This window comes from Eschrichtius robustus, unplaced genomic scaffold (assembly GCF_028021215.1).
Source record: "Eschrichtius robustus isolate mEscRob2 unplaced genomic scaffold, mEscRob2.pri scaffold_26, whole genome shotgun sequence".
Taxonomy (NCBI): Eukaryota; Metazoa; Chordata; class Mammalia; order Artiodactyla; family Eschrichtiidae; genus Eschrichtius; species Eschrichtius robustus.
The window spans coordinates 10,374,701-10,446,789 of record NW_027175249.1 but is presented as its reverse complement, the minus strand read 5'-3'; positions in this window follow the sequence as shown (position 1 = coordinate 10,446,789).

The window sequence follows — 72,089 nt, the reverse complement described above, 5'->3', positions numbered from 1 at the left end:
TGAACCGTGTCATCACAATATTCCAGGACACGTTTTGTCACAATGATCCTTGACCACATTCATCTGACTTCTCCATGGCATATGTATTCACAATTTTTCATGGCCCCTGAAATCAAATTGCTCCATGTTCCCTTTCTAACAATGATCCAAGACCACTGTCAACACATTGTCCCATGACGCCTGTCATCACAATGCTCCATGGCCCCTTTCATCACTATGCTCCATGATCCCTGTCTTCACAATATTCTAGAACAATTGTCATCACAATGCTCCATGACCCCTGTAATCACAATGCTCCATTCCCTTTTCATCACAGTGCTACAGAATTCTGGTCATCACAATATTCCATAACCGTGTCATCACAATGTTCTATTACCCCTGTCATCACAATGCTCCACGACACTTGTCATCACAATGATCCATGACCACATTCATCACAATGCTTCATGACCACTGTCATCACAATGCTCGATGACCCTGGTCATCACAATGCTCCATGCAGTTGTCATCAGAATGCTCCTTGGCCCCTCTAATCACAATGGTCCATGCCCTTTTTATCACAATGCTCCAGAATTCTTGTCATCATAATGTTCCAAGGCTGTGACATCACAATGCCCCATGACACCTGTCATCACAATGCTCCATGGCCCCTGTCATCCCAGTGCTCCATGATATCTTTCTTCACAATTCTAGATGACCACTGTCATCACAATGCCCCATGATACCTGACTTCACATTTCGCCATGGCCCTTGTCATCGCAATGCTCCATGAACCGTGTCATCACAATATTCCAGGACACTTTTTGTCACAATTATCCTTGACCACATTCATCTGAATACTCCATGGCCTATGTATTCACAATTTTTCATGGCCCCTGAAATCAAATTGCTCCATGTTCCCTTTCTAACAATGCTCCATGACCACTGTCAACACATTGTCCCATGACGCCTGTCATCACAATGCTCCATGGCCCCTTTCATCACTATGCTCCATGATCCCTGTCTTCACAATGTTCTAGAACAATTGTCATCACAATGCTCCATGACCCCTGTAATCACAATGCTCCATTCCATTTTCATCACTGTGCTACAGATTTCTGGTCTTCACAATATTCCATAACCATGTCATCACAATGCTCTATGACCCCTGTCATCACAATGCTCCACGACACTTGTCATCACAGTGATCCATGACCACATTCATCACAATGCTTTATGACCACTGTCATCACAATGCTCGATGACACTTGTCATCACAATGCTCCATGACGTTGTCATCAGAATGCACCTTGGCCCCTCTAATCACAATGGTCCATGCCCTATTTATCACCATGCTCCACAATTCTTGTCATCATAATGTTCCATGGCCGTGTCATCACAATGCCCCATGACCCCTGTCATCACAATGCTCCATGGCCCCTGTCATCCCAGTGCTCCATGATATCTTTCTTCACAATTCTAGATGACCACTGTCTTCACAATGCCCCATGACACCTGTCTACACATTTCGCCATGGCCCTTGTCATCACAATGCTCCATGAACCGTGTCATCACAATATTCCAGGACAATTTCGTCACAATGATCCTTGACCACATTCATCTGACTTCTCCATGGCCTATGTATTCACAATTTTTCATGGCCCCTGAAATCAAATTGCTCCATGTTCCCTTTCTAACAATTCTCCATGACCACTGTCAACACAATGTCCCATGACACCTGTCATCACAATGCTCCATGGCCTCTTTCATCACTATGCTCCATGATCCCTGTCTTCACAATATTCTAGAACAATTGTCATCACAATGCTCCATGACCCCTGTAATCACAATGCTCCATTCCATTTTCATCACAGTGCTACTGAATTCTGGTCATCACAATATTCCATAACCGTGTCATCACAATGCTCTATGACCCCTGTCATCACAATGCTCCACAACACTTGTCATCACAATGATCCATGACCACATTCATCACAATGCTTCATGACCACTGTCATCACAATGCTTGATGACCCTTGTCATCACAATGCTCCATGCCGTTGTCATCAGACTGCTCCTTTGCCCCTCTAATCACAATGGTCCATGCCCTTTTTATCACAATGCTCCAGAATTCTTGTCATCATAATGTTCCATGGCCGTGTCATCACAATGCCCCATGACTCCTGTCATCACAATGCTCCATGGCCCCGGTCATCCCAGTGCGCCATGATATCTTTCTTCACAATTCTAGATGACCACTGTCATCACAATGCCCCATGAAACCTGTCTTCACATTTCTCCATGGCCCTTCTCATCGCAATGCTCCATGAACCGTGTCATCACAATATTCCAGGACAATTGTCGTCACAATAATCCTTGACCACATTCATCTGAATACTCCATGGCCTATGTATTCACAATTTTTCATGGCCCCTGAAATCAAATTGCTCCATATTCCCTTTCTAACAATGCTCCATTACCACTGTCAACACATTTTCCCATGACGCCTGTCATCACAATGCTCCATGGCCCCTTTCATCACTATGCTCCATGATACCTTTCTTCACAATGTTCTAGAACAATTGTCATCACAATGCTCCATGACCGCTGTAATCACAATGCTCCATTCCCTTTTCATCACAGTACTACAGAATTCTGTTCATCACAGTATTCCATAACCTTGTCATGACAGTGCTCTATGACCCCTGTCATCACAATGCTCCAGGACACTTGTCATCACAATGATCCATGACCACATTCATCACAATGCTTCATGACCACTGTCATCACAATGCTCCATGCCGTTGTCATCAGAATGCTCCTAGGCCCCTCTAATCACAATGGTCCATGCCCTTTTTATCACAATGCTCCAGAATTCTTGTCATCATAATGTTCCATGGCCGTGTCATCACAGTGCCCCAAGACGACTGTCATCACAATGCTTCATGCCCTCTGTCATCCCAGTGCTCCATGATATCTTTCTTCACAATTCTAGATGACCACTGTCATCACAATGCCCCATGACACCTGTCTTCACATTTGGCCATGGCCCTTGTCATCACAATGCTCCATGAACCGTGTCATCAAAATATTCCAGGACAATTTCGTCACAATGATCCTTGACCACATTCATCTGACTTCTCCATGGCCTATGTATTCACAATTTTTCATGGCCCCTGAAATCAAATTGCTCCATGTTCCCTTTCTAACAATGCTCCATGACCACTGTCAACACATTGTCCCATGACGCCTGTCATCACAATGCTCCATGTCGCCTTTCATCACTATGCTCCATGATCCCTGTCTTCACAATGTTCTAGAACAATTGTCATCACAATGCTCCATGACCCCTGTAATCACAATGCTACATTCCCTTTTCATCACAGTGCTACAGAATTCTGGTCATCACAATATTCCATAACCGTGTCATCACAATGCTCTATGACCCCTGTCATCACAATGCTCCACGACACTTGTCATCACAATGATCCATGACCACATTCATCACAATGCTTCATGAACACTGTCATCACAATGCTCGATGACACTTGTCATCACAATGCTCCTTGCCGTTGTCATCAGAATGCTCCTTGGCCCCTCTAATCACAATGGTCCATGCCCTTTTTATCACAATGCTCCAGAATTCTTGTCATCATAATGTTCCATGGCCGTGTCATCACAAAGCCCCATGACCCCTCTCATCACAATGCTCCATGGCCCCTGTCATCCCAGTGCTCCATGATATCTTTCTTCACAATTCTAGATGACCACTGTCATCACAATGCCCCATGACAACTGTCTTCACATTTCGCCGAGGCCCTTGTCATCGCAATGCTCCATGAACCGTGTCATCACAATATTCCAGGACACATTTTGTCACAATGATCCTTGACCACATTCATCTGAATACTCCATGGCCTATGTATTCACAATTTTTCATGGCCCCTGAAATCAATTTGCTCCATGTTCCCTTTCTAACAATGCTTCATGACCACTGTCAACACATTTTCCCATGACGCCTGTCATCACAATGCTCCATGGCCCCTTTCATCACTATGCTCCATGATCTCTGTCTTCACAATGTTCTAGAACAATTGTCATCACAATGCTCCATGACCCCTGTAATCACAATACTCCATTCCATTTTCATCACTGTGCTACAGATTTCTGGTCTTCACAATATTCCATGACCATGTCATCACAATGCTCTATGACCCCTGTCATCACAATGCTACACGACACTTGTCATCACAATGATCCATGACCACATTCATCACAATGCTTCATGACCACTGTCATCACAATGCTCGATAACCCTGGTCATCACAATGCTCCATGCCGTTGTCATCAGAATGCACCTTGGCCCCTCTAATCACAATGGTCCATGCCCTTTTTATCACAATTCTCCAGAATTCTTGTCATCATAATGTTCCATGGCCGTGTCATCACAATGCCCCATGACCCCTGTCATCACAATGCTCCATGGCCCCTGTCATCCCAGTGCTCCATGATATCTTTCTTCACAATTCTAGATGACCACTGTCTTCACAATGCCCCATGAAACCTGTCTTCACATTTCGCCATGGCCCTTGTCATCACAATGCTCCATGAACCGTGTCATCACAATATTCCAGGACACATTTCGTAACAATGATCCTTGACCACATTCATCTGACTACTCCATGGCCTATGTATTCACAATTTTTCATGGCCCCTGAAATCAAATTGCTCCATGTTCCCTTTCTAACAATTCTCCATCACCACTGTCAATACAATGTCCCATGACACCTGTCATCACAATGCTCCATGGCCCCTTTCATCACTATGCTCCATGATCCCTGTCATCACAATATTCTAGAACAATTGTCATCACAATGCTCCATGACCCCTGTAATCACAATGCTCCATTCCCTTTTCATCACAGTGCTACAGAATTCTGGTCATCACAATATTCCATAACCGTGTCATCAGAATGCTCTATGACCCCTGTCATCACAATGCTCCACGACACTTGTCATCACAATGATCCATGACCACATTCATCACAATGCTTCATGACCACTGTCATCACAATGCTCGATGACCCTTGCCATCACAATGCTCCATGCCGTTGTCATCAGAATGCTCCTTGGCCCCTCTAATCACAATGGTCCATGCCCTTTTTATCACAATGCTCCAGAATTCTTGTCATCATAATGTTCCATGGCCGTGTCATCACAATGCCCCATGACCCCTGTCATCACAATGCTCCACGGCCCCTGTCATCCCAGTGCTCCATGATATCTTTCTTCACAATTCTAGATGACCACTGTCATCACAATGCCCCATGACACCTGTCTTCACATTTCGCCATGGCCCTTGTCATCGCAATGCTCCATGAACCGTGTCATCACAATATTCCAGGACACTTGTCGTCACAATGATCCTTGACCACATTCATCTGAATACTCCATGGCCTATGTATTCACAATTTTACATGGCCCCTGAAATCAAATTGCTCCATGTTCCCTTTCTAACAATGCTCCATGACCACTGTCAACACATTGTCCCATGACGCCTGTCATCACAATGCTCCATGGCCCCTTTCATCACTATGCTCCATGATACCTTTCTTCACAATGTTCTAGAACAATTGTCATCACAATGCTCCATGACCGCTGTAATCACAATGCTCCATTCCCTTTTCATCACAGTGCTACAGAATTCTGGTCATCACAATACTCCATAACCGTGTCATCACAATGCTCTATGACCCCTGTCATCACAATGCTCCACGACACTTGTCATCACAATGATCCATGACCACATTCATCACAATGCTTCATGACCACTGTCATCACAATGCTCGATGACCCTGGTCATCACAATGCTCCATGCCGTTGTCATCAGAATGCTCCTTGACCCCTCTAATCACAATGGTCGATGCCCTTTTTATCACAATGCTCCAGAATTATTGTCATCATAATGTTCCATGGCCGTGTCATAACAATGCCCCATGAACCCTGTCATCACAATGCTCCATGGCCCCTGTCATCCCAGGGCTCCATGATATCTTTCTTCACAATTCTAGATGACCACTGTCATCACAATGCTCCATGACACCTGTCTTCACATTTCGCCAAGCCCTTGTCATCGCAATGCTCCATGAACCGTGTCATCACAATATTCCAGGACACTTTTTGTCACAATGATCCTTGACCACATTCATCTGAATACTCCATGGCCTATGTATTCACAATTTTTCATGGCCCCTGAAATCAAATTGCTCCATGTTCCCTTTCTAACAATGCTCCATGACCACTGTCAACACATTGTCCCATGACGCCTGTCATCACAATGCTCCATGGCCCCTTTCATCACTATGCTCCATGATCCCTGTCTTCACAATGTTCTAGAACAATTGTCATCACAATGCTCAATGACCCCTGTAATCACAATGCTCCATTCCATTTTCATCACTGTGCTACAGATTTCTGGTCTTCAAAATATTCCATGAACATGTCATCACTATGCTCTATGACCCCTGTCATCACAATGCTCCACGACACTTGTCATAACAATGATCCATGACCACATTCATCACAATGCTTTATGACCACTGTCATCACAATGCTCGATGACCCTTGTCATCACAATGCTCCATGACGTTGTCATCAGAATGCACCTTGGCCCCTCTAATCACAATGGTCCATGCCCTTTTTATCACAATGCTCCAGAATTCTTGTCATCATAATGTTCCATGGCCGTGTCATCACAATGCCCCATGACCCCTGTCATCACAATGTTCCATGGCCCCTGTCATCCCAGTGCTCCATGATATCATTCTTCACAATTCTAGATGACCACTGTCTTCACAATGCCCCATGACACCTGTCTTCACATTTCGCCATGGCCCTTGTCATCACAATGCTCCATGAACCGTGTCATCACAATATTCCAGGACACTTGTCGTCACAATGATCCTTGACCACATTCATCTGACTACTCCATGGCCTATGTATTCACAATTTTTCATGGCCCCTGAAATCAAATTGCTCCATGTTCCCTTTCTAACAATGCTCCATGACCACTGTCAACACATTGTCCCATGACGCCTGTCATCACAATGCTCCATGGCCCCTTTCATCACTATGCTCCATGATACCTTTCTTCACAATGTTCTAGAACAATTGTCATCACAATGCTCCATGACCGCTGTAATCACAATGCTCCATTCCCTTTTCATCACAGTGCTACAGAATTCTGGTCATCACAATATTCCATAACCGTGTCATCACAATGCTCTATGACCCCTGTCATCACAATGCTCCACGACACTTGTCATCACAATGATCCATGACCACATTCATCACAATGCTTCATGACCACTGTCATCACAATGCTCCATGCCGTTGTCATCAGAATGCTCCTTGGCCCCTCTAATCACAATGGTCCATGCACTTTTTATCACAATGCTCCAGAATTCTTGTCATCATAATGTTCCATGGCCGTGTCATCACAAGGCCCCAAGACGCCTGTCATCACAATGCTTCATGGCCCCTGTCATCCCAGTGCTCCATGATATCTTTCTTCACAATTCTAGATGACCACTCTAATCACAATGCCCCATGACACCTGTCTTCACATTTCGCCATGGCCCTTGTCATCGCAATGCTCCATGAACCGTGTCATCACAATATTCCAGGACACTTTTTGTCACAATGATCCTTGACCACATTCATCTGACTTCTCCATGGCCTATGTATTCACAATTTTTCATGGCCCCTGAAATCAAATTGCTCCATGTTCCCTTTCTAACAATGATCCAAGACCACTGTCAACACATTGTCCCATGACGCCTGTCATCACAATGCTCCATGGCCCCTTTCATCACTATGCTCCATGATCCCTGTCTTCACAATGTTCTAGAACAATTGTCATCACAATGCTCCATGACCCCTGTAATCACAATGCTCCATTCCCTTTTCATCACAGTGCTACAGAATTCTGGTCATCACAATATTCCATAACCGTGTCATCACAATGCTCTATTACCCCTGTCATCACAATGCTCCACGACACTTGTCATCACAATGATCCATGACCACATTCATCACAATGCTTCATGACCACTGTCATCACAATGCTCGATGACCCTGGTCATCACAATGCTCCATGCAGTTGTCATCAGAATGCTCCTTGGCCCCTCTAATCACAATGGTCCATGCCCTTTTTATCACAATGCTCCAGAATTCTTGTCATCATAATGTTCCAAGGCTGTGACATCACAATGCCCCATGACCCCTGTCATCACAATGCTCCATGGCCCCTGTCATCCCAGTGCTCCATGATATCTTTCTTCACAATTCTAGATGACCACTGTCATCACAATGCCCCATGATACCTGACTTCACATTTCGCCATGGCCCTTGTCATCGCAGTGCTCCATGAACCGTGTCATCACAATATTCCAGGACACTTTTTGTCACAATTATCCTTGACCACATTCATCTGAATACTCCATGGCCTATGTATTCACAATTTTTCATGGCCCCTGAAATCAAATTGCTCCATGTACCCTTTCTAACAATGCTCCATGACCACTGTCAACACATTGTCCCATGACGCTTGTCATCACAATGCTCCATGGCCCCTTTCATCACTATGCTCCATGATCCCTGTCTTCACAATGTTCTAGAACAATTGTCATCACAATGCTCCATGACCCCTGTAATCACAATGCTCCATTCCATTTTCATCACTGTGCTACAGATTTCTGGTCTTCACAATATTCCATGACCATGTCATCACAATGCTCTATGACCCCTGTCATCACAATGCTCCACGACACTTGTCATCACAATGATCCATGACCACATTCATCACAATGCTTCATGACCACTGTCATCAAAATGCTCGATAACCCTGGTCATCACAATGCTCCATGCCGTTGTCATCAGAATGCACCTTGGCCCCTCTAATCACAATGGTCCATGCCCTTTTTATCACAATGCTCCAGAATTCTTGTCATCATAATGTTCCATGGCCGTGTCATCACAATGCCCCATGACCCCTGTCATCACAATGCTCCATGGCCCCTGTCATCCCAGTGCTCCATGATATCTTTCTTCACAATTCTAGATGACCACTGTCTTCACAATGCCCCATGACACCTGTCTTCACATTTCGCCATGGCCCTTGTCATCACAATGCTCCATGAACCGTGTCATCACAATATTCCAGGACACATTTCGTCACAATGATCCTTGACCACATTCATCTGACTACTCCATGGCCTATGTATTCACAATTTTTCATGGCCCCTGAAATCAAATTGCTCCATGTTCCCTTTCTAACAATTCTCCATCACCACTGTCAACACAATGTCCCATGACACCTGTCATCACAATGCTCCATGGCCCCTTTCATCACTATGCTCCATGATCCCTGTCATCACAATATTCTAGAACAATTGTCATCACAATGCTCCATGACCCCTGTAATCACAATGCTCCATTCCCTTTTCATCACAGTGCTACAGAATTCTGGTCATCACAATATTCCATAACCGTGTCATCAGAATGCTCTATGACCCCTGTCATCACAATGCTCCACGACACTTGTCATCACAATGATCCATGACCACATTCATCACAATGCTTCATGACCACTGTCATCACAATGCTCGATGACCCTTGCCATCACAATGCTCCATGCCGTTGTCATCAGAATGCTCCTTGGCCCCTCTAATCACAATGGTCCATGCCCTTTTTATCACAATGCTCCAGAATTCTTGTCATCATAATGTTCCATGGCAGTGTCATCACAATGCCCCATGACCCCTGTCATCACAATGCTCCACGGCCCCTGTCATCCCAGTGCTCCATGATATCTTTCTTCACAATTCTAGATGACCACTGTCATCACAATGCCCCATGACACCTGTCTTCACATTTCGCCATGGCCCTTGTCATCGCAATGCTCCATGAACCGTGTCATCACAATATTCCAGGACACTTGTCGTCACAATGATCATTGACCACATTCATCTGAATACTCCATGGCCTATGTATTCACAATTTTACATGGCCCCTGAAATCAAATTGCTCCATGTTCCCTTTCTAACAATGCTCCATGACCACAGTGAACACATTGTCCCATGACGCCTGTCATCACAATGCTCCATGGCCCCTTTCATCACTATGCTCCATGATCCCTGTCTTCACAATGTTCTAGAACAATTGTCATCACAATGCTCAATGACCACTGTAATCACAATGCTCCATTCCATTTTCATCACTGTGCTACAGAATTCTGGTCATCACAATATTCCATGAACATGTCATCACAATGCTCTATGACCCCTGTCATCACAATGCTCCACGACACTTTTCATCACAATGATGCATGACCACATTCATCACAATGCTTCATGACCACTGTCATCACAATGCTCCATGCCGTTGTCATCAGAATGCTCCTTGGCCCCTCTAATCACAATGGTCCATGACCTTTTTAGCACAATGCTCCAGAATTCTTGTCATCATAATGTTCCATGGCCGTGTCATCAAAATGCCCCATGACCCCTGTCATCACAATGTTCCATGGCCCCTATAATCCCAGTGCTCCATGATATCTTTCTTCACAGTTCTACATGTCCACTGTCATCACAATGCCCCATGACACCTGTCTTCACATTTCGCCATGGCCCTTGTCATCGCAATGCTCCATGAACCGTGTCATCACAATATTCCAGGACAATTTTCGTCACAATGATCCTTGAACACATTCATCTGAATACTCCATGGCGTATGTATTCGCAATTTTTCATGGCCCCTGAAATCAAATGGCTCCATGTTCGCTTTCAAAACAAGGCTCCATGACCACTGTCAACACAATGTCCCATGACGCCTGTCATCACAATGCTCCATGGCCCCTTTCATCACTATGCTCCATGTTCCCTGTCTTCACAATGTTCTAGAACAATTGTCATCACAATGCTCCATGACCGCTGTAATCACAATGCTCCATTCCCTTTTCATCACAGTGCTACAGAATTCTGGTCATCACAAAATTCCATAACCGTGTCATCACAATGCTCTATGACACCTGTCATCACAATGCTCCACGACACTTGTCATCACAATGATCCATGACCACATTCAACACAATGCTTCATGACCACTGTCATCACAATGCTCGATGACCCTTGTCATCACAATGCTCCATGCCGTTGTCATCAGAATGCTCCTTGGCCACTCTAATCACAATGGTCCATGACCTTTTTATCACAATGCTCCCGAATTCTTGTCATCATAATGTTCCATGGCCGTGTCATCACAATGCCCCATGAACCCTGTCTTCACAATGCTCCATGGCCCCTGTCATCCCAGTGCTCCATGATATCTTTCTTCACAATTCTAGATGACCACTGTCATCACAATGCCCCATGACACCTGTCTTCACATTTCGCCATGGCCCTTGTCATCGCAATGCTCCATGAACCGTGTCATCACAATATTCCAGGACACATTTCGTCACAATGATCGTTGACCACATTCATCTGAATACTCCATGGCCTATGTATTCACAATTGTTCATGGCCCCTGAAATCAAATTGCTCCATGTTCCCTTTCTAACAATGCTCCATGACCACTGTCAACACAATGTCCCGTGACGCCTGTCATCACAATGCTCCATGGCCCCTTTCATCACTATGCTCCATGATCCCTGTCATCACAATGTTCTAGAACAATTGTCAACACAATGCTCCATGTCCCCTGTAATCACAATGCTCCATTCACTTTTCATCACAGTGCTACAGAATTCTGGTCATCACAATATTCCATAACCGTGTCATCACAATGCTCTATGACCCCTGTCATCACAATGTTCCACGACACTTGTCATCACAATGATCCATGACCACAATCATCACAATGCTTCATGACCACTGTCATCACAATGCTCGATGACCCTTTTCATCACAATACTCCATGCTGTTGTCATCAGAATGCTCCTTGGCCCCTCTAATCACAATGGTCCATGCCATTTTTATCACAATGTTCCAGAAATCTTGTCATCATAATGTTCCATGGCCGTGTCATCACAATGCCCCATGACCCCTGCCATCACAATGCTCCATGGCCCAAGTCATCCCAGTGCTCCATGATATCTTTCTTCACAATTCTAGATGACCACTGTCATCACAATGCCCCATGACACCTGTCTTCACATTTCGCCATGGCCCTTGTCATCGCAAAGCTCCATGAACCGTGTCATCACAATATTCCAGGACACTTTTCGTCACAATGATCCTTGACCACATTCATCTGAATACTCCATGGCGTATGTATTCGCAATTTTTCATGGCCCCTGAAATCAAATTGCTCCATGTTCCCTTTCTGACAATGCTCCATGACCACTGTCAACACAATGTCCCATGACGCCTGTCAACACAATGCTCCATTGCCCCTTTCATCACTATGCTCCATGATCCCTGTCATCACAATGTTCTGGAACAATTGTCATCACAATGCTCCATGACCCCTGTAATCACAATGCTCCATGCCCTTTTCATCACTGTGCTACAGAATCCTGGTCATCACAATATTCCATCACCGTGTCATCACAATGCTCTATGTCCCCTGTCATCACAATGCTCCACGACACTTGTCATCACAATGATGCATGACCACATTCATCACAATGCTTCATGACCACTGTCATCACAATGCTCCATGCCGTTGTCATCAGAATGCTCCTTGGCCCCTCTAATCACAATGGTCCATGACCTTTTTATCACAATGCTCCAGAATTCTTGTCATAATAATCTTCCCTGGCCGTGTCATCACAATGCCCCATGACCCCTGTCATCACAATGCTCCATGGCCCAAGTCATCCCAGTGCTCCATGATATCTTTCTTCACAATTCTAGATGACCACTGTCATCACAATGCCCCATGACACCTGTCTTCACATTACGCCATGGCCCTTGTCATCGCAAAGCTCCATGAACCGTGTCATCACAATATTCCAGGACACTTTTCGTCACAATGATCCTTGACCACATTCATCTGAATACTCCATGGCGTATGTATTCGCAATTTTTCATGGCCCCTGAAATCAAATTGCTCCATGTTCCCTTTCAGAAAATGCTCCATGACCACTGTCAACACAATGTCCCATGACGCCTGTCAACACAATGCTCCATTTCCCCTTTCATCTCTATGCTCCATGATCCCTGTCATCACAATGTTCTAGAACAATTGTCATCACAATGCTCCATGACCCCTGTAATCACAATGCTCCATTCCCTTTTCATCACAGTGCTACAGAATTCTTGTCATCACAAAATTCCATAACCGTGTCATCACAATGCTCTATGACCCCTGTCATCACAATGCTCCACGACACTTGTCATCACAATGATCCATGACCACATTCAACACTATGCTTCATGACCAGTGTCATCACAATGCTCGATGACACTTGTCATCACAATGCTCCATGCCGTTGTCATCAGAATGCTCCTTGGCCCCTCTAATCACAATGGTCCATGCCCTTTTTATCACAATGCTCCAGAATTCTTGTCATCATAATGTTCCATGGCCGTGTCATCACAATGCCCCATGACCCCTGTCATCACAATGTTCCATGTCCCCTATCATCCCAGTGCTCCATGATATCTTTCTTCACAATTCTAGATGACCACTGTCATCACAATGCCCCATGACACCTGTCTTCACATTTCGCCATGGCCCTTGTCATCGCAATGCTCCATGAACCGTGTCATCACAATATTCCAGGACACTTTTCGTCACAATGATCCTTGACCACATTCATCTGAATACTCCATGGCCTATGTATTCGCAATTTTTCATGGCCCCTGTAATCAAATTGCTCCATGTTCCCTTTCTAACAATGCTCCATGACCACTGTCAGCACAATGTCCCATGACGCCTGTCAACACAATGCTCCATTGCCCGTTTCATCACTATGCTCCATGATCCCTGTCATCACAAAGTTCTAGAACATTTTTCAACACAATGCTCCATGACCCCTGTAATCACAATGCTCCATTCCCTTTTCATCACAGTGCTACAGAATTCTGGTCATCACAATATTCCATAACCGTGTCATCACAATGCTCTATGACCCCTGCCATCACAATGCTCCACGACACTTGTCATCACAATAATGCATGACCACATTCATCACAATGCTTCATGACCACTGTCAACACAACGCTCGATGACCCTTCTCATCACAATGCTCCATGCCGTTGTCATCAGAATGCTCCTTGGCCCCTCTAATCACAATGGTCCATGCCCTTTTTATCACAATGCTCCAGAATTCTTGTCATCATAATGTTCCATGGCCGTGTCATCACTATGCCCCTTGACCCCTGTCATCACAATGCTCCATGGCCCCTCTCATCCCAGTGCTCCATGATATCTTTCTTCACAATTCTAGATGACCACTGTCATCACAATGCCCCATGACACCTGTCTTCACATTTCGCCATGGCCCTTGTCATCGCAATGCTCCATGAACCGTGTCATCACAATATTCCAGGACACTTTTCGTCACAATGATCCTTGACCACGTTCATTTGAATACTCCATGGCCTATTTATTCACAATTGTTCATGGCCCCTGAAATCAAATTGCTCCATGTTCCCTTTCTAACAATGCTCCATGACCACTGTCAACACAATGTCCCATGACGCCTGTCATCACAATGCTCCATGGCACCTTTCATCACTATGCTCCATGATCCCTGTTATCACAACGTTCTAGAACAATTGTCAATACAATGCTCCATGTCCCCTGTAATCACAATGCTCCATGCCCTTTTCATCACAGTGCTACAGAATTCTGGTCATCACAATATTCCATAACCGTGTCATCATAATGCTCTATGACCCCTGTCATCACAATGCTCCACGACACTTGTCATCACAATGATCCATGACCACATTCATCACAATGCTTCATGACCACTATCATCAAAAAGCTCGATGACACTTGTCATCACAGTGCTCCATGCTGTTGTCATCAGAATGCTCCTTGGCCCCTCTAATTACAATGGTCCATGCCCTATTTATCACAATGCTCCAGAATTCTTGTCATCATAATGTTCCATGGCCGTGTCATCACAATGCCCCATGACCCCTGTCATCACAATGTTCCATGGCCCCTGTCTTCCCAGTGCTCCATGATATCTTTCTTCACAATTCTAGATGACCACTGTCATCACAATGCCCCATGACACCTGTCTTCACATTTCGCCATGGCCCTTGTCATCGCAATGCTCCATGAACCGTGTCATCACAATATTCCAGGACACTTGTCGTCACAATGATCCTTGACCACATTCATCTGAATACTCCATGGCCTATGTATTCACAATTTTACATGGCCCCTGAAATCAAATTGCTCCATGTTCCCTTTCTAACAATGCTCCATGACCACTGTCAACACATTGTCCCATGACGCCTGTCATCACAATGCTCCATGGCCCCTTTCATCACTATGCTCCATGATCCCTGTCTTCACAATGTTCTAGAACAATTGTCATCACAATGCTCAATGACCACTGTAATCACAATGCTCCATTCCATTTTCATCACTGTGCTACAGAATTCTGGTCATCACAATATTCCATGAACATGTCATCACAATGCTCTATGACCCCTGTCATCACAATGCTCCACGACACTTTTCATCACAATGATGCATGACCACATTCATCACAATGCTTCATGACCACTGTCATCACAATGCTCCATGCCGTTGTCATCAGAATGCTCCTTGGCCCCTCTAATCACAATGGTCCATGACCTTTTTAGCACAATGCTCCAGAATTCTTGTCATCATAATGTTCCATGGCCGTGTCATCAAAATGCCCCATGACCCCTGTCATCACAATGTTCCATGGCCCCTATAATCCCAGTGCTCCATGATATCTTTCTTCACAGTTCTACATGTCCACTGTCATCACAATGCCCCATGACACCTGTCTTCACATTTCGCCATGGCCCTTGTCATCGCAATGCTCCATGAACCGTGTCATCACAATATTCCAGGACAATTTTCGTCACAATGATCCTTGAACACATTCATCTGAATACTCCATGGCGTATGTATTCGCAATTTTTCATGGCCCCTGAAATCAAATGGCTCCATGTTCGCTTTCAAAACAAGGCTCCATGACCACTGTCAACACAATGTCCCATGACGCCTGTCATCACAATGCTCCATGGCCCCTTTCATCACTATGCTCCATGTTCCCTGTCTTCACAATGTTCTAGAACAATTGTCATCACAATGCTCCATGACCGCTGTAATCACAATGCTCCATTCCCTTTTCATCACAGTGCTACAGAATTCTGGTCATCACAAAATTCCATAACCGTGTCATCACAATGCTCTATGACCCCTGTCATCACAATGCTCCACGACACTTGTCATCACAATGATCCATGACCACATTCAACACAATGCTTCATGACCACTGTCATCACAATGCTCGATGACCCTTGTCATCACAATGCTCCATGCCGTTGTCATCAGAATGCTCCTTGGCCACTCTAATCACAATGGTCCATGACCTTTTTATCACAATGCTCCCGAATTCTTGTCATCATAATGTTCCATGGCCGTGTCATCACAATGCCCCATGAACCCTGTCTTCACAATGCTCCATGGCCCCTGTCATCCCAGTGCTCCATGATATCTTTCTTCACAATTCTAGATGACCACTGTCATCACAATGCCCCATGACACCTGTCTTCACATTTCGCCATGGCCCTTGTCATCGCAATGCTCCATGAACCGTGTCATCACAATATTCCAGGACACATTTCGTCACAATGATCGTTGACCACATTCATCTGAATACTCCATGGCCTATGTATTCACAATTGTTCATGGCCCCTGAAATCAAATTGCTCCATGTTCCCTTTCTAACAATGCTCCATGACCACTGTCAACACAATGTCCCGTGACGCCTGTCATCACAATGCTCCATGGCCCCTTTCATCACTATGCTCCATGATCCCTGTCATCACAATGTTCTAGAACAATTGTCAACACAATGCTCCATGTCCCCTGTAATCACAATGCTCCATTCACTTTTCATCACAGTGCTACAGAATTCTGGTCATCACAATATTCCATAACCGTGTCATCACAATGCTCTATGACCCCTGTCATCACAATGTTCCACGACACTTGTCATCACAATGATCCATGACCACAATCATCACAATGCTTCATGACCACTGTCATCACAATGCTCGATGACCCTTGTCATCACAATGCTCCATGACGTTGTCATCAGAATGCACCTTGGCCCCTCTAATCACAATGGTCCATGCCCTTTTTATCACAATGCTCCAGAATTCTTGTCATCATAATGTTCCATGGCCGTGTCATCACAATGCCCCATGACCCCTGTCATCACAATGCTCCATGGCCCCTCTCATCCCAGTGCTCCATGATATCTTTCTTCACAATTCTAGATGACCACTGTCTTCACAATGCCCCATGACACCTGTCTTCACATTTCGCCATGGCCCTTGTCATCACAATGCTCCATGAACCGTGTCATCACAATATTCCAGGACACTTGTCGTCACAATGATCCTTGACCACATTCATCTGACTACTCCATGGCCTATGTATTCACAATTTTTCATGGCCCCTGAAATCAAATTGCTCCATGTTCCCTTTCTAACAATGCTCCATGACCACTGTCAACACATTGTCCCATGACGCCTGTCATCACAATGCTCCATGGCCCCTTTCATCACTATGCTCCATGATACCTTTCTTCACAATGTTCTAGAACAATTGTCATCACAATGCTCCATGACCGCTGTAATCACAATGCTCCATTCCCTTTTCATCACAGTGCTACAGAATTCTGGTCATCACAATATTCCATAACCGTGTCATCAGAATGCTCTATGACCCCTGTCATCACAATGCTCCACGACACTTGTCATCACAATGATCCATGACCACATTCATCACAATGCTTCATGACCACTGTCATCACAATGCTCCATGCCGTTGTCATCAGAATGCTCCTTGGCCCCTCTAATCACAATGGTCCATGCACTTTTTATCACAATGCTCCAGAATTCTTGTCATCATAATGTTCCATGGCCGTGTCATCACAAGGCCCCAAGACGCCTGTCATCACAATGCTTCATGGCCCCTGTCATCCCAGTGCTCCATGATATCTTTCTTCACAATTCTAGATGACCACTCTCATCACAATGCCCCATGACACCTGTCTTCACATTTCGCCATGGCCCTTGTCATCGCAATGCTCCATGAACCGTGTCATCACAATATTCCAGGACACTTTTTGTCACAATGATCCTTGACCACATTCATCTGAATACTCCATGGCCTATGTATTCACAATTTTTCATGGCCCCTGAAATCAAATTGCTCCATGTTCCCTTTCTAACAATGCTCCATGACCACTGTCAACACAATGTCCATTGACGCCTGTCATCACAATGCTCCATGGCCCCTTTCATCACTATGCTCCATGATCCCTGTCTTCACAATGTTCTAGAACAATTGTCATCACAATGCTCCATGACCCCTGTAATCACAATGCTCCATTCCCTTTTCATCACAGTGCTACAGAATTCTGGTCATCACAATATTCCATAACCGTGTCATCACAATGCTCTATTACCCCTGTCATCACAATGCTCCACGACACTTGTAATCACAATGATCCATGACCATATTCATCACAATGCTTCATGACCACTGTCATCACAATGCTCGATGACCCTGGTCATCACAATGCTCCATGCAGTTGTCATCAGAATGCTCCTTGGCCCCTCTAATCACAATGGTCCATGCCCTTTTTATCACAATGCTCCAGAATTCTTGTCATCATAATGTTCCAAGGCTGTGACATCACAATGCCCCATGACCCCTGTCATCACAATGCTCCATGGCCCCTGTCATCCCAGTGCTCCATGATATCTTTCTTCACAATTCTAGATGACCACTGTCATCACAATGCCCCATGATACCTGACTTCACATTTCGCCATGGCCCTTGTCATCGCAGTGCTCCATGAACCGTGTCATCACAATATTCCAGGACACTTTTTGTCACAATTATCCTTGACCACATTCATCTGAATACTCCATGGCCTATGTATTCACAATTTTTCATGGCCCCTGAAATCAAATTGCTCCATGTACCCTTTCTAACAATGCTCCATGACCACTGTCAACACATTGTCCCATGACGCCTGTCATCACAATGCTCCATGGCCCCTTTCATCACTATGCTCCATGATCCCTGTCTTCACAATGTTCTAGAACAATTGTCATCACAATGCTCCATGACCCCTGTAATCACAATGCTCCATTCCATTTTCATCACTGTGCTACAGATTTCTGGTCTTCACAATATTCCATGACCATGTCATCACAATGCTCTATGACCCCTGTCATCACAATGCTCCACGACACTTGTCATCACAATGATCCATGACCACATTCATCACAATGCTTCATGACCACTGTCATCAAAATGCTCGATAACCCTGGTCATCACAATGCTCCATGCCGTTGTCATCAGAATGCACCTTGGCCCCTCTAATCACAATGGTCCATGCCCTTTTTATCACAATGCTCCAGAATTCTTGTCATCATAATGTTCCATGGCCGTGTCATCACAATGCCCCATGACCCCTGTCATCACAATGCTCCATGGCCCCTGTCATCCCAGTGCTCCATGATATCTTTCTTCACAATTCTAGATGACCACTGTCTTCACAATGCCCCATGACACCTGTCTTCACATTTCGCCATGGCCCTTGTCATCACAATGCTCCATGAACCGTGTCATCACAATATTCCAGGACACATTTCGTCACAATGATCCTTGACCACATTCATCTGAGTACTCCATGGCCTATGTATTCACAATTTTTCATGGCCCCTGAAATCAAATTGCTCCATGTTCCCTTTCTAACAATTCTCCATCACCACTGTCAACACAATGTCCCATGACACCTGTCATCACAATGCTCCATGGCCCCTTTCATCACTATGCTCCATGATCCCTGTCATCACAATATTCTAGAACAATTGTCATCACAATGCTCCATGACCCCTGTAATCACAATGCTCCATTCCCTTTTCATCACAGTGCTACAGAATTCTGGTCATCACAATATTCCATAACCGTGTCATCAGAATGCTCTATGACCCCTGTCATCACAATGCTCCACGACACTTGTCATCACAATGATCCATGACCACATTCATCACAATGCTTCATGACCACTGTCATCACAATGCTCGATGACCCTTGCCATCACAATGCTCCATGCCGTTGTCATCAGAATGCTCCTTGGCCCCTCTAATCACAATGGTCCATGCCCTTTTTATCACAATGCTCCAGAATTCTTGTCATCATAATGTTCCATGGCAGTGTCATCACAATGCCCCATGACCCCTGTCATCACAATGCTCCACGGCCCCTGTCATCCCAGTGCTCCATGATATCTTTCTTCACAATTCTAGATGACCACTGTCATCACAATGCCCCATGACACCTGTCTTCACATTTCGCCATGGCCCTTGTCATCGCAATGCTCCATGAACCGTGTCATCACAATATTCCAGGACACATTTCGTCACAATGATCGTTGACCACATTCATCTGAATACTCCATGGCCTATGTATTCACAATTGTTCATGGCCCCTGAAATCAAATTGCTCCATGTTCCCTTTCTAACAATGCTCCATGACCACTGTCAACACAATGTCCCGTGACGCCTGTCATCACAATGCTCCATGGCCCCTTTCATCACTATGCTCCATGATCCCTGTCATCACAATGTTCTAGAACAATTGTCAACACAATGCTCCATGTCCCCTGTAATCACAATGCTCCATTCACTTTTCATCACAGTGCTACAGAATTCTGGTCATCACAATATTCCATAACCGTGTCATCACAATGCTCTATGACCCCTGTCATCACAATGTTCCACGACACTTGTCATCACAATGATCCATGACCACAATCATCACAATGCTTCATGACCACTGTCATCACAATGCTCGATGACCCTTTTCATCACAATACTCCATGCTGTTGTCATCAGAATGCTCCTTGGCCCCTCTAATCACAATGGTCCATGCCATTTTTATCACAATGTTCCAGAAATCTTGTCATCATAATGTTCCATGGACGTGTCATCACAATGCCCCATGACCCCTGCCATCACAATGCTCCATGGCCCAAGTCATCCCAGTGCTCCATGATATCTTTCTTCACAATTCTAGATGACCACTGTCATCACAATGCCCCATGACACCTGTCTTCACATTTCGCCATGGCCCTTGTCATCGCAAAGCTCCATGAACCGTGTCATCACAATATTCCAGGACACTTTTCGTCACAATGATCCTTGACCACATTCATCTGAATAATCCATGGCGTATGTATTCGCAATTTTTCATGGCCCCTGAAATCAAATTGCTCCATGTTCCCTTTCTGACAATGCTCCATGACCACTGTCAACACAATGTCCCATGACGCCTGTCAACACAATGCTCCATTGCCCCTTTCATCACTATGCTCCATGATCCCTGTCATCACAATGTTCTGGAACAATTGTCATCACAATGCTCCATGACCCCTGTAATCACAATGCTCCATGCCCTTTTCATCACTGTGCTACAGAATCCTGGTCATCACAATATTCCATCACCGTGTCATCACAATGCTCTATGTCCCCTGTCATCACAATGCTCCACGACACTTGTCATCACAATGATGCATGACCACATTCATCACAATGCTTCATGACCACTGTCATCACAATGCTCCATGCCGTTGTCATCAGAATGCTCCTTGGCCCCTCTAATCACAATGGTCCATGACCTTTTTATCACAATGCTCCAGAATTCTTGTCATAATAATCTTCCCTGGCCGTGTCATCACAATGCCCCATGACCCCTGTCATCACAATGCTCCATGGCCCAAGTCATCCCAGTGCTCCATGATATCTTTCTTCACAATTCTAGATGACCACTGTCATCACAATGCCCCATGACACCTGTCTTCACATTACGCCATGGCCCTTGTCATCGCAAAGCTCCATGAACCGTGTCATCACAATATTCCAGGACACTTTTCGTCACAATGATCCTTGACCACATTCATCTGAATACTCCATGGCGTATGTATTCGCAATTTTTCATGGCCCCTGAAATCAAATTGCTCCATGTTCCCTTTCAGAAAATGCTCCATGACCACTGTCAACACAATGTCCCATGACGCCTGTCAACACAATGCTCCATTGCCCCTTTCATCTCTATGCTCCATGATCCCTGTCATCACAATGTTCTAGAACAATTGTCATCACAATGCTCCATGACCCCTGTAATCACAATGCTCCATTCCCTTTTCATCACAGTGCTACAGAATTCTTGTCATCACAAAATTCCATAACCGTGTCATCACAATGCTCTATGACCCCTGTCATCACAATGCTCCACGACACTTGTCATCACAATGATCCATGACCACATTCAACACTATGCTTCATGACCACTGTCATCACAATGCTCGATGACACTTGTCATCACAATGCTCCATGCCGTTGTCATCAGAATGCTCCTTGGCCCCTCTAATCACAATGGTCCATGCCCTTATTATCACAATGCTCCAGAATTCTTGTCATCATAATGTTCCATGGCCGTGTCATCACAATGCCCCATGACCCCTGTCATCACAATGTTCCATGTCCCCTATCATCCCAGTGTTCCATGATATCTTTCTTCACAATTCTAGATGACCACTGTCATCACAATGCCCCATGACACCTGTCTTCACATTTCGCCATGGCCCTTGTCATCGCAATGCTCCATGAACCGTGTCATCACAATATTCCAGGACACTTTTCGTCACAATGATCCTTGACCACATTCATCTGAATACTCCATGGCGTATGTATTCGCAATTTTTCATGGCCCCTGAAATCAAATTGCTCCATGTTCCCTTTCAGAAAATGCTCCATGACCACTGTCAACACAATGTCCCATGACGCCTGTCAACACAATGCTCCATTGCCCCTTTCATCTCTATGCTCCATGATCCCTGTCTTCACAATGTTCTAGAACAATTGTCATCACAATGCTCCATGACCCCTGTAATCACAATGCTCCATTCCCTTTTCATCACAGTGCTACAGAATTCTTGTCATCACAAAATTCCATAACCGTGTCATCACAATGCTCTATGACCCCTGTCATCACAATGCTCCACGACACTTGTCATCACAATGATCCATGACCACATTCAACACTATGCTTCATGACCACTGTCATCACAATGCTCGATGACACTTGTCATCACAATGCTCCATGCCGTTGTCATCAGAATGCTCCTTGGCCCCTCTAATCACAATGGTCCATGCCCTTTTTATCACAATGCTCCAGAATTCTTGTCATCATAATGTTCCATGGCCGTGTCATCACAATGCCCCATGACCCCTGTCATCACAATGTTCCATGTCCCCTATCATCCCAGTGCTCCATGATATCTTTCTTCACAATTCTAGATGACCACTGTCATCACAATGCCCCATGACACCTGTCTTCACATTTCGCCATGGCCCTTGTCATCGCAATGCTCCATGAACCGTGTCATCACAATATTCCAGGACACTTTTTGTCACAATGATCCTTGACCACATTCATCTGAATACTCCATGGCCTATGTATTCGCAATTTTTCATGGCCCCTGAAATCAAATTGCTCCATGTTCCCTTTCTAACAATGCTCCATGACCACTGTCAGCACAATGTCCCATGACGCCTGTCAACACAATGCTCCATTGCCCGTTTCATCACTATGCTCCATGATCCCTGTCATCACAAAGTTCTAGAACATTTTTCAACACAATGCTCCATGACCCCTGTAATCACAATGCTCCATTCCCTTTTCATCACAGTGCTACAGAATTCTGGTCATCACAATATTCCATAACCGTGTCATCACAATGCTCTATGACCCCTGCCATCACAATGCTCCACGACACATGTCATCACAATAATGCATGACCACATTCATCACAATGCTTCATGACCACTGTCAACACAACGCTCGATGACCCTTCTCATCACAATGCTCCATGCCGTTGTCATCAGAATGCTCCTTGGCCCCTCTAATCACAATGGTCCATGCCCTTTTTATCACAATGCTCCAGAATTCTTGTCATCATAATGTTCCATGGCCGTGTCATCACTATGCCCCATGACCCCTGTCATCACAATGCTCCATGGCCCTTCTCATCCCAGTGCTCCATGATATCTTTCTTCACAATTCTAGATGACCACTGTCATCACAATGCCCCATGACACCTGTCTTCACATTTCGCCATGGCCCTTGTCATCGCAATGCTCCATGAACCGTGTCATCACAATATTCCAGGACACTTTTCGTCACAATGATCCTTGACCACGTTCATTTGAATACTCCATGGCCTATTTATTCACAATTGTTCATGGCCCCTGAAATCAAATTGCTCCATGTTCCCTTTCTAACAATGCTCCATGACCACTGTCAACACAATGTCCCATGACGCCTGTCATCACAATGCTCCATGGCACCTTTCATCACTATGCTCCATGATCCCTGTTATCACAACGTTCTAGAACAATTGTCAATACAATGCTCCATGACCCCTGTAATCACAATGCTCCATGCCCTTTTCATCACAGTGCTACAGAATTCTGGTCATCACAATATTCCATAACCGTGTCATCACAATGCTCTATGACCCCTGTCATCACAATGCTCCACGACACTTGTCATCACAATGATGCATGACCACATTCATCACAATGCTTCATGACCACTGTCATCACAATGCTCCATGCCGTTGTCATCAGAATGCTCCTTGGCCACTCTAATCACAATGGTCCATGACCTTTTTATCACAATGCTCCAGAATTCTTGTCATCATAATGTTCCATGGCCGTGTCATCAAAATGCACCATGACCCCTGTCATCACAATGTTCCATGGCCCCTATAATCCCAGTGCTCCATGATATGTTTCTTCACAATTCTAGATGACCACTGTCATCACAATGCCCCATGACACCTGTCTTCACATTTCTCCATGGCCCTTGTCATCGCAATGCTCCATTCCCTTTTCATCACAGTGCTACAGAATTCTGGTCATCACAAAATTCCATAACCGTGTCATCACAATGCTCTATGACCCCTGTCATCACAATGCTCCACGACACTTGTCATCACAATGATCCATGACCACATTCAACACAATGCTTCATGACCACTGTCATCACAATGCTCGATGACCCTTGTCAACACAATGCTCCATGCCGTTGTCATCAGAATGCTCCTTGGCCCCTCTAATCACAATGGTCCATGATCTTTTTATCACAATGCTCCCGAATTCTTGTCATCATAATGTTCCATGGCCGTGTCATCACAATGCCCCATGAACCCTGACTTCACAATGCTCCATGGCCCCTGTCATCCCAGTGCTCCATGATATCTTTCTTCACAATTCTAGATGACCACTGTCATCACAATGCCCCATGACACCTGTCTTCACATTTCGCCATGGCCCTTGTCATCGCAATGCTCCATGAACCGTGTCATCACAATATTCCAGGACACTTTTCGTCACAATGATCCTTGACCACATTCATCTGAATCCTCCATGGCCTATGTATTCACAATTTTTCATGGCCCCTGAAATCAAATTGCTCCATGTTTCCTTTCAAAACAATGCTCCATGACCACTGTCAACACAATGTCCCATGACGCCTGTCAACACAACGCTCCATTGCCCCTGTCATCACTATGCTCCATTATACCTGTCATCACAATGTTCTAGAACAATTGTCATCACAATGCTCCATGACCCCTGTAATCACAATGCTCCATGCCCTTTTCATCACTGTGCTACAGAATTCTGGTCATCACAATATTCCATAACCGTGTCATCACAATGCTTTATGACCCCTGTCATCACAATGCTCCACCACAGTTGTCATCACAATGATGCATGACAACATTCATCACAATGCTTCATGACCACTGTCATCATAATGCTCGATGACCCTTGTTATCAAAATGCTCCATGCTGTTGTCATCAGAATGCTCCTTGGCCCCTCTAATCACAATGGTCCATGCCCTTTTTATCACAATGCTCCAGAATTCTTGTCATCATAATGTTCCATGGCCGTGTCATCACAATGCCCCATGACCCCTGTCATCACAATGCTCCATGGCCCAAGTCATCCCAGTGCTCCATGATATCTTTCTTCACAATTCTAGATGACCACTGTCATCACAATGCCCCATGACACCTGTCTTCACATTTCGCCATGGCGCTTGTCATCGCAAAGCTCCATCAACGGTGTCATCACAATATTCCAGGACACTTTTCGTCACAATGATCCTTGACCACATTCATCTGAATACTCCATGTCATATGTATTCGCAATTTTTCATGGCCCCTGAAATCAAATTGCTCCATGTTCCCTTTCTAACAATGCTCCATGACCACTGTCAACACAATGTCCCATGACGCCTGTCAACAGAATGCTCCATTGCCCCTTTCACCACTATGCTCCATGATCCCTGTCATCACAATGTTCTAGAACATTTTTCAACACAATGCTCCATGACCCCTGTAATCAAAATGCTCCATTCCCTTTTCATCACAGTGCTACAGAATTCTGGTCATCACAATATTCCATAACCGTGTCATCACAATGCTCTATGACCCCTGCCATCACAATGCTCCACGACACTTGTCATCACAATGATGCATGACCACATTCATCACAATGCTTCATGACCACTGTCAACACAATGCTCGATGACCCTTCTCATCACAATGCTCCATGCCGTTGTCATCAGAATGCTCCTTGGCCCCTCTAATCACAATGGTCCATGCCCTTTTTATCACAATGCTCCAGAATTCTTGTCATCATAATGTTCCATGGCCGTGTCATCACTATGCCCCATGACCCCTGTCATCACAATGATCCAAGGCCCCTCTCATCCCAGTGCTCCATGATATCTTTCTTCACAATTCTAGATGACCACTGTCATCACAATGCCCCATGACACCTGTCTTCACATTTCGCCATGGCCCTTGTCATCGCAATGCTCCATGAACCGTGTCATCACAATATTCCAGGACACTTTTCGTCACAATGATCCTTGACCACATTCATTTGAATACTACATGGCCTATGTATTCACAATTGTTCATGGCCCCTGAAATCAAATTGCTCCATGTTCCCTTTCTAACAATGCTCCATGACCACTGTCAACACAATGTCCCATGACGCCTGTCATCACAATGCTCCATGGCACCTTTCATCACTATGCTCCATGATCCCAGTTATCACAACGTTCTAGAACAATTGTCAATACAATGCTCCATGACCCCTGTAATCACAATGCTCCATGCACTTTTCATCACAGTGCTACAGAATTCTGGTCATCACAATATTCCATAACCATGTCATCATAATGCTCTATGACCCCTGTCATCACAATGCTCCATGACACTTGTCATCACAATGATCCATGACCACATTCATCACAATGCTTCATGACCACTATCATCAAAAAGCTCGATGACCCTTGTCATCACAGTGCTCCATGCTGTTGTCATCAGAATGCTCCTTGGCCCCTCTAATCACAATGGTCCATGCCCTATTTATCACAATGATCCAGAATTCTTGTCATCATAATGTTCCATGGCCGTGTCATCACAATGCCCCATGACACCTGTCATCACAATGCTCCATGGCCCAAGTCATCCCAGTGCTCCATGATATCTTTCTTCACAATTCTAGATGACCACTGTCATCACAATGCCCCATGACACCTTTCTTCACATTTCGCCATGGCCCTTGTCATCGCAATGCTCCATGAACCGTGTCATCACAATATTCCAGGACACTTTTCGTCACAATGATCCTTGACCACATTCATCTGAATACTCCATGGCCTATGTATTCACAATTGTTCATGGCCCCTGAAATCAAATTGCTCCATGTTCCCTTTCTAACAATGTTCCATGACCACTGTCAACACAATGTCCCATGACGCCTGTCATCACAATGCTGCATGGCCCCTTTCATCACTATGCTCCATGATCCCTGTCATCACAACGTTATAGAACAATTGTCAAAACAATGCTCCATGTCCCCTGTAATCACAATGCTCCAAGCCCTTTTCATCACACTGCTACAGAATTCTGGTCATCACAATATTCCATAACCGTGTCATCACAATGCTCTATGACCCCTGTCATCACAATGCTCCACGACACTTGTCATCACAATGATCCATGACCACATTCATCACAATGCTTCATGACTACTATCATCAAAAAGCTCGATGACCCTTGTCATCACAATGCTCCATGCCGTTGTCATCAGAATGCTCCTTGGCCCCTCTAATCACAATGGTCCATGCCCTTTTTATCACAATGCTCCAGAATTCTTGTCATCATAATGTTCCATGGCCGTGTCATCACAATGCCCCATGACCCCTGTCATCACAATGTTCCATGGCCCCTGTGTTCCCAGTGCTCTGTGATATCTTTCTTCACAATTCTAGATGACCACTGTCATCACAATGCCCCATGACACCTGTCTTCACATTTCGCCATGGCCCTTGTCATCGCAATTCTCCATGAACCGTGTCATCACAATATTCTAGGACAATTTTCGTCACAATGATCCTTGACCACATTCATCTAAATACTCCATGGCGTATGTATTCGCAATTTTTCATGGCCCCTGAAATCAAATTGCTCCATGTTCCCCTTCAAAACAATGCTCCATGACCACTGTCAACACAATGTCCCATGACGCCTGTCAACACAATGCTCCATTGCCCCTGTCATCACTATGCTCCATTATCCCTGTCATCACAAAGTTCTAGAACAATTGTCATCACAATGCTCCATGACCCCTGTAATCACAATGCTCCATGCCCTTTTCATCACTGTGATACAGAATTCTGGTCATCACAATATTCCATAACCGTGTCATCACAATGGTCTATGACCCCTGTCATCACAATGCTCCATGACAGTTGTCATCACAATGATGCATGACAACATTCATCAAAATGCTTCATGACCACTGTCATCACAATGCTCGATGACCCTTGTCATCACAATGCTCCATGCCGTTGTCATCAGAATGCTCCTTGGCCCCTCTAATCACAATGGTCCATGACCTTTTTATCACAATGCTCCAGAATTCTTGTCATAATAATGTTCCATGGCCGTGTCATCACAATGCCCCATGACCCCTGTCTTCACAATGCTCCATGGCCCCTGTCATTCCAGTGCTCCATGATATCTTTCTTCACAATTCTAGATGACCAGTGTCATCACAATGCCGCATGACACCTCTCTTCACATTTCGCCATGGCCCTTGTCCTCGCAATGCTCCATGAACCATGTCATCACAATATTCCAGGACACATTTCGTCCCAATGATCCTTGACCACATTCATCTGAATATTCCATGGCCTATGTATTTACAATTTTTCATGGCCCCTGAAATCAAAATGCTCCATGTTCCCTTTCTAACAATGCTCCATGAACACTGTCAACACAATGTCCCATGACACCTGTCATCACAATGCTCCATGGCCCCTTTCATCACTATGCTTCATGATCCCTGTCATCACAATGTTCTAGAACATTTGTCATCACAATGCTCCATGACCCCTGTAATCACAATGCTCCATTCCCTTTTCATCACAGTGCTACAGAATTCTGGTCATCACAATATTCAATAACCGTGTCATCACAATGCTCTATGACCCCTGTCATCACAATGCTCCACGACACTTGTCATCACAATGATCCATGACCACATTCATCACAATGCTTCATGACCACTGTCATCACAATGCTCGATGACCCTTGTCATCACAATGCTCAATGCCGTTGTCATCAGAATGCTCCTTGGCCCCTCTAATCACAATGGTCTATGCCCTTTTTATCACAATGCTCCAGAATTCTTGTCATCATAATGTTCCATGGCCGTGTCATCAAAATGCCCCATGACCCCTGTCATCACAATGTTCCATGGCCCCTATCATCCCCGTGCTCCATGATATCTTTCTTCACAATTCTAGATGACCACTGTCATCACAATGCCCCATGACACCTGTCTTCACATTTCGCCATGGCCCTTGTCATCGCAATGCTCCATGAACCGTGTCATCACAATATTCCAGGACACATTTCCTCACAATGATCCTTGACCACATTCCTCTGAATACTCCATGGCCTATGTATTCACAATTTTCATTGGCCCCTGAAATTAAATTTCTCCATGTTCTCTTTCTAACAATGCTCCATGAACACTGTCAACACAATTTCCCATGACGCCTGTCATCACAATGCTCCATGGCCCCTTTCATCACTATGCTCCATGATCCCTGTCATCACAACGTTCTAGAACAATTGTCAACACAATGCTCCATGACCCCTGTAATCACAATGTTCCAGTCCCTTTTCATCACAGTGCTACAGAATTCTGGTCATCACAATATTCCATAACCGTGGCAGCACAATGCTCTATGACCCCTGTCATCACAATGATCCATGACCACATTCATCACAATGCTTCATGACCACTACCACCACAAAGCTCGATGACCCTTGTCATCACAATGCTCCATGCCGTAGTCATCAGAATGCTCCTTGGCCCCTCTAATCCCAATGGTCCATGCCCTTTTTATCACAATGCTCCAGAATTCTTGTCATCATAATGTTCCATGGCCGTGTCATCACAATGCCCCATGACCCCTGTCATCACAATGTTCCATGGCCCCTGTCTTCCCAGTGCTCTGTGATATCTTTCTTCACAATTCTAGATGACCACTGTCATCACAATGCCCCATGACACCTGTCTTCACATTTCGCCATGGCCCTTGTCATCGCAATTCTCCATGAACCGTGTCATCACAATATTCTAGGACAAATTTCGTCACAATGATCCTTGACCACATTCATCTGAATACTCCATGGCGTATGTATTCGCAATTTTTCATGGCCCCTGAAATCAAATTGCTCCATGTTCCCCTTCAAAACAATGCTCCATGACCACTGTCAACACAATGTCCCATGACGCCTGTCAACACAATGCTCCATTGCCCCTGTCATCACTATGCTCCATTATCCCTGTCATCACAAAGTTCTAGAACAATTGTCATCACAATGCTCCATGACCCCTGTAATCACAATGCTCCATGCCCTTTTCATCACTGTGATACAGAATTCTGGTCATCACAATATTCCATAACCGTGTCATCACAATGGTCTATGACCCCTGTCATCACAATGCTCCACGACACTTGTCATCACAATGATCCATGACCACATTCATCACAATGCTTCATGACTACTATCATCAAAAAGCTCGATGACCCTTGTCATCACAATGCTCCATGCCGTTGTCATCAGAATGCTCCTTGACCCCTCTAATCACAATGGTCCATGCCCTTTTTATCACAATGCTCCAGAATTCTTGTCATCATAATGTTCCATGGCCGTGTCATCACAATGCCCCATGACCCCTGTCATCACAATGTTCCATGGCCCCTGTGTTCCCAGTGCTCTGTGATATCTTTCTTCACAATTCTAGATGACCACTGTCATCACAATGCCCCATGACACCTGTCTTCACATTTCGCCATGGCCCTTGTCATCGCAATTCTCCATGAACCGTGTCATCACAATATTCTAGGACAATTTTCGTCACAATGATCCTTGACCACATTCATCTAAATACTCCATGGCGTATGTATTCGCAATTTTTCATGGCCCCTGAAATCAAATTGCTCCATGTTCCCCTTCAAAACAATGCTCCATGACCACTGTCAACACAATGTCCCATGACGCCTGTCAACACAATGCTCCATTGCCCCTGTCATCACTATGCTCCATTATCCCTGTCATCACAAAGTTCTAGAACAATTGTCATCACAATGCTCCATGACCCCTGTAATCACAATGCTCCATGCCCTTTTCATCACTGTGATACAGAATTCTGGTCATCACAATATTCCATAACCGTGTCATCACAATGGTCTATGACCGCTGTCATCACAATGCTCCATGACAGTTGTCATCACAATGATGCATGACAACATTCATCAAAATGCTTCATGACCACTGTCATCACAATGCTCGATGACCCTTGTCATCACAATGCTCCATGCCGTTGTCATCAGAATGCTCCTTGGCCCCTCTAATCACAATGGTCCATGACCTTTTTATCACAATGCTCCAGAATTCTTGTCATAATAATGTTCCATGGCCGTGTCATCACAATGCCCCATGACCCCTGTCTTCACAATGCTCCATGGCCCCTGTCATTCCAGTGCTCCATGATATCTTTCTTCACAATTCTAGATGACCAGTGTCATCACAATGCCGCATGACACCTCTCTTCACATTTCGCCATGGCCCTTGTCCTCGCAATGCTCCATGAACCATGTCATCACAATATTCCAGGACACATTTCGTCCCAATGATCCTTGACCACATTCATCTGAATATTCCATGGCCTATGTATTTACAATTTTTCATGGCCCCTGAAATCAAAATGCTCCATGTTCCCTTTCTAACAATGCTCCATGAACACTGTCAACGCAATGTCCCATGACACCTGTCATCACAATGCTCCATGGCCCCTTTCATCACTATGCTTCATGATCCCTGTCATCACAATGTTCTAGAACATTTGTCATCACAATGCTCCATGACCCCTGTAATCACAATGCTCCATTCCCTTTTCATCACAGTGCTACAGAATTCTGGTCATCACAATATTCAATAACCGTGTCATCACAATGCTCTATGACCCCTGTCATCACAATGCTCCACGACACTTGTCATCACAATGATCCATGACCACATTCATCACAATGCTTCATGACCACTGTCATCACAATGCTCGATGACCCTTGTCATCACAATGCTCCATGCCGTTGTCATCAGAATGCTCCTTGGCCCCTCTAATCACAATGGTCTATGCCTTTTTTATCACAATGCTCCAGAATTCTTGTCATCATAATGTTCCATGGCCGTGTCATCAAAATGCCCCATGACTCCTGTCATCACAATGTTCCATGGCCCCTATCATCCCAGTGCTCCATTATATCTTTCTTCACAATTCTAGATGACCACTGTCATCACAATGCCCCATGACACCTGTCTTCACATTTTGCCATGGCCCTTGTCATCGCAATGCTCCATGAACCGTGTCATCACAATATTCCAGGACACATTTCCTCACAATGATCCTTGACCACATTCCTCTGAATACTCCATGGCCTATGTATTCACAATTTTCATTGGCCCCTGAAATTAAATTTCTCCATGTTCTCTTTCTAACAATGCTCCATGAACACTGTCAGCACAATGTCCCATGACGCCTGTCAACACAATGCTCCATTGCCCCTTTCATCACTATGCTCCATGATCCCTGTCATCACAATGTTCTGGAACAATTGTCATCACAATGCTCCATGACCCCTGTAATCACAATGCTCCATGCCCTTTTCATCACTGTGCTACAGAATCCTGGTCATCACAATATTCCATCACCGTGTCATCACAATGCTCTATGTCCCCTGTCATCACAATGCTCCACGACACTTGTCATCACAATGATGCATGACCACATTCATCACAATGCTTCATGACCACTGTCATCACAATGCTCCATGCCGTTGTCATCAGAATGCTCCTTGGCCCCTCTAATCACAATGGTCCATGACCTTTTTATCACAATGCTCCAGAATTCTTGTCATAATAATCTTCCCTGGCCGTGTCATCACAATGCCCCATGACCCCTGTCATCACAATGCTCCATGGCCCAAGTCATCCCAGTGCTCCATGATATCTTTCTTCACAATTCTAGATGACCACTGTCATCACAATGCCCCATGACACCTGTCTTCACATTACGCCATGGCCCTTGTCATCGCAAAGCTCCATGAACCGTGTCATCACAATATTCCAGGACACTTTTCGTCACAATGATCCTTGACCACATTCATCTGAATACTCCATGGCGTATGTATTCGCAATTTTTCATGGCCCCTGAAATCAAATTGCTCCATGTTCCCTTTCAGAAAATGCTCCATGACCACTGTCAACACAATGTCCCATGACGCCTGTCAACACAATGCTCCATTGCCCCTTTCATCTCTATGCTCCATGATCCCTGTCATCACAATGTTCTAGAACAATTGTCATCACAATGCTCCATGACCCCTGTAATCACAATGCTCCATTCCCTTTTCATCACAGTGCTACAGAATTCTTGTCATCACAAAATTCCATAACCGTGTCATCACAATGCTCTATGACCCCTGTCATCACAATGCTCCACGACACTTGTCATCACAATGATCCATGACCACATTCAACACTATGCTTCATGACCACTGTCATCACAATGCTCGATGACACTTGTCATCACAATGCTCCATGCCGTTGTCATCAGAATGCTCCTTGGCCCCTCTAATCACAATGGTCCATGCCCTTTTTATCACAATGCTCCAGAATTTTTGTCATCATAATGTTCCATGGCCGTGTCATCACAATGCCCCATGACCCCTGTCATCACAATGTTCCATGTCCCCTATCATCCCAGTGCTCCATGATATCTTTCTTCACAATTCTAGATGACCACTTTCATCACAATGCCCCATGACACCTGTCTTCACATTTCGCCATGGCCCTTGTCATCGCAATGCTCCATGAACCGTGTCATCACAATATTCCAGGACACTTTTCGTCACAATGATCCTTGACCACATTCATCTGAATACTCCATGGCCTATGTATTCGCAATTTTTCATGGCCCCTGAAATCAAATTGCTCCATGTTCCCTTTCTAACAATGCTCCATGACCACTGTCAGCACAATGTCCCATGACGCCTGTCAACACAATGCTCCATTGCCCGTTTCATCACTATGCTCCATGATCCCTGTCATCACAAAGTTCTAGAACATTTTTCAACACAATGCTCCATGACCCCTGTAATCACAATGCTCCATTCCCTTTTCATCACAGTGCTACAGAATTCTGGTCATCACAATATTCCATAACCGTGTCATCACAATGCTCTATGACCCCTGCCATCACAATGCTCCACGACACTTGTCATCACAATAATGCATGACCACATTCATCACAATGCTTCATGACCACTGTCAACACAACTCTCGATGACCCTTCTCATCACAATGCTCCATGCCGTTGTCATCAGAATGCTCCTTGGCCCCTCTAATCACAGTGGTCCATGCCCTTTTTATCACAATGCTCCAGAATTCTTGTCATCATAATGTTCCATGGCCGTGTCATCACTATGCCCCATGACCCCTGTCATCACAATGCTCCATGGCCCCTCTCATCCCAGTGCTCCATGATATCTTTCTTCACAATTCTAGATGACCACTGTCATCACAATGCCCCATGACACCTGTCTTCACATTTCGCCATGGCCCTTGTCATCGCAATGCTCCATGAACCGTGTCATCACAATATTCCAGGACACTTTTCGTCACAATGATCCTTGACCACGTTCATTTGAATACTCCATGGCCTATGTATTCACAATTGTTCATGGCCCCTGAAATCAAATTGCTCCATGTTCCCTTTCTAACAATGCTCCATGACCACTGTCAACACAATGTCCCATGACGCCTATCATCACAATGCTCCATGGCACCTTTCATCACTATGCTCCATGATCCCTGTTATCACAACGTTCTAGAACAATTGTCAATACAATGCTCCATGACCCCTGTAATCACAATGCTCCATGCCCTTTTCATCACAGTGCTACAGAATTCTGGTCATCACAATATTCCATAACCGTGTCATCATAATGCTCTATGACCCCTGTCATCACAATGCTCCACGACACTTGTCATCACAATGATCCATGACCACATTCATCACAATGCTTCATGACCACTATCATCAAAAAGCTCGATGACACTTGTCATCACAGTGCTCCATGCTGTTGTCATCAGAATGCTCCTTGGCCCCTCTAATCACAATGGTCCATGCCCTTTTTATCACAATGCTCCAGAATTCTTCTCATCTTATTTTTCCATGGCCGTGTCATCAAAATGCCCCATGAGCCCTGTCATCACAATGTTCCATGGCCCCTGTCTTCCCAGTGCTCCATGATATCTTTCTTCACAATTCTAGATGACCACTGTCATCACAATGCCCCATGACACCTGTCTTCACATTTCTCCATGGCCCTTGTCATCGCAATGCTCCATGAACCGTGTCATCAGAATATTCCAGGACATTTTTCGTCACAATGATCCTTGACCACATTCATCTGAATACTCCATGGCGTATGTATTCGCAATTTTTAATGGCCCCTGAAATCAAATTGCTCCATCTTCCCTTTCTAACAATGCTCCATGTCCACTGTCAACACAATGTCCCATGACGCCTGTCAACACAATGCTCCATTGCCCCTTTCATCACTATGCTCCATGATCCCTGTGATCACAATGTTCTAGAACAATTGTCATCACAATGCTCCATGACCACTGTAATCACAATGCTCCATGCCTTTTCATCACTGTGCTACAGAATTCAGGTCATCACAATATTCCATAACCGTGTCATCACAATGCTCTATGACCCCTGTCATCACAATGCTCCACGACACTTGTCATCACAATGATGCATGACCACATTCATCACAATGCTTCATGACCACTGTCATCACAATGCTCCATGCCGTTGTCATCAGAATGCTCCTTGGCCACTCTAATCACAATGGTCCATGCCCTTTTTATCACAATGCTCCAGAATTCTTGTCATCATAATGTTCCATGGCCGTGTCATCACAATGCCCCATGACCCCTGTCATCACAATGTTCCATGGCCCCTGTGTTCCCAGTGCTCTGTGATATCTTTCTTCACAATTCTAGATGACCACTGTCATCACAATGCCCCATGACACCTGTCTTCACATTTCGCCATGGCCCTTGTCATCGCAATTCTCCATGAACCGTGTCATCACAATATTCTAGGACAAATTTCGTCACAATGATCCTTGACCACATTCATCTGAATACTCCATGGCGTATGTATTCGCAATTTTTCATGGCCCCTGAAATCAAATTGCTCCATGTTCCCCTTCAAAACAATGCTCCATGACCACTGTCAACACAATGTCCCATGACGCCTGTCAACACAATGCTCCATTGCCCCTGTCATCACTATGCTCCATTATCCCTGTCATCACAAAGTTCTAGAACAATTGTCATCACAATGCTCCATGACCCCTGTAATCACAATGCTCCATGCCCTTTTCATCACTGTGATACAGAATTCTGGTCATCACAATATTCCATAACCGTGTCATCACAATGGTCTATGACCCCTGTCATCACAATGCTCCATGACAGTTGTCATCACAATGATGCATGACAACATTCATCAAAATGCTTCATGACCACTGTCATCACAATGCTCGATGACCCTTGTCATCACAATGCTCCATGCCGTTGTCATCAGAATGCTCCTTGGCCCCTCTAATCACAATGGTCCATGACCTTTTTATCACAATGCTCCAGAATTCTTGTCATAATAATGTTCCATGGCCGTGTCATCACAATGCCCCATGACCCCTGTCTTCACAATGCTCCATGGCCCCTGTCATTCCAGTGCTCCATGATATCTTTCTTCACAATTCTAGATGACCAGTGTCATCACAATGCCGCATGACACCTCTCTTCACATTTCGCCATGGCCCTTGTCCTCGCAATGCTCCATGAACCATGTCATCACAATATTCCAGGACACATTTCGTCCCAATGATCCTTGACCACATTCATCTGAATATTCCATGGCCTATGTATTTACAATTTTTCATGGCCCCTGAAATCAAAATGCTCCATGTTCCCTTTCTAACAATGCTCCATGAACACTGTCAACGCAATGTCCCATGACACCTGTCATCACAATGCTCCATGGCCCCTTTCATCACTATGCTTCATGATCCCTGTCATCACAATGTTCTAGAACATTTGTCATCACAATGCTCCATGACCCCTGTAATCACAATGCTCCATTCCCTTTTCATCACAGTGCTACAGAATTCTGGTCATCACAATATTCAATAACCGTGTCATCACAATGCTCTATGACCCCTGTCATCACAATGCTCCACGACACTTGTCATCACAATGATCCATGACCACATTCATCACAATGCTTCATGACCACTGTCATCACAATGCTCGATGACCCTTGTCATCACAATGCTCAATGCTGTTGTCATCAGAATGCTCCTTGGCCCCTCTAATCACAATGGTCTATGCCCTTTTTATCACAATGCTCCAGAATTCTTGTCATCATAATGTTCCATGGCCGTGTCATCAAAATGCCCCATGACCCCTGTCATCACAATGTTCCATGGCCCCTATCATCCCCGTGCTCCATGATATCTTTCTTCACAATTCTAGATGACCACTGTCATCACAATGCCCCATGACACCTGTCTTCACATTTCGCCATGGCCCTTGTCATCGCAATGCTCCATGAACCGTGTCATCACAATATTCCAGGACACATTTCCTCACAATGATCCTTGACCACATTCCTCTGAATACTCCATGGCCTATGTATTCACAATTTTCATTGGCCCCTGAAATTAAATTTCTCCATGTTCTCTTTCTAACAATGCTCCATGAACACTGTCAACACAATTTCCCATGACGCCTGTCATCACAATGCTCCATGGCCCCTTTCATCACTATGCTCCATGATCCCTGTCATCACAACGTTCTAGAACAATTGTCAACACAATGCTCCATGACCCCTGTAATCACAATGTTCCAGTCCCTTTTCATCACAGTGCTACAGAATTCTGGTCATCACAATATTCCATAACCGTGGCAGCACAATGCTCTATGACCCCTGTCATCACAATGCTCCACGACACTTGTCATCACAATGATCCATGACCACATTCATCACAATGCTTCATGACCACTATCACCACAAAGCTCGATGACCCTTGTCATCACAATGCTCCATGCCGTAGTCATCAGAATGCTCCTTGGCCCCTCTAATCCCAATGGTCCATGCCCTTTTTATCACAATGCTCCAGAATTCTTGTCATCATAATGTTCCATGGCCGTGTCATCACAATGCCCCATGACCCCTGTCATCACAATGTTCCATGGCCCCTGTCTTCCCAGTGCTCTGTGATATCTTTCTTCACAATTCTAGATGACCACTGTCATCACAATGCCCCATGACACCTGTCTTCACATTTCGCCATGGCCCTTGTCATCGCAATTCTCCATGAACCGTGTCATCACAATATTCTAGGACAAATTTCGTCACAATGATCCTTGACCACATTCATCTGAATACTCCATGGCGTATGTATTCGCAATTTTTCATGGCCCCTGAAATCAAATTGCTCCATGTTCCCCTTCAAAACAATGCTCCATGACCACTGTCAACACAATGTCCCATGACGCCTGTCAACACAATGCTCCATTGCCCCTGTCATCACTATGCTCCATTATCCCTGTCATCACAAAGTTCTAGAACAATTGTCATCACAATGCTCCATGACCCCTGTAATCACAATGCTCCATGCCCTTTTCATCACTGTGATACAGAATTCTGGTCATCACAATATTCCATAACCGTGTCATCACAATGGTCTATGACCCCTGTCATCACAATGCTCCACGACACTTGTCATCACAATGATCCATGACCACATTCATCACAATGCTTCATGACTACTATCATCAAAAAGCTCGATGACCCTTGTCATCACAATGCTCCATGCGGTTGTCATCAGAATGCTCCTTGACCCCTCTAATCACAATGGTCCATGCCCTTTTTATCACAATGCTCCAGAATTCTTGTCATCATAATGTTCCATGGCCGTGTCATCACAATGCCCCATGACCCCTGTCATCACAATGTTCCATGGCCCCTGTGTTCCCAGTGCTCTGTGATATCTTTCTTCACAATTCTAGATGACCACTGTCATCACAATGCCCCATGACACCTGTCTTCACATTTCGCCATGGCCCTTGTCATCGCAATTCTCCATGAACCGTGTCATCACAATATTCTAGGACAATTTTCGTCACAATGATCCTTGACCACATTCATCTAAATACTCCATGGCGTATGTATTCGCAATATTTCATGGCCCCTGAAATCAAATTGCTCCATGTTCCCCTTCAAAACAATGCTCCATGACCACTGTCAACACAATGTCCCATGACGCCTGTCAACACAATGCTCCATTGCCCCTGTCATCACTATGCTCCATTATCCCTGTCATCACAAAGTTCTAGAACAATTGTCATCACAATGCTCCATGACCCCTGTAATCACAATGCTCCATGCCCTTTTCATCACTGTGATACAGAATTCTGGTCATCACAATATTCCATAACCGTGTCATCACAATGGTCTATGACCCCTGTCATCACAATGCTCCATGACAGTTGTCATCACAATGATGCATGACAACATTCATCAAAATGCTTCATGACCACTGTCATCACAATGCTCGATGACCCTTGTCATCACAATGCTCCATGCCGTTGTCATCAGAATGCTCCTTGGCCCCTCTAATCACAATGGTCCATGACCTTTTTATCACAATGCTCCAGAATTCTTGTCATAATAATGTTCCATGGCCGTGTCATCACAATGCCCCATGACCCCTGTCTTCACAATGCTCCATGGCCCCTGTCATTCCAGTGCTCCATGATATCTTTCTTCACAATTCTAGATGACCAGTGTCATCACAATGCCGCATGACACCTCTCTTCACATTTCGCCATGGCCCTTGTCCTCGCAATGCTCCATGAACCATGTCATCACAATATTCCAGGACACATTTCGTCCCAATGATCCTTGACCACATTCATCTGAATATTCCATGGCCTATGTATTTACAATTTTTCATGGCCCCTGAAATCAAAATGCTCCATGTTCCCTTTCTAACAATGCTCCATGAACACTGTCAACGCAATGTCCCATGACACCTGTCATCACAATGCTCCATGGCCCCTTTCATCACTATGCTTCATGATCCCTGACATCACAATGTTCTAGAACATTTGTCATCACAATGCTCCATGACCCCTGTAATCACAATGCTCCATTCCCTTTTCATCACAGTGCTACAGAATTCTGGTCATCACAATATTCAATAACCGTGTCATCACAATGCTCTATGACCCCTGTCATCACAATGCTCCACGACACTTGTCATCACAATGATCCATGACCACATTCATCACAATGCTTCATGACCACTGTCATCACAATGCTCGATGACCCTTGTCATCACAATGCTCCATGCCGTTGTCATCAGAATGCTCCTTGGCCCCTCTAATCACAATGGTCTATGCCTTTTTTATCACAATGCTCCAGAATTCTTGTCATCATAATGTTCCATGGCCGTGTCATCAAAATGCCCCATGACTCCTGTCATCACAATGTTCCATGGCCCCTATCATCCCAGTGCTCCATTATATCTTTCTTCACAATTCTAGATGACCACTGTCATCACAATGCCCCATGACACCTGTCTTCACATTTTGCCATGGCCCTTGTCATCGCAATGCTCCATGAACCGTGTCATCACAATATTCCAGGACACATTTCCTCACAATGATCCTTGACCACATTCCTCTGAATACTCCATGGCCTATGTATTCACAATTTTCATTGGCCCCTGAAATTAAATTTCTCCATGTTCTCTTTCTAACAATGCTCCATGAACACTGTCAGCACAATGTCCCATGACGCCTGTCAACACAATGCTCCATTGCCCCTTTCATCACTATGCTCCATGATCCCTGTCATCACAATGTTCTGGAACAATTGTCATCACAATGCTCCATGACCCCTGTAATCACAATGCTCCATGCCCTTTTCATCACTGTGCTACAGAATCCTGGTCATCACAATATTCCATCACCGTGTCATCACAATGCTCTATGTCCCCTGTCATCACAATGCTCCACGACACTTGTCATCACAATGATGCATGACCACATTCATCACAATGCTTCATGACCACTGTCATCACAATGCTCCATGCCGTTGTCATCAGAATGCTCCTTGGCCCCTCTAATCACAATGGTCCATGACCTTTTTATCACAATGCTCCAGAATTCTTGTCATAATAATCTTCCCTGGCCGTGTCATCACAATGCCCCATGACCCCTGTCATCACAATGCTCCATGGCCCAAGTCATCCCAGTGCTCCATGATATCTTTCTTCACAATTCTAGATGACCACTGTCATCACAATGCCCCATTACACCTGTCTTCACATTTCGCCATGGCCCTTGTCATCGCAAAGCTCCATGAACCGTGTCATCACAATATTCCAGGACACTTTTCGTCACAATGATCCTTGACCACATTCATCTGAATACTCCATGGCGTATGTATTCGCAATTTTTCATGGCCCCTGAAATCAAATTGCTCCATGTTCCCTTTCAGAAAATGCTCCATGACCACTGTCAACACAATGTCCCATGACGCCTGTCAACACAATGCTCCATTGCCCCTTTCATCTCTATGCTCCATGATCCCTGTCATCACAATGTTCTAGAACAATTGTCATCACAATGCTCCATGACCCCTGTAATCACAATGCTCCATTCCCTTTTCATCACAGTGCTACAGAATTCTTGTCATCACAAAATTCCATAACCGTGTCATCACAATGCTCTATGACCCCTGTCATCACAATGCTCCACGACACTTGTCATCACAATGATCCATGACCACATTCAACACTATGCTTCATGACCACTGTCATCACAATGCTCGATGACACTTGTCATCACAATGCTCCATGCCGTTGTCATCAGAATGCTCCTTGGCCCCTCTAATCACAATGGTCCATGCCCTTTTTATCACAATGCTCCAGAATTCTTGTCATCATAATGTTCCATGGCCGTGTCATCACAATGCCCCATGACCCCTGTCATCACAATGTTCCATGTCCCCTATCATCCCAGTGCTCCATGATATCTTTCTTCACAATTCTAGATGACCACTGTCATCACAATGCCCCATGACACCTGTCTTCACATTTCGCCATGGCCCTTGTCATCGCAATGCTCCATGAACCGTGTCATCACAATATTCCAGGACACTTTTCGTCACAATGATCCTTGACCACATTCATCTGAATACTCCATGGCCTATGTATTCGCAATTTTTCATGGCCCCTGAAATCAAATTGCTCCATGTTCCCTTTCTAACAATGCTCCATGACCACTGTCAGCACAATGTCCCATGACGCCTGTCAACACAATGCTCCATTGCCCGTTTCATCACTATGCTCCATGATCCCTGTCATCACAAAGTTCTAGAACATTTTTCAACACAATGCTCCATGACCCCTGTAATCACAATGCTCCATTCCCTTTTCATCACAGTGCTACAGAATTCTGGTCATCACAATATTCCATAACCGTGTCATCACAATGCTCTATGACCCCTGCCATCACAATGCTCCACGACACTTGTCATCACAATAATGCATGACCACATTCATCACAATGCTTCATGACCACTGTCAACACAACGCTCGATGACCCTTCTCATCACAATGCTCCATGCCGTTGTCATCAGAATGCTCCTTGGCCCCTCTAATCACAATGGTCCATGCCCTTTTTATCACAATTCTCCAGAATTCTTGTCATCATAATGTTCCATGGCCGTGTCATCACTATGCCCCATGACCCCTGTCATCACAATGCTCCATGGCCCCTCTCATCCCAGTGCTCCATGATATCTTTCTTCACAATTCTAGATGACCACTGTCATCACAATGCCCCATGACACCTGTCTTCACATTTCGCCATGGCCCTTGTCATCGCAATGCTCCATGAACCGTGTCATCACAATATTCCAGGACACTTTTCGTCACAATGATCCTTGACCACGTTCATCTGAATACTCCATGGCCTATGTATTCACAATTGTTCATGGCCCCTGAAATCAAATTGCTCCATGTTCCCTTTCTAACAATGCTCCATGACCACTGTCAACACAATGTCCCATGACGCCTGTCATCACAATGCTCCATGGCACCTTTCATCACTATGCTCCATGATCCCTGTTATCACAACGTTCTAGAACAATTGTCAATACAATGCTCCATGACCCCTGTAATCACAATGCTCCATGCCCTTTTCATCACAGTGCTACAGAATTCTGGTCATCACAATATTCCATAACCGTGTCATCATAATGCTCTATGACCCCTGTCATCACAATGCTCCACGACACTTGTCATCACAATGATCCATGACCACATTCATCACAATGCTTCATGACCACTATCATCAAAAAGCTCGATGACACTTGTCATCACAGTGCTCCATGCTGTTGTCATCAGAATGCTCCTTGGCCCCTCTAATCACAATGGTCCATGCCCTTTTTATCACAATGCTCCAGAATTCTTCTCATCTTATTTTTCCATGGCCGTGTCATCAAAATGCCCCATGAGCCCTGTCATCACAATGTTCCATGGCCCCTGTCTTCCCAGTGCTCCATGATATCTTTCTTCACAATTCTAGATGACCACTGTCATCACAATGCCCCATGACACCTGTCTTCACATTTCTCCATGGCCCTTGTCATTGCAATGCTCCATGAACCGTGTCATCAGAATATTCCAGGACATTTTTCGTCACAATGATCCTTGACCACATTCATCTGAATACTCCATGGCGTATGTATTCGCAATTTTTAATGGCCCCTGAAATCAAATTGCTCCATCTTCCCTTTCTAACAGTGCTCCATGTCCACTGTCAACACAATGTCCCATGACGCCTGTCAACACAATGCTCCATTGCCCCTTTCATCACTATGCTCCATGATCCCTGTAATCACAATGTTCTAGAACAATTGTCATCACAATGCTCCATGACCACTGTAATCACAATGCTCCATGCCTTTTCATCACTGTGCTACAGAATTCAGGTCATCACAATATTCCATAACCGTGTCATCACAATGCTCTATGAACCCTGTCATCACAATGCTCCACGACACTTGTCATCACAATGATCCATGACCACATTCATCACAATGCTTCATGACCACTATCACCACAAAGCTCGATGACCCTTGTCATCACAATGCTCCATGCCGTAGTCATCAGAATGCTCCTTGGCCCCTCTAATCCCAATGGTCCATGCCCTTTTTATCACAATGCTCCAGAATTCTTGTCATCATAATGTTCCATGGCCGTGTCATCACAATGCCCCATGACCCCTGTCATCACAATGTTCCATGGCCCCTGTCTTCCCAGTGCTCTGTGATATCTTTCTTCACAATTCTAGATGACCACTGTCATCACAATGCCCCATGACACCTGTCTTCACATTTCGCCATGGCCCTTGTCATCGCAATTCTCCATGAACCGTGTCATCACAATATTCTAGGACAAATTTCGTCACAATGATCCTTGACCACATTCATGTGAATACTCCATGGCGTATGTATTCGCAATTTTTCATGGCCCCTGAAATCAAATTGCTCCATGTTCCCCTTCAAAACAATGCTCCATGACCACTGTCAACACAATGTCCCATGACGCCTGTCAACACAATGCTCCATTGCCCCTGTCATCACTATGCTCCATTATCCCTGTCATCACAAAGTTCTAGAACAATTGTCATCACAATGCTCCATGACCCCTGTAATCACAATGCTCCATGCCCTTTTCATCACTGTGATACAGAATTCTGGTCATCACAATATTCCATAACCGTGTCATCACAATGGTCTATGACCCCTGTCATCACAATGCTCCACGACACTTGTCATCACAATGATCCATGACCACATTCATCACAATGCTTCATGACTACTATCATCAAAAAGCTCGATGACCCTTGTCATCACAATGCTCCATGCGGTTGTCATCAGAATGCTCCTTGACCCCTCTAATCACAATGGTCCATGCCCTTTTTATCACAATGCTCCAGAATTCTTGTCATCATAATGTTCCATGGCCGTGTCATCACAATGCCCCATGACCCCTGTCATCACAATGTTCCATGGCCCCTGTGTTCCCAGTGCTCTGTGATATCTTTCTTCACAATTCTAGATGACCACTGTCATCACAATGCCCCATGACACCTGTCTTCACATTTCGCCATGGCCCTTGTCATCGCAATTCTCCATGAACCGTGTCATCACAATATTCTAGGACAATTTTCGTCACAATGATCCTTGACCACATTCATCTAAATACTCCATGGCGTATGTATTCGCAATTTTTCATGGCCCCTGAAATCAAATTGCTCCATGTTCCCCTTCAAAACAATGCTCCATGACCACTGTCAACACAATGTCCCATGACGCCTGTCAACACAATGCTCCATTGCCCCTGTCATCACTATGCTCCATTATCCCTGTCATCACAAAGTTCTAGAACAATTGTCATCACAATGCTCCATGACCCCTGTAATCACAATGCTCCATGCCCTTTTCATCACTGTGATACAGAATTCTGGTCATCACAATATTCCATAACCGTGTCATCACAATGGTCTATGACCCCTGTCATCACAATGCTCCATGACAGTTGTCATCACAATGATGCATGACAACATTCATCAAAATGCTTCATGACCACTGTCATCACAATGCTCGATGACCCTTGTCATCACAATGCTCCATGCCGTTGTCATCAGAATGCTCCTTGGCCCCTCTAATCACAATGGTCCATGACCTTTTTATCACAATGCTCCAGAATTCTTGTCATAATAATGTTCCATGGCCGTGTCATCACAATGCCCCATGACCCCTGTCTTCACAATGCTCCATGGCCCCTGTCATTCCAGTGCTCCATGATATCTTTCTTCACAATTCTAGATGACCAGTGTCATCACAATGCCGCATGACACCTCTCTTCACATTTCGCCATGGCCCTTGTCCTCGCAATGCTCCATGAACCATGTCATCACAATATTCCAGGACACATTTCGTCCCAATGATCCTTGACCACATTCATCTGAATATTCCATGGCCTATGTATTTACAATTTTTCATGGCCCCTGAAATCAAAATGCTCCATGTTCCCTTTCTAACAATGCTCCATGAACACTGTCAACGCAATGTCCCATGACACCTGTCATCACAATGCTCCATGGCCCCTTTCATCACTATGCTTCATGATCCCTGTCATCACAATGTTCTAGAACATTTGTCATCACAATGCTCCATGACCCCTGTAATCACAATGCTCCATTCCCTTTTCATCACAGTGCTACAGAATTCTGGTCATCACAATATTCAATAACCGTGTCATCACAATGCTCTATGACCCCTGTCATCACAATGCTCCACGACACTTGTCATCACAATGATCCATGACCACATTCATCACAATGCTTCATGACCACTGTCATCACAATGCTCGATGACCCTTGTCATCACAATGCTCCATGCCGTTGTCATCAGAATGCTCCTTGGCCCCTCTAATCACAATGGTCTATGCCTTTTTTATCACAATGCTCCAGAATTCTTGTCATCATAATGTTCCATGGCCGTGTCATCAAAATGCCCCATGACTCCTGTCATCACAATGTTCCATGGCCCCTATCATCCCAGTGCTCCATTATATCTTTCTTCACAATTCTAGATGACCACTGTCATCACAATGCCCCATGACACCTGTCTTCACATTTTGCCATGGCCCTTGTCATCGCAATGCTCCATGAACCGTGTCATCACAATATTCCAGGACACATTTCCTCACAATGATCCTTGACCACATTCCTCTGAATACTCCATGGCCTATGTATTCACAATTTTCATTGGCCCCTGAAATTAAATTTCTCCATGTTCTCTTTCTAACAATGCTCCATGAACACTGTCAGCACAATGTCCCATGACGCCTGTCAACACAATGATCCATTGCCCCTTTCATCACTATGCTCCATGATCCCTGTCATCACAATGTTCTGGAACAATTGTCATCACAATGCTCCATGACCCCTGTAATCACAATGCTCCATGCCCTTTTCATCACTGTGCTACAGAATCCTGGTCATCACAATATTCCATCACCGTGTCATCACAATGCTCTATGTCCCCTGTCATCACAATGCTCCACGACACTTGTCATCACAATGATGCATGACCACATTCATCACAATGCTTCATGACCACTGTCATCACAATGCTCCATGCCGTTGTCATCAGAATGCTCCTTGGCCCCTCTAATCACAATGGTCCATGACCTTTTTATCACAATGCTCCAGAATTCTTGTCATAATAATCTTCCCTGGCCGTGTCATCACAATGCCCCATGACCCCTGTCATCACAATGCTCCATGGCCCAAGTCATCCCAGTGCTCCATGATATCTTTCTTCACAATTCTAGATGACCACTGTCATCACAATGCCCCATGACACCTGTCTTCACATTACGCCATGGCCCTTGTCATCGCAAAGCTCCATGAACCGAGTCATCACAATATTCCAGGACACTTTTCGTCACAATGATCCTTGACCACATTCATCTGAATACTCCATGGCGTATGTATTCGCAATTTTTCATGGCCCCTGAAATCAAATTGCTCCATGTTCCCTTTCAGAAAATGCTCCATGACCACTGTCAACACAATGTCCCATGACGCCTGTCAACACAATGCTCCATTGCCCCTTTCATCTCTATGCTCCATGATCCCTGTCATCACAATGTTCTAGAACAATTGTCATCACAATGCTCCATGACCCCTGTAATCACAATGCTCCATTCCCTTTTCATCACAGTGCTACAGAATTCTTGTCATCACAAAATTCCATAACCGTGTCATCACAATGCTCTATGACCCCTGTCATCACAATGCTCCACGACACTTGTCATCACAATGATCCATGACCACATTCAACACTATGCTTCATGACCACTGTCATCACAATGCTCGATGACACTTGTCATCACAATGCTCCATGCCGTTGTCATCAGAATGCTCCTTGGCCCCTCTAATCACAATGGTCCATGCCCTTTTTATCACAATGCTCCAGAATTCTTGTCATCATAATGTTCCATGGCCGTGTCATCACAATGCCCCATGACCCCTGTCATCACAATGTTCCATGTCCCCTATCATCCCAGTGCTCCATGATATCTTTCTTCACAATTCTAGATGACCACTGTCATCACAATGCCCCATGACACCTGTCTTCACATTTCGCCATGGCCCTTGTCATCGCAATGCTCCATGAACCGTGTCATCACAATATTCCAGGACACTTTTCGTCACAATGATCCTTGACCACATTCATCTGAATACTCCATGGCCTATGTATTCGCAATTTTTCATGGCCCCTGAAATCAAATTGCTCCATGTTCCCTTTCTAACAATGCTCCATGACCACTGTCAGCACAATGTCCCATGACGCCTGTCAACACAATGCTCCATTGCCCGTTTCATCACTATGCTCCATGATCCCTGTCATCACAAAGTTCTAGAACATTTTTCAACACAATGCTCCATGACCCCTGTAATCACAATGCTCCATTCCCTTTTCATCACAGTGCTACAGAATTCTGGTCATCACAATATTCCATAACCGTGTCATCACAATGCTCTATGACCCCTGCCATCACAATGCTCCACGACACTTGTCATCACAATAATGCATGACCACATTCATCACAATGCTTCATGACCACTGTCAACACAACGCTCGATGACCCTTCTCATCACAATGCTCCATGCCGTTGTCATCAGAATGCTCCTTGGCCCCTCTAATCACAATGGTCCATGCCCTTTTTATCACAATTCTCCAGAATTCTTGTCATCATAATGTTCCATGGCCGTGTCATCACTATGCCCCATGACCCCTGTCATCACAATGCTCCATGGCCCCTCTCATCCCAGTGCTCCATGATATCTTTCTTCACAATTCTAGATGACCACTGTCATCACAATGCCCCATGACACCTGTCTTCACATTTCTCCATGGCCCTTGTCATCGCAATGCTCCATTCCCTTTTCATCACAGTGCTACAGAATTCTGGTCATCACAAAATTCCATAACCGTGTCATCACAATGCTCTATGACCCCTGTCATCACAATGCTCCACCACAGTTGTCATCACAATGATGCATGACCACATTCATCACAATGCTTCATGACCACTGTCATCACAATGCTCCATGCCGTTGTCATCAGAATGCTCCTTGGCCACTCTAATCACAATGGTCCATGCCCTTTTTATCACAATGCTCCAGAATTCTTGTCATCATAATGTTCCATGGCCGTGTCATCACAATGCCCCATGACCCCTGTCATCACAATGCTCCATGGCCCCTGTCATCCCAGTGCTCCATGATATCATTCTTCACAATTCTAGATGACCACTGTCATCACAATGCCCCATGACACCTGTCTTCACATTTCGCCATGGCCCTTGTCATCGCAATGCTCCATGAACCGTGTCATCACAATATTCCAGGACACTTTTCGTCACAATGATCCTTGACCACATTCATCTGAATACTCCATGGCATATGTATTCGCAATTTTTCATTGCCCCTGAAATCAAATTGCTCCATGTTCCCTTTCTAACAATGCTCCATGACCACTGTCAACACAATGTCCCATGACGCCTGTCAACAGAATGCTCCATTGCCCCTTTCACCACTATGCTCCATGATCCCTGTCATCACAATGTTCTAGAACATTTTTCAACACAATGCTCCATGACCCCTGTAATCAAAATGCTCCATTCCATTTTCATCACAGTGATACAGAATTCTGGTCATCACAATATTCCATAACCGTGTCATCACAATGCTCTATGACCCCTGCCATCACAATGCTCCACGACACTTGTCATCACAATGATGCATGACCACATTCATCACAATGCTTCATGACCACTGTCAACACAATGCTCGATGACCCTTCTCATCACAATGCTCCATGCCGTTGTCATCAGAATGCTCCTTGGCCCCTCTAATCACAATGGTCCATGCCCTTTTTATCACAATGCTCCAGAATTCTTGTCATCATAATGTTCCATGGCCGTGTCATCACTATGCCCCATGACCCCTGTCATCACAATGCTCCAAGGCCCCTCTCATCCCAGTGCTCCATGATATCTTTGTTCACAATTCTAGATGACCACTGTCATCACAATGCCCCATGACACCTGTCTTCACATTTCGCCATGGCCCTTGTCATCGCAATGCTCCATGAACCGTGTCATCACAATATTCCAGGACACTTTTCGTCACAATGATCCTTGACCACATTCATTTGAATACTACATGGCCTATGTATTCACAATTGTTCATGGCCCCTGAAATCAAATTGCTCCATGTTCCCTTTCTAACAATGCTCCATGACCACTGTCAACACAATGTCCCATGACGCCTGTCATCACAATGCTCCATGGCAACTTTCATCACTATGCTCCATGATCCCAGTTATCACAACGTTCTAGAACAATTGTCAATACAATGCTCCATGACCCCTGTAATCACAATGCTCCATGCACTTTTCATCACAGTGCTACAGAATTCTGGTCATCACAATATTCCATAACCGTGTCATCATAATGCTCTATGACCCCTGTCATCACAATGCTCCATGACACTTGTCATCACAATGATCCATGACCACATTCATCACAATGCTTCATGACCACTATCATCAAAAAGCTCGATGACCCTTGTCATCACAGTGCTCCATGCTGTTGTCATCAGAATGCTCCTTGGCCCCTCTAATCACAATGGTCCATGCCCTTTTTATCACAATGATCCAGAATTCTTGTCATCATAATGTTCCATGGCCGTGTCATCACAATGCCCCATGACCCCTGTCATCACAATGCTCCATGGCCCAAGTCATCCCAGTGCTCCATGATATCTTTCTTCACAATTCTAGATGACCACTGTCATCACAATGCCCCATGACACCTGTCTTCACATTTCGCCATGGCGCTTGTCATCGCAAAGCTCCATCAACGGTGTCATCACAATATTCCAGGACACTTTTCGTCACAATGATCCTTGAGCACATTCATCTGAATACTACATGGCGTATGTATTCGCAATTTTTCATGGCCCCTGAAATCAAATTGCTCCATGTTCCCTTTCTAACAATGCTCCATGACCACTGTCAACACAATGTCCCATGACGCCTGTCAACAGAATGCTCCATTGCCCCTTTCATCACTATGCTCCATGATCCCTGTCATCACAATGTTCTAGAACAATTGTCATCACAATGCTCCATGACCCCTGTAATCACAATGCTCCATGCCCTTTTCATCACTGTGCTACAGAATTCTGGTCATCACAATATTCCATCACCTTGTCATCACTATGCTCTATGTCCCCTGTCATCACAATGCTCCACGACACTTGTCATCACAATGATGCATGACCACATTCATCACAATGCTTCATGAGCACTGTCATCACAATGCTCCATGCCGTTGTCATCAGAATGCTCCTTGGCCCCTCTAATCACAATGGTCCATGACCTTTTTATCACAATGCTCCAGAATTCTTGTCATCATAATGTTCCATGGCCGTGTCATCACAATGCCCCATGAACCCTGTCATCACAATGCTCCATGGCCCCTCTCATCCCAGTGCTCCATGATATCTTTCTTCACAATTCTAGATGACCACTGTCATCACAATGCCCCATGACACCTTTCTTCACATTTCGCCATGGCCCTTGTCATCGCAATGCTCCATGAACCGTGTCATCACAATATTCCAGGACACTTTTCGTCACAATGATCCTTGACCACATTCATCTGAATACTCCATGGCCTATGTATTCACAATTGTTCATGGCCCCTGAAATCAAATTGCTCCATGTTCCCTTTCTAACAATGCTCCATGACCACTGTCAACACAATGTCCCATGACGCCTGTCATCACAATGCTGCATGGCCCCTTTCATCACTATGCTCCATGATCCCTGTCATCACAACGTTATAGAACAATTGTCAAAACAATGCTCCATGACCCCTGTAATCACAATGCTCCAAGCCCTTTTCATCACACTGCTACAGAATTCTGGTCATCACAATATTCCATAACCGTGTCATCACAATGCTCTATGACCCCTGTCATCACAATGCTCCACGACCCTTGTCATCACAATGATCCATGACCACATTCATCACAATGCTTCATGACTACTATCATCAAAAAGCTCGATGACCCTTGTCATCACAATGCTCCATGCCGTTGTCATCAGAATGCTCCTTGGCCCCTCTAATCACAATGGTCCATGCCCTTTTTATCACAATGCTCCAGAATTCTTGTCATCATAATGTTCCATGGCCGTGTCATCACAATGCCCCATGACCCCTGTCATCACAATGTTCCATGGCCCCTGTGTTCCCAGTGCTCTGTGATATCTTTCTTCACAATTCTAGATGACCACTGTCATCACAATGCCCCATGACACCTGTCTTCACATTTCGCCATGGCCCTTGTCATCGCAATTCTCCATGAACCGTGTCATCACAATATTCTAGGACAATTTTCGTCACAATGATCCTTGACCACATTCATCTAAATACTCCATGGCGTATGTATTCGCAATTTTTCATGGCCCCTGAAATCAAATTGCTCCATGTTCCCCTTCAAAACAATGCTCCATGACCACTGTCAACACAATGTCCCATGACGCCTGTCAACACAATGCTCCATTGCCCCTGTCATCACTATGCTCCATTATCCCTGTCATCACAAAGTTCTAGAACAATTGTCATCACAATGCTCCATGACCCCTGTAATCACAATGCTCCATGCCCTTTTCATCACTGTGATACAGAATTCTGGTCATCACAATATTCCATAACCGTGTCATCACAATGGTCTATGATACCTGTCATCACAATGCTCCATGACAGTTGTCATCACAATGATGCATGACAACATTCATCAAAATGCTTCATGACCACTGTCATCACAATGCTCGATGACCCTTGTCATCACAATGCTCCATGCCGTTGTCATCAGAATGCTCCTTGGCCCCTCTAATCACAATGGTCCATGACCTTTTTATCACAATGCTCCAGAATTCTTGTCATAATAATGTTCCATGGCCGTGTCATCACAATGCCCCATGACCCCTGTCTTCACAATGCTCCATGGCCCCTGTCATTCCAGTGCTCCATGATATCTTTCTTCACAATTCTAGATGACCAGTGTCATCACAATGCCGCATGACACCTCTCTTCACATTTCGCCATGGCCCTTGTCCTCGCAATGCTCCATGAACCATGTCATCACAATATTCCAGGACACATTTCGTCCCAATGATCCTTGACCACATTCATCTGAATATTCCATGGCCTATGTATTTACAATTTTTCATGGCCCCTGAAATCAAAATGCTCCATGTTCCCTTTCTAACAATGCTCCATGAACACTGTCAACGCAATGTCCCATGACACCTGTCATCACAATGCTCCATGGCCCCTTTCATCACTATGCTTCATGATCCCTGTCATCACAATGTTCTAGAACATTTGTCATCACAATGCTCCATGACCCCTGTAATCACAATGCTCCATTCCCTTTTCATCACAGTGCTACAGAATTCTGGTCATCACAATATTCAATAACCGTGTCATCACAATGCTCTATGACCCCTGTCATCACAATGCTCCACGACCCTTGTCATCACAATGATCCATGACCACATTCATCACAATGCTTCATGACTACTATCATCAAAAAGCTCGATGACCCTTGTCATCACAATGCTCCATGCCGTTGTCATCAGAATGCTCCTTGGCCCCTCTAATCACAATGGTCCATGCCCTTTTTATCACAATGCTCCAGAATTCTTGTCATCATAATGTTCCATGGCCGTGTCATCACAATGCCCCATGACCCCTGTCATCACAATGTTCCATGGCCCCTGTGTTCCCAGTGCTCTGTGATATCTTTCTTCACAATTCTAGATGACCACTGTCATCACAATGCCCCATGACACCTGTCTTCACATTTCGCCATGGCCCTTGTCATCGCAATTCTCCATGAACCGTGTCATCACAATATTCTAGGACAATTTTCGTCACAATGATCCTTGACCACATTCATCTAAATACTCCATGGCGTATGTATTCGCAATTTTTCATGGCCCCTGAAATCAAATTGCTCCATGTTCCCCTTCAAAACAATGCTCCATGACCACTGTCAACACAATGTCCCATGACGCCTGTCAACACAATGCTCCATTGCCCCTGTCATCACTATGCTCCATTATCCCTGTCATCACAAAGTTCTAGAACAATTGTCATCACAATGCTCCATGACCCCTGTAATCACAATGCTCCATGCCCTTTTCATCACTGTGATACAGAATTCTGGTCATCACAATATTCCATAACCGTGTCATCACAATGGTCTATGACCCCTGTCATCACAATGCTCCATGACAGTTGTCATCACAATGATGCATGACAACATTCATCAAAATGCTTCATGACCACTGTCATCACAATGCTCGATGACCCTTGTCATCACAATGCTCAATGCCGTTGTCATCAGAATGCTCCTTGGCCCCTCTAATCACAATGGTCTATGCCTTTTTTATCACAATGCTCCAGAATTCTTGTCATCATAATGTTCCATGGCCGTGTCATCAAAATGCCCCATGACCCCTGTCTTCACAATGTTCCATGGCCCCTATCATCCCAGTGCTCCATTATATCTTTCTTCACAATTCTAGATGACCACTGTCATCACAATGCCCCATGACACCTGTCTTCACATTTCGCCATGGCCCTTGTCATCGCAATGCTCCATGAACCGTGTCATCACAATATTCCAGGACACATTTCCTCACAATGATCCTTGACCACATTCCTCTGAATACTCCATGGCCTATGTATTCACAATTTTCATTGGCCCCTGAAATTAAATTTCTCCATGTTCTCTTTCTAACAATGCTCCATGAACACTGTCAACACAATTTCCCATGACGCCTGTCATCACAATGCTCCATGGCCCCTTTCATCACTATGCTCCATGATCCCTGTCATCACAACGTTCTAGAACAATTGTCAACACAATGCTCCATGACCCCTGTAATCACAATGTTCCAGTCCCTTTTCATCACAGTGCTACAGAATTCTGGTCATCACAATATTCCATAACCGTGACATCACAATGCTCTATGACCCCTGTCATCACAATGCTCCACGACACTTGTCATCACAATGATCCAGGACCACATTCATCACAATGCTTCATGACCACTATCACCGCAAAGCTCGATGACCCTTGTCATCACAATGCTCCATGCCGTAGTCATCAGAATGCTCCTTGGCCCCTCTAATCCCAATGGTCCATGCCCTTTTTATCACAATGCTCCAGAATTCTTGTCATCATAATGTTCCATGGCCGTGTCATCACAATGCCCCATGACCCCTGTCATCACAATGTTCCATGGCCCCTGTCTTCCCAGTGCTCTGTGATATCTTTCTTCACAATTCTAGATGACCACTGTCATCACAATGCCCCATGACACCTGTCTTCACATTTCGCCATGGCCCTTGTCATCGCAATTCTCCATGAACCGTGTCATCACAATATTCTAGGACACTTTTCGTCACAATGATCCTTGACCACATTCATCTGAATACTCCATGGCCTATGTATTCGCAATTTTTCATGGCCCCTGAAATCAAATTGCTCCATGTTCCCCTTCAAAACAATGCTCCATGACCACTGTCAACACAATGTCCCATGACGCCTGTCATCACAATGCTCCATGGCCCCTTTCATCACTATGCTCCATGATCCCTGTCATCACAATGTTCTAGAACAATTGTCATAACAATGCTCCATGACCCCTGTAATCACAATGCTCCATGCCCTTTTCATCACAGAGCTACAGAATTCTGGTCATCACAATATTCCATAACCGTGTCATCACAATGCTCTATGACCCCTGTCATCACAATGCTCCACGACACTTGTCATCACAATGATCCATGACCACATTCATCACAATGCTTCATGACCACTGTCATCACAATGCTCGATGACCCTTGTCATCACAATGCTCCATGCCGTTGTCATCAGAATGCTCCTTGGCCCCTCTAATCACAATGGTCCATGACCTTTTTATCACAATGCTCCAGAATTCTTGTCATAATAATGTTCCATGGCCGTGTCATCACAATGCCCCATGACCCCTGTCATCACAATGCTCCATGGCCCCTGTCATCCCAGTGCTCCATGATATCTTTCTTCACAATTCTAGATGACCACTGTCATCACAATGCCGCATGACACATTTCTTCACCTTTCGCCATGGCCCTTGTCATCCCAATGCTCCATGAACCGTGTCATCACAATATTCCAGGACACTTTTCGTCACAATGATCCTTGACCACATTCATCTGAATACTCCATGGCGTATGTATTCGCAATTTTTCATGGCCCCTGAAATCAAATTGCTCCATGTTCCCTTTCTAACAATGCTCCATGTCCACTCTCAACACAATGTCCCATGACGCCTGTCAACACAATGCTCCATTGCCCCTTTCATCACTATGCTCCATGATCCCTGTCATCACAATGTTCTAGAACAATTGTCATCACAATGCTCCATGACCACTGTAATCACAATGCTCCATGCCCTTTTCATCACTGTGCTACAGAATTCTGGTCATCACAATATTCCATAACCGTGTCATCACAATGCTCTATGACCCCTGTCATCACAATGCTCCACGACACTTGTCATCACAATGATGCATGACCACATTCATCACAATGTTTCATGACCACTGTCATTACAATGCTCCATGCCGTTGTCATCAGAATGCTCCTTGGCCCCTCTAATCACAATGGTCCATGAACTTTTTATCACAATGCTCCAGAATTCTTGTCATAATAATGTTCCCTGGCCGTGTCATCACAATGCCCCATGACCCCTGTCTTCACAATGCTCCATGGCCCCTGTCATTCCAGTGCTCCATGATATCTTTCTTCACAATTCTAGATGACCAGTGTCATCACAATGCCGCATGACACCTCTCTTCACATTTCGCCATGGCCCTTGTCCTCGCAATGCTCCATGAACCTTGTCATCACAATATTCCAGGACACTTGTCGTCACAATGATCCTTGACCACATTCATCTGAATACTCCATGGCCTATGTATTCACAATTTTTCATGGCGCCTGAAATCAAATTGCTCCATGTTCCCTTTCTAACAATGCTCCATGACCACTGTCAACACAATGTCCCATGACGCCTGTCATCACAATGCTCCATGGCCCCATTCATCACTATGCTCCATGATCCCTGTCTTCACAATGTTCTAGAACAATTGTCATCACAATGCTCCATGACCCCTGTAATCACAAAGCTCCATTCCCTTTTCATCACAGTGCTACAGAATTCTGGTCTTCACAATATTCCATAACCGTGTCATCACAATGCTCTATGACCCCTGTCATCACAATGCTCCATGACACTTGTCATCACAATGATCCATGACCACATTCATCACAATGCTTCATGACCACTGTCATCACAATGCTCGATGACACTTGTCATCACAATGCTCAATGCCGTTGTCATCAGAATGCTCCTTGGCCCCTCTAATCACAATGGTCTATGCCCTTTTTATCACAATGCTCCAGAATTCTTGTCATCATAATGTTCCATGGCCGTGTCATCAAAATGCCCCATGACCCCTGTCATCACAATGTTCCATGGCCCCTATCATCCCAGTGCTCCATTATATCTTTCTTCACAATTCTAGATGACCACTGTCATCACAATGCCCCATGACACCTGTCTTCACATTTCGCCATGGCCCTTGTCATCGCAATGCTCCATGAACCGTGTCATCACAATATTCCAGGACACATTTCCTCACAATGATCCTTGACCACATTCCTCTGAATACTCCATGGCCTATGTATTCACAATTTTCATTGGCCCCTGAAATTAAATTTCTCCATGTTCTCTTTCTAACAATGCTCCATGAACACTGTCAACACAATTTCCCATGACGCCTGTCATCACAATGCTCCATGGCCCCTTTCATCACTATGCTCCATGATCCCTGTCATCACAACGTTCTAGAACAATTGTCAACACAATGCTCCATGACCCCTGTAATCACAATGTTCCAGTCCCTTTTCATCACAGTGCTACAGAATTCTGGTCATCACAATATTCCATAACCGTGGCATCACAATGCTCTATGACCCCTGTCATCACAATGCTCCACGACACTTGTCATCACAATGATCCATGACCACATTCATCACAATGCTTCATGACCACTATCACCACAAAGCTCGATGACCCTTGTCATCACAATGCTCCATGCCGTAGTCATCAGAATGCTCCTTGGCCCCTCTAATCACAATGGTCCATGCCCTTTTTATCACAATGCTCCAGAATTCTTGTCATCATAATGTTCCATGGCCGTGTCATCACAATGCCCCATGACCCCTGTCATCACAATGTTCCATGGCCCCTGTCTTCCCAGTGCTCTGTGATATCTTTCTTCACAATTCTAGATGACCACTGTCATCACAATGCCCCATGACACCTGTCTTCACATTTCGCCATGGCCCTTGTCATCGCAATTCTCCATGAACCGTGTCATCACAATATTCTAGGACAAATTTCGTCACAATGATCCTTGACCACATTCATCTGAATACTCCATGGCGTATGTATTCGCAATTTTTCATGGCCCCTGAAATCAAATTGCTCCATGTTCCCCTTCAAAACAATGCTCCATGACCACTGTCAACACAATGTCCCATGACGCCTGTCAACACAATGCTCCATTGCCCCTGTCATCACTATGCTCCATTATCCCTGTCATCACAAAGTTCTAGAACAATTGTCATCACAATGCTCCATGACCCCTGTAATCACAATGCTCCATGCCCTTTTCATCACTGTGATACAGAATTCTGGTCATCACAATATTCCATAACCGTGTCATCACAATGGTCTATGACCTCTGTCATCACAATGCTCCACGACACTTGTCATCACAATGATCCATGACCACATTCATCACAATGCTTCATGACTACTATCACCACAAAGCTCGATGACCCTTGTCATCACAATGCTCCATGCCGTTGTCATCAGAATGCTCCTTGACCCCTCTAATCACAATGGTCCATGCCCTTTTTATCACAATGCTCCAGAATTCTTGTCATCATAATGTTCCATGGCCGTGTCATCACAATGCCCCATGACCCCTGTCATCACAATGTTCCATGGCCCCTGTGTTCCCAGTGCTCTGTGATATCTTTCTTCACAATTCTAGATGACCACTGTCATCACAATGCCCCATGACACCTGTCTTCACATTTCGCCATGGCCCTTGTCATCGCAATTCTCCATGAACCGTGTCATCACAATATTCTAGGACAATTTTCATCACAATGATCCTTGACCACATTCATCTAAATACTCCATGGCGTATGTATTCGCAATTTTTCATGGCCCCTGAAATCAAATTGCTCCATGTTCCCCTTCAAAACAATGCTCCATGACCACTGTCAACACAATGTCCCATGACGCCTGTCAACACAATGCTCCATTGCCCCTGTCATCACTATGCTCCATTATCCCTGTCATCACAAAGTTCTAGAACAATTGTCATCACAATGCTCCATGACCCCTGTAATCACAATGCTCCATGCCCTTTTCATCACTGTGATACAGAATTCTGGTCATCACAATATTCCATAACCGTGTCATCACAATGGTCTATGACCCCTGTCATCACAATGCTCCATGACAGTTGTCATCACAATGATGCATGACAACATTCATCAAAATGCTTCATGACCACTGTCATCACAATGCTCGATGACCCTTGTCATCACAATGCTCCATGCCGTTGTCATCAGAATGCTCCTTGGCCCCTCTAATCACAATGGTCCATGACCTTTTTATCACAATGCTCCAGAATTCTTGTCATAATATTGTTCCATGGCCGTGTCATCACAATGCCCCATGACCCCTGTCTTCACAATGCTCCATGGCCCCTGTCATTCCAGTGCTCCATGATATCTTTCTTCACAATTCTAGATGACCAGTGTCATCACAATGCCGCATGACACCTCTCTTCACATTTCGCCATGGCCCTTGTCCTCGCAATGCTCCATGAACCATGTCATCACAATATTCCAGGACACATTTCGTCCCAATGATCCTTGACCACATTCATCTGAATATTCCATGGCCTATGTATTTACAATTTTTCATGGCCCCTGAAATCAAAATGCTCCATGTTCCCTTTCTAACAATGCTCCATGAACACTGTCAACGCAATGTCCCATGACACCTGTCATCACAATGCTCCATGGCCCCTTTCATCACTATGCTTCATGATCCCTGTCATCACAATGTTCTAGAACATTTGTCATCACAATGCTCCATGACCCCTGTAATCACAATGCTCCATTCCCTTTTCATCACAGTGCTACAGAATTCTGGTCATCACAATATTCAATAACCGTGTCATCACAATGCTCTATGACCCCTGTCATCACAATGCTCCACGACACTTGTCATCACAATGATCCATGACCACTTTCATCACAATGCTTCATGACCACTGTCATCACAATGCTCGATGACCCTTGTCATCACAATGCTCAATGCCGTTGTCATCAGAATGCTCCTTGGCCCCTCTAATCACAATGGTCTATGCCTTTTTTATCACAATGCTCCAGAATTCTTGTCATCATAATGTTCCATGGCCGTGTCATCAAAATGCCCCATGACCCCTGTCATCACAATGTTCCATGGCCCCTATCATCCCAGTGCTCCATTATATCTTTCTTCACAATTCTAGATGACCACTGTCATCACAATGCCCCATGACACCTGTCTTCACATTTCGCCATGGCCCTTGTCATCGCAATGCTCCATGAACCGTGTCATCACAATATTCCAGGACACATTTCCTCACAATGATCCTTGACCACATTCCTCTGAATACTCCATGGCCTATGTATTCACAATTTTCATTGGCCCCTGAAATTAAATTTCTCCATGTTCTCTTTCTAACAATGCTCCATGAACACTGTCAACACAATTTCCCATGACGCCTGTCATCACAATGCTCCATGGCCCCTTTCATCACTATGCTCCATGATCCCTGTCATCACAACGTTCTAGAACAATTGTCAACACAATGCTCCATGACCCCTGTAATCACAATGTTCCAGTACCTTTTCATCACAGTGCTACAGAATTCTGGTCATCACAATATTCCATAACCGTGGCATCACAATGCTCTATGACCCCTGTCATCACAATGCTCCACGACACTTGTCATCACAATGATCCATGACCACATTCATCACAATGCTTCATGACCACTATCACCACAAAGCTCGATGACCCTTGTCATCACAATGCTCCATGCCGTAGTCATCAGAATGCTCCTTGGCCCCTCTAATCCCAATGGTCCATGCCCTTTTTATCACAATGCTCCAGAATTCTTGTCATCATAATGTTCCATGGCCGTGTCATCACAATGCCCCATGACCCCTGTCATCACAATGTTCCATGGCCCCTGTCTTCCCAGTGCTCTGTGATATCTTTCTTCACAATTCTAGATGACCACTGTCATCACAATGCCCCATGACACCTGTCTTCACATTTCGCCATGGCCCTTGTCAACGCAATTCTCCATGAACCGTGTCATCACAATATTCTAGGACACTTTTCGTCACAATGATCCTTGACCACATTCATCTGAATACTCCATGGCCTATGTATTCGCAATTTTTCATGGCCCCTGAAATCAAATTGCTCCATGTTCCCCTTCAAAACAATGCTCCATGACCACTGTCAACACAATGTCCCATGACGCCTGTCATCACAATGCTCCATGGCCCCTTTCATCACTATGCTCCATGATCCCTGTCATCACAATGTTCTAGAACAATTGTCATAACAATGCTCCATGACCCCTGTAATCACAATGCTCCATGCCCTTTTCATCACAGAGCTACAGAATTCTGGTCATCACAATATTCCATAACCGTGTCATCACAATGCTCTATGACCCCTGTCATCACAATGCTCCACGACACTTGTCATCACAATGATCCATGACCACATTCATCACAATGCTTCATGACCACTGTCATCACAATGCTCGATGACCCTTGTCATCACAATGCTCCATGCCGTTGTCATCAGAATGCTCCTTGGCCCCTCTAATCACAATGGTCCATGCCCTTTTTATCACAATGCTCCAGAATTCTGGTCATCATAATCTTCCATGGCCGTGTCATCACAATGCCCCATGACCCCTGTCATCACAATGCTCCATGGCCCCTGTCATCCCAGTGCTCCATGATATCTTTCTTCACAATTCTAGATGACCACTGTCATCACAATGCCGCATGACACATTTCTTCCCCTTTCGCCATGGCCCTTGTCATCCCAATGCTCCATGAACCGTGTCATCACAATATTCCAGGACACTTTTCGTCACAATGATCCTTGACCACATTCATCTGAATACTCCATGGCGTATGTATTCGCAATTTTTCATGGCCCCTGAAATCAAATTGCTCCATGTTCCCTTTCTAACAATGCTCCATGTCCACTCTCAACACAATGTCCCATGACGCCTGTCAACACAATGCTCCATTGCCCCTTTCATCACTATGCTCCATGATCCCTGTCATCACAATGTTCTAGAACAATTGTCATCACAATGCTCCATGACCACTGTAATCACAATGCTCCATGCCCTTTTCATCACTGTGCTACAGAATTCTGGTCATCACAATATTCCATAACCGTGTCATCACAATGCTCTATGACCCCTGTCATCACAATGCTCCACGACACTTGTCATCACAATGATGCATGACCACATTCATCACAATGCTTCATGACCACTGTCATTACAATGCTCCATGCCGTTGTCATCAGAATGCTCCTTGGCCCCTCTAATCACAATGGTCCATGAACTTTTTATCACAATGCTCCAGAATTCTTGTCATAATAATGTTCCCTGGCCGTGTCATCACAATGCCCCATGACCCCTGTCTTCACAATGCTCCATGGCCCCTGTCATTCCAGTGCTCCATGATATCTTTCTTCACAATTCTAGATGACCAGTGTCATCACAATGCCGCATGACACCTCTCTTCACATTTCGCCATGGCCCTTCTCCTCGCAATGCTCCATGAACCGTGTCATCAAAATATTCCAGGACACATTTCGTCACAATGATACTTGACCACATTCCTCTGAATATTCCATGGCCTATGTATTTACAATTTTTCATGGCCCCTGAAATCAAAATGCTCCATGTTCCCTTTCTAACAATGCTTCATGAACACTGTCAACGCAATGTCCCATGACACCTGTCATCACAATGCTCCATGGCCCCTTTCATCACTATGCTTCATGATCCCTGTCATCACAATGTTCTAGAACATTTGTCATCACAATGCTCCATGACCACTGTAATCACAATGCTCCATTCCCTTTTCATCACAGTGCTACAGAATTCTGGTCATCACAATATTCAATAACCGTGTCATCACAATGCTCTATGACCCCTGTCATCACAATGCTCCATGACACTTGTCATCACAATGATCCATGACCACATTCATCACAATGCTTCATGACCACTATCATCACAATGCTCGATGACCCTTGTCATCACAATGCTCAATGCCGTTGTCATCAGAATGCTCCTTGGCCCCTCTAATCACAATGGTCTATGCCCTTTTTATCACAATGCTCCAGAATTCTTGTCATCATAATGTTCCATGGCCGTGTCATCAAAATGCCCCATGACCCCTGTCATCACAATGTTCCATGGCCCCTATCATCCCAGTGCTCCATTATATCTTTCTTCACAATTCTAGATGACCACTGTCATCACAATGCCCCATGACACCTGTCTTCACATTTCGCCATGGCCCTTGTCATCGCAATGCTCCATGAACCGTGTCATCACAATATTCCAGGACACATTTCCTCACAATGATCCTTGACCACATTCCTCTGAATACTCCATGGCCTATGTATTCACAATTTTCATTGGCCCCTGAAATTAAATTTCTCCATGTTCTCTTTCTAACAATGCTCCATGAACACTGTCAACACAATTTCCCATGACGCCTGTCATCACAATGCTCCATGGCCCCTTTCATCACTATGCTCCATGATCCCTGTCATCACAACTTTCTAGAACAATTGTCAACACAATGCTCCATGACCCCTGTAATCACAATGTTCCATTCCCTTTTCATCACAGTGCTACAGAATTCTGGTCATCACAATATTCCATAACCGTGTCATCACAATGCTCTATGACCCCTGTCATCACAATGCTCCACGACACTTGTCATCACAATGATGCATGACCACATTCATCACAATGCTTCATGACCACTGTCATCACAATGCTCGATGACCCTTGTCATCACAATGCTCCATGCCGTTGTGATCAGAATGCTCCTTTGCCCCTCTAATCACAATGGTCCATGCCCCTTTTATCACAATGCCCCAGAATTATTGTCATCATAATGTTCTATGGCCGTGTCATCACAATGCCCCATGACCCCTGTCATCACAATGCTCCATGGTCCCTGTCATCCCAGTGCTCCATGATATCTTTCTTCACAATTGTAGAGGACCACTGTCATCACAATCCCCATGACACCTGTCTTCACATTTCGCCATGGCCCTTGTCATCGCAATGCTCCATGAACCGTGTCATCACAATATTCCAGGACACTTTTCGTCACAATCATACTTGACCACATTCCTCTGAATACTCCATGGCCTATGTATTCACAATTTTCATTGGCCCCTGAAATTAAATTTCTCCATGTTCTCTTTCTAACAATGCTCCATGACCACTGTCCACACAATGTCCCATGACGCCTGTCATCACAATGCTCCATGGCCCCTTTCATCACTATGCTCCATGATCCCTGTCATCACAATGTTCTAGAACAATTGTCATCACAATGCTCCATGACCCCTGTAATCACAGTGCTCCATTCCCTTTTCATCACAGTGCTACAGAATTCTGGTCATCACAATATTCCATAACCGTGTCATCACAATGCTCTATGACCCCTGTCATCACAATGCTCCACGACACTTGTCATCACAATGATACATGACCACATTCATCACAATGCTCCATGCCGTTGTCATCAGAATGCTCCTTGGCCCCTCTAATCACAATGGTCCATGCCATTTTTATCACAATGCTCCAGAATTCTTGTCATCATAATGTTCCATGGCCGTGTCATCACAATGCCCCATGACCCCTGTCATCACCATGTTCCATGGCCCCTGTCTTCCCAGTGCTCCATGATATCTTTCTTCACAATTCTAGATGACCACTGTCATCACAATACCCCATGACAGCTGTCTTCACATTTCTCCATGGCCCTTGTCATCGCAATGCTCCATGAACCGTGTCATCAGAATATTCCAGGACACTTTTCGTCACAATGATCCTTGACCACATTCATCTGAATACTCCATGGCCTATGTATTCGCAATTTTTCATGGCCCCTGAAATCAAATTGCTCCATGTTCCCTTTCTAACAATGCTCCATGACCACTGTCAACACAATGTCCCATGACGCCTGTCATCACAATGCTCCATGGCCCCTTTCATCACTATGCTCCATGATCCCTGTCATCACAATGTTCTAGAACAATTGTCATAACAATGCTCCATGACCCCTGTAATCACAATGCTCCATTCCCTTTTCATCACAGAGCTACAGAATTCTGGTCATCACAATATTCCATAACCGTGTCATCACAATGCTCTATGACCCCTGTCATCACAATGCTCCACGACACTTTTCATCACAATGATCCATGACCACATTCATCACAATGCTTCATGACCACTGTCATCACAATGCTCGATGACCCTTGTCATCACAATGCTCCATGCCGTTGTCATCAGAATGCTCCTTGGCCCCTCTAATCACAATGGTCCATGACCTTTTTATCACAATGCTCCAGAATTCTTGTCATCATAATGTTCCATGGCCGTGTCATCACAATGCCCCATGACCCCTGTCATCACAATGCTCCATGGCCCCTGTCATCCCAGTGCTCCATGATATCTTTCTTCACAATTCTAGATGACCACTGTCATCACAATGCCGCATGACACATTTCTTCACCTTTCGCCATGGCCCTTGTCATCCCAATGCTCCATGAACCGTGTCATCAAAATATTCCAGGACACTTTTCGTCACAATGATCCTTGACCACATTCATCTGAATACTCCATGGCCTATGTATTCACAATTGTTCATGGCCCCTGAAATCAAATTGCTCCATGTTCCCTTTCTAACAATGCTCCATGACCACTGTCAACACAATGTCTCATGATGCCTGTCAACACAATGCTACATTGCCCGTTGCATCACTGTGCTCCATGATCACTGTCATCACAATGTTCTAGAACAATTGTCATCACAATGCTCCATGACCCCTGTAATCACAATGCTCCATGCCCTTTTCATCACTGTGGTACAGAATTCTGGTCATCACAATATTCCATAACCGTGTCATCACAATGCTCTATGACCCCTGTCATCACAATGCTCCACGACACTTGTCATCACAATGATGCATGACCACATTCATCACAATGCTTCATGACCACTGTCATCACAAAGCTCGATGACCCTTGTCATCACAATGCTCCATGCCGTTTTCATCAGAATGCTCCTTGGCCCCTCTAATCTCAATGGTCCATGCCCATTTTATCACAATGCTCCAGAATTCTTGTCATCATAATGCTCCATGGCCGTGTCATCACAAAGCCACATGACCCCTATCATCACAATGCTCCATGGCCCCTGTCATCCCAGTGCTCCATGATATCATTCTTCACAATTCTAGAGCACCACTGTCATCACAATGTCCCAAGACACCTGCCTTCACATTTCGCCATGGCCCTTATCATCGCAATGCTCCATGAACCGTGTCATCACAATATTCCAGGACACTTTTCGTCACAATGATCCTTGGCCACATTCATCTGAATACTCCATGGCCTATGTATTCACAATTTTCATTGGCCCCAGAAATTAAATTTCTCCATGTTCTCTTTCTAACAATGCTCCATGACCACTGTCCACACAATGTCCCATGATGCCTGTCATCACAATGCTCCATGGCCCCTTTCATCACTATGCTCCATGATCCCTGTCATCACAATGTTCTAGAACAATTGTCATCACAATGCTCCATGACCCCTGTAATCACAGTGCTCCATTCCCTTTTCATCACAGTGCTACAGAATTCTGGTCATCACAATATTCCATAACCGTGTCATCACAATGTTCTATGACCCCTGTCATCACAATGCTCCACGACACTTGTCATCACAATGATCCATGACCACATTCATCACAATGCTTCATGACCACTGTCATCACAATGCTCCTTGGCCCCTCTAATCACAATGGTCCATGCCCTTTTTATCACAATGCTCCAGAATTCTTGTCATCATAATGTTCCATGGCCGTGTCATCACAATGCCCCATGACCCCTGTCATCACAATGTTCCATGTACACTATCATCCCAGTGCTCCATGATATCTTTCTTCACAATTCTAGATGACCACTGTCATCACAATGCCCCATGACACCTGTCTTCACATTTCACCATGGCCCTTGTCATCACAATGCTCCATGAACCGTGTCATCACAATATTCCAGGACACTTTTCGTCACAATGATCCTTGACCACATTCATCTGAATACTCCATGGCGTATGTATTCGCAATTTTTCATGGCCCCTGAAATCAAATTGCTCCATGTTCCCTTTCTAACAATGCTCCATGACCACTGTCAACACAATGTCCCATGATGCCTGTCAACACAATGCTCCATTGCCCGTTTCATCACTATGCTCCATGATCCCTGTCATCACAATGTTCTAGAAAAATTGTCATCACAATGCTCCATGACCCCTGTAATCACAATGCTCCATGCCCTTTTCATCACTGTGATACAGAATTCTGGTCATCACAATATTCCATAACCGTGTCATCACAATGGTCTATGACCCCTGTCATCACAATGCTCCATGACAGTTGTCATCACAATGATGCATGACAACATTCATCAAAATGCTTCATGACCACTGTCATCACAATGCTCGATGACCCTTGTCATCACAATGCTCCATGCCGTTGTCATCAGAATGCTCCTTGGCCCCTCTAATCACAATGGTCCATGACCTTTTTATCACAATGCTCCAGAATTCTTGTCATAATAATGTTCCATGGCCGTGTCATCACAATGCCCCATGACCCCTGTCTTCACAATGCTCCATGGCCCCTGTCATTCCAGTGCTCCATGATATCTTTCTTCACAATTCTAGATGACCAGTGTCATCACAATGCCGCATGACACCTCTCTTCACATTTCGCCATGGCCCTTGTCCTCGCAATGCTCCATGAACCATGTCATCACAATATTCCAGGACACATTTCGTCCCAATGATCCTTGACCACATTCATCTGAATATTCCATGGCCTATGTATTTACAATTTTTCATGGCCCCTGAAATCAAAATGCTCCATGTTCCCTTTCTAACAATGCTCCATGAACACTGTCAACGCAATGTCCCATGACACCTGTCATCACAATGCTCCATGGCCCCTTTCATCACTATGCTTCATGATCCCTGTCATCACAATGTTCTAGAACATTTGTCATCACAATGCTCCATGACCCCTGTAATCACAATGCTCCATTCCCTTTTCATCACAGTGCTACAGAATTCTGGTCATCACAATATTCAATAACCGTGTCATCACAATGCTCTATGACCCCTGTCATCACAATGCTCCACGACACTTGTCATCACAATGATCCATGACCACATTCATCACAATGCTTCATGACCACTGTCATCACAATGCTCGATGACCCTTGTCATCACAATGCTCAATGCCGTTGTCATCAGAATGCTCCTTGGCCCCTCTAATCACAATGGTCTATGCCTTTTTTATCACAATGCTCCAGAATTCTTGTCATCATAATGTTCCATAGCCATGTCATCAAAATGCCCCATGACCCCTGTCATCACAATGTTCCATGGCCCCTATCATCCCAGTGCTCCATTATATCTTTCTTCACAATTCTAGATGACCACTGTCATCACAATGCCCCATGACACCTGTCTTCACATTTCGCCATGGCCCTTGTCATCGCAATGCTCCATGAACCGTGTCATCAGAATATTCCAGGACACTTTTCGTCACAATGATCCTTGACCACATTCATCTGAATACTCCATGGCCTATGTATTCGCAATTTTTCATGGCCCCTGAAATCAAATTGCTCCATGTTCCCTTTCTAACAATGCTCCATGACCACTGTCAACACAATGTCCCATGACGCCTGTCATCACAATGCTCCATGGCCCCTTTCATCACTATGCTCCATGATCCCTGTCATCACAATGTTCTAGAACAATTGTCATAACAATGCTCCATGATCCCTGTAATCACAATGCTCCATTCCCTTTTCATCACAGAGCTACAGAATTCTGGTCATCACAATATTCCATAACCGTGTCATCACAATGCTCTATGACCCCTGTCATCACAATGCTCCACGACACTTTTCATCACAATGATCCATGACCACATTCATCACAATGCTTCATGACCACTGTCATCACAATGCTCGATGACCCTTGTCATCCAATGCTCCATGCCGTTGTCATCAGAATGCTCCTTGGCCCCTCTAATCACAATGGTCCATGACCTTTTTATCACAATGCTCCAGAATTCTTGTCATCATAATGTTCCATGGCCGTGTCATCACAATGCCCCATGACCCCTGTCATCACAATGCTCCATGGCCCCTGTCATCCCAGTGCTCCATGATATCTTTCTTCACAATTCTAGATGACCACTGTCATCACAATGCCGCATGACACATTTCTTCACCTTTCGCCATGGCCCTTGTCATCCCAATGCTCCATGAACCGTGTCATCAAAATATTCCAGGACACTTTTCGTCACAATGATCCTTGACCACATTCATCTGAATACTCCATGGCCTATGTATTCACAATTGTTCATGGCCCCTGAAATCAAATTGCTCCATGTTCCCTTTCTAACAATGCTCCATGACCACTGTCAACACAATGTCTCATGATGCCTGTCAACACAATGCTACATTGCCCGTTGCATCACTGTGCTCCATGATCACTGTCATCACAATGTTCTAGAACAATTGTCATCACAATGCTCCATGACCCCTGTAATCACAATGCTCCATGCCCTTTTCATCACTGTGGTACAGAATTCTGGTCATCACAATATTCCATAACCGTGTCATCACAATGCTCTATGACCCCTGTCATCACAATGCTCCACGACACTTGTCATCACAATGATGCATGACCACATTCATCACAATGCTTCATGACCACTGTCATCACAAAGCTCGATGACCCTTGTCATCACAATGCTCCATGCCGTTTTCATCAGAATGCTCCTTGGCCCCTCTAATCTCAATGGTCCATGCCCATTTTATCACAATGCTCCAGAATTCTTGTCATCATAATGCTCCATGGCCGTGTCATCACAAAGCCACATGACCCCTATCATCACAATGCTCCATGGCCCCTGTCATCCCAGTGCTCCATGATATCATTCTTCACAATTCTAGAGCACCACTGTCATCACAATGCCCCAAGACACCTGTCTTCACATTTCGCCATGGCACTTATCATCGCAATGCTCCATGAACCGTGTCATCACAATATTCCACGACAGGTTTTGTCACAATGATCCTTGACCACATTCATCTGAATACTCCATGGCCTATGTATTCACAATTGTTCATGGCCCCTGAAATCAAATTGCTCCATGTTCCCTTTCTAACAATGCT